At 30.6% G+C, this 72,089-nt stretch overlaps 7 protein-coding genes across 7 annotated transcripts; 2 read left to right on the forward strand and 5 right to left on the reverse strand.

The window, feature by feature from the left end:
* Positions 1-1,172: 1,172 nt before the first annotated feature.
* On the reverse strand, positions 1,173-2,080 carry LOC130809077 (kunitz trypsin inhibitor 5-like). Its single transcript, XM_057674706.1, has one exon. It carries the CDS (start codon positions 2,001-2,003, stop codon positions 1,380-1,382), a length of 624 nt encoding a protein of 207 aa, XP_057530689.1. The 5' UTR covers positions 2,004-2,080; the 3' UTR covers positions 1,173-1,379.
* Positions 2,081-6,997: 4,917 nt separating this feature from the next.
* On the reverse strand, positions 6,998-7,924 carry LOC130809079 (kunitz trypsin inhibitor 5-like). The gene has a single exon (XM_057674707.1). The coding sequence runs from the start codon at positions 7,893-7,895 to the stop codon at positions 7,218-7,220; it is 678 nt and encodes a 225-aa protein (XP_057530690.1). The 5' UTR covers positions 7,896-7,924; the 3' UTR covers positions 6,998-7,217.
* Positions 7,925-17,482: 9,558 nt separating this feature from the next.
* Positions 17,483-18,602, forward strand: LOC130809080 (kunitz trypsin inhibitor 5-like). Its single transcript, XM_057674708.1, has one exon. It carries the CDS (start codon positions 17,556-17,558, stop codon positions 18,171-18,173), a length of 618 nt encoding a protein of 205 aa, XP_057530691.1. The 5' UTR covers positions 17,483-17,555; the 3' UTR covers positions 18,174-18,602.
* Positions 18,603-19,999: 1,397 nt separating this feature from the next.
* On the reverse strand, positions 20,000-20,596 carry LOC130808557 (chymotrypsin inhibitor 3-like). Its single transcript, XM_057674016.1, has one exon. The coding sequence runs from the start codon at positions 20,594-20,596 to the stop codon at positions 20,000-20,002; it is 597 nt and encodes a 198-aa protein (XP_057529999.1).
* A 4,871-nt stretch (positions 20,597-25,467) lies between these two features.
* LOC130809081 (60S ribosomal protein L34-like) lies at positions 25,468-27,795 on the reverse strand. Its single transcript, XM_057674710.1, has 4 exons — positions 27,622-27,795; positions 27,429-27,508; positions 25,800-25,909; positions 25,468-25,679 (listed from the first exon to the last, which is right to left on the reverse strand). Exons 1-4 carry the CDS (start codon positions 27,698-27,700, stop codon positions 25,586-25,588), a joined length of 363 nt encoding a protein of 120 aa, XP_057530693.1. The 5' UTR covers positions 27,701-27,795; the 3' UTR covers positions 25,468-25,585.
* A 916-nt stretch (positions 27,796-28,711) lies between these two features.
* On the reverse strand, positions 28,712-37,689 carry LOC130809082 (uncharacterized). Its single transcript, XM_057674711.1, has 5 exons — positions 37,039-37,689; positions 35,812-36,947; positions 31,867-32,265; positions 29,655-29,878; positions 28,712-29,209 (listed from the first exon to the last, which is right to left on the reverse strand). The coding sequence occupies exons 1-5, from the start codon at positions 37,194-37,196 to the stop codon at positions 28,958-28,960; spliced, it is 2,169 nt and encodes a 722-aa protein (XP_057530694.1). The 5' UTR covers positions 37,197-37,689; the 3' UTR covers positions 28,712-28,957.
* Positions 37,690-66,061: 28,372 nt separating this feature from the next.
* Positions 66,062-67,440, forward strand: LOC130809083 (zinc-finger homeodomain protein 11-like). The gene has a single exon (XM_057674712.1). It carries the CDS (start codon positions 66,221-66,223, stop codon positions 67,187-67,189), a length of 969 nt encoding a protein of 322 aa, XP_057530695.1. The 5' UTR covers positions 66,062-66,220; the 3' UTR covers positions 67,190-67,440.
* The last annotated feature ends 4,649 nt before the right edge of the window (positions 67,441-72,089 follow it).

The raw sequence follows: 72,089 nt of genomic DNA on the forward strand, positions 1-72,089 counted from the left end.
TTTTATGTTAAATTGATGAAGAATAACTACGTACAAAAAAATATTTATACGAAGTCTTGCTTTTTTTTTTTTTTTTTTTTTTTTTAATTTATACGCAGTTTGGCTTTTATTAGTAGTTGTTATGTTATAGTACTTTTGGTTTTTTCGCTAATTAATTAATATATTGTGTTGACTATTAATATTTGTTATTACAGATAATTAAAAATTTTAAGAATTGATAACATAAAAATTTAAGTATATTTTTTCTTGTACATGTAAATATCACTAGTGGAAAAAATCTTATCTGCTGCGTAACATTTCCTGCGGTTTTTGGTTAACGCAGCATTAAATGACATTATATGCTGCGGCTCCTTGAAAACCGCAATATATAATGTAATTTTTGTTTTATAAAAAAAATAAAAAATACCTTATATGCTGCCGTTCTCAAAAAATCGCAGCATATAAGGTATTTTTTTTTTAAAAAAAAGCGCGCCTCTATAGTAGTGCTATTGTCTTCGTGATGTGTATTATTGTTGTATTCTCCAAAAGCCCTCGTAAAACCCACATACTCTGCAATTGTCTTCTTGTTTGTTCTTCGTTCAACATTATTCATCATCATCTTCGCATACTGCTGCTTCTTCAAGTTCTTGTTCAACCCACAGAATTTGGGCTTAGTTCTTGTTCTTCTTCAAGGTATAATTTTTTAAAGCTTATTTTAAGTTGTTCAAGCTTTATTTTGTTTTAGGGCTTAATTTTTTTTATACTAATTTTGATTTTGTTTTTCATTGTATAGGTTACATAACCCAAAACCCATGAAAATTCAAGGTATAATTTTTATTTTGATTTTGTTTGATATTTTTATGTGTTTATATATTTGATGTTATAATTAGTTTGTTGGTTATTTTTTAAGTTTTACATTTTTTTTAAGTTCTTCAAGTTCTTAATTTAAGTTCTTTAAGTTGTTTAATTTTTAAGTTTTACATTCTTTTCAAGTTGTTGTTATAATTACTTTGTTAATTATTTTGATATGTGTATTTTGTTTACTTATGTATATAGTTTGTTAATTAATTATGTATGTAGTTTACTTATGTATGTATGTAGTTTAATTAATTATGTATGTAGTTTAATTATATGCTGCGGTTCCACCTGAACCGCAGCATATATTGTGTTTTTTGAATTTAAAAAAAACACACTATATACTGCGGTTCCACCAGAAAATATATATGCAAATGTATTTATACTATTATGTCTCTTTGACAACATTAATAGTGACCAAAGTGATGTTTCCTTTTACAATATGTGATTATCAATAACAATCTCAAAGAGACAAACAGACAATACTTATTTAACATATATAGTAGCTAATACACTTAATTCCATGATTAAGGTGTTAATTAATTTTAAGCTTTCTTAAACATAACCAACAAAGGTTTGTCCCTATTAACACCCAACAACCTTCTTCCATCTTTCTCAATAAAAACACCAATATCCCCACAAGCCACCCTACAAACATCACAAACACCAGGACAATACACAATCTTATAATCATATTCTCCACTCCCAGCCTTATCTATCCTAAACCAATTACTTAGCGTTCCTATCCCAGGATTCCCAACTTGCCCTCCTGCTCCCACATACCTCCTTTCACTTCCCTGATCATCTTTGATCAAACTCCATACATTTGATTGGACACAGATCGAGGCGGCATCGAATACCATATTGAGATCAGAAGAAACAGAGATTGTTTTGTGTTTTGGGTTGACGGGTAAGAATTTTAGAGGTAACCCATTTGAGACTTCCTGATTTTGTTGGGATACATACAGTGGGCATAATTGAGTGGTGTTTCTTGAATCCAACGTTAGGCCTCCACCATTGCCTCGCATTACAGGAAGGATGTAGTAGTTTGTGTTTGATTGTACAGGCTTTCCATCTATATCAAGGACCAATTGATGATTGTCTGAAACACTGGTAGTTGTCAGGGGAGAGAAAAAAAGAAACAGAAAAATGGTGAATAATTGATACATTTTGTGTATGATCTGTTAAAAACACTAGCAAATGATTGAGCTGCTTGTTGAAGGATTAAGGGAGCGTTTGGTATTTATAAGAATACATGAGAATATAAATAGCACGGCAAACGTGCTTGTACGTATAGGAGAGGACAATTTGCAAATGATTTGTGTTTGAAATAAGTATGCATTATAAAGAATTGTAAAAATTAACTATTAAAAAATTTTGAATCAAGATAAATCTAACAAAATTACACGTGGATGTATTTTAGGGAAAATTTCACATGGTAGCATCGAACTCTCATGAAACGCCAGTGGTAACACTTTTGTAAGATTTTTCCACATAGTAGCATCCAATTTATGCCTAATTAAACTGTCGTAGCATTTTTTGTTAAATTCTTGTCAATTTCTGTTAAATTCACCATTTTGACGTTTCTACCTTTATTAAGTGTTGGTTCTTGTCTTTATAATTTGCTCTAAACCATTTATGTGCTCACAAATGTTTAATTCACCATTTTGACGTTTATTTTACCTTTTAATTCATCAACGCCCTTAAATGTTTAGGGCAAATTATAAAGACAAGAATTAACACTTAATAAGGGTAGAAACGTCAAAATGGTGAATTAAACGAAAATTAACAAGAATTTAACAAAAAATGTTACGGCAATTAGATAAGGCATAAATTGGATGCTATCATGTGGTAAAATCTTACAAAAGTGCTATCATCTGGCGTTTCATGAAAGTTCAATGCTACCATGTGAAATTTTCCTATATTTTATTTTCAATATATATATACTTATATACTTTAAAAATCTAATTTGAATTCCTCCCTTCTAAAGTGAAAAAAATTAAAGTGGGCAAACAAAAGGGACGAGGGAGTAAAATTTTGTGTGTTTTAATTATTTTGTTTTATTTATTTTGATATGAAATTTAATAATTTAATTAAAATGATTAGTAAAGTATTAATAAATAAAAGAGAGAATAAAAAAAGTAAAAGTGATGAAACTATATCTAAAATTATAATTAGGGCAAATTCAGTAAAATTATATTGATTAAAATGAAAAAAAAGAAAAATTAAATTGAACATACTTGTACGTATCTGATTGTCATCCAAGTTTGACTAAAATGGATCTAATAACACACACGTTGCTTGAAGTAATTAATGTCCACCTCATTAAATTTTAATTTAGGGAATCATCAAATCTTGTTTATGAAGCAAGTTTATCACTTTAAATTCATAGATAAAGTCTTGAATTTGAATTTTACTTAAAAAAAATTTTCTCCTAAAGAATTTTTTTAATTCATATTTTTTGTTGCATTATTTTATATATTACAAATTTTTGTAAGAGATGGTCTCTTTGAGAGACCATCTCTAATTGGGCCGGCTTATTATATATTTTTTAAAATATTATAAGTAGGCATTAAGAATGATGTAAATAGACATTTAAGATATTAAAGTAGGCATTAAAGATACGATAAGTAAGCATTAAGAATAATGTAAGTAGACATTAAAAATACACTAAGTAAATATTAATATTTAGTGGGTTGAATTTGAGATATATCTCTCAAAAAGATGTTCTCTCAAGAGGCTAGCTGATTTTATATTCATAATATACTTATTATGAAATACTAAAATAGTATATATTTTTAAATTAGGTATGTACTCCCTCCGTTCCTATTTGTTATTCCTATTTGGGTATTTCACAAAGATTAAGAAAAAGAGAATCTTTGGTGGTAATGGGTATAATTTTAATTATATAATAGTAGGAAGTAATGATTGTATTGGAAGTATAAGGTTGTAGTGGGTATTATTTTAATTAAATAGTAGTGTGAAGTAATGATTGTATTGGAAGTATGAGAGAGAAAATAATTATAAATAAAAGAAAATGGGTACATTAAAAGAAAAGGGGATTTTAAGGTGTAAAAAGTGAGATAAAAACTTTCTAAAAATAGAAAGTATTCTAAAGTGGAAGAACTTTTGAAACTACCCGTTATAGTAATGTGGAAGATAAAAAAGGAACGGAGGGATTATCAAGAAGTAGGTAACTATAAGTTGATCTCATTTATATTTTTAAGCACCTCATTTGACTTTTTAATGGTACATTAATGACAATTTAAGTCAATCAAAATTTAGTTGTATTGTAAGTCTAAATTTTTCGTTTAGTTAAATTCTTGATATACTATCACAATCAAGTAAAAAATACTGTGTATAAAGATGTGATAGTGTAATAAATGATACATTAAAATGGGTAAGTAAAAGATATCGTATTAAGAAGTTGGGTCTCATTTATAATCATTAATCTACAAAAATTACATACTTTGTCTTTATAATTTAAACTAAATTTTCTATTTAAAATTATCACATTTACTTATCACAGTTTCCTCTTTTAGTAATGATTCCCACATGTCCTAAATGATGTAGATGATGTTATACATAATACTTCCCCAGTTCCAAATCAGTTATAATATTGGTAAAAATGACACTATTTATTCATCATTTTAAATTTGTGATTACTTTTTAATTTATAGGTTAAAATATAGTCAAATGATATCTTGTTTGATTCGCCTCATTACAAAGATTATTAATATCAAATTTTTATAATTTTTTATTATTTATATTAGAGATATTAAAAATTAAATTAGTGCATTAACTGAAAAAGCAAATCATTGCACTTTTTACCACAGATTTTAGTACAAGTCAAAAGAGTAGGCTGAAATTGAAAATTTACGTATTATTCCTATTGCTTTTTATTTTAAGATAAAATCAATAAAAAAATAATTTTTTCGATTATTGTAATTAACATAATAAAATTTCTAAAAATTTAAAGACTTCTGGCTCTGGGCATCCGGCCAACAGATACAATGCACGTACGATAATTGTACGAGCATCTAGAAATAATTATACGAATGATCTATGCCCTGACGTAAGAGTTCAAAGTGATGAGCTGGTATGTGATCACTACTCAAGCCACATTATATGATCTGGATTAATGGCTTTAGACTAGTCTTTAATACTTCTATTTACCTTTTATTAAAAATACAATTGTTTATTAATATTATTTCGTTACTTTTCATTTATTTAGGCCATTTGATAACAAATAAAAGTAATTAAATTAGAATATTAGAATGACGAATTCAAAAATATATGCATTTTGTTGGTATAATAGATTTTATAAGTCATGAAGTAATTTTTTGATGTAAAATCCATTACAACAATATATGCAAATATCTATTAGAAATTTGTTCTTCTTCATATCTAAGAAAGAATCTATAATATTTTGGGTCTAAGATGCACGTCCCTCCTACCCTATCTAAGATACGACTCTATAATGACGTTCAAGATGAATTTAAAAACATTCAAATTTACTATTGATATCCTCGATATCAATGATGAATTCAAGATATTAGAATAGATAAGATTAATCAAACATTCACTTTTTAATATGTCTTCAATCAATTACCATTTTTTGTTTTATATGTCATGCAATTCAATTTTATAAAAGGGTTTTCATCAAATTATTCAGACTCTAACCTTGATAATTTTATTAAATCTAAGAAATTGAAAGAAATGGAAGGATTTAAAGGCATATAATGTCTCTTGTTGGGATTATAATTTTAAAGCAGCGAGATTTAGAAAATTGATTTTCAAAAATAAGTCCCTAAGAACATAAATATTATGATGTAAGATTGCAACAAAAATACATATATATATATTGAAAAGTCTGAAAGGTCATATTCATAAATGGAAAAACATTGAATTAATTTATCAAAGTTAAAAATTGTAAATTTTTTTTATGAAAGCTTTAAAATTAAATTATTTTATTTAATATACAAAATAAATAGAGTTATAATACAGATGTAGCTTAATACTCCATGTTTCATTATTTTCCTATTTATTCGTACAAGACATATTTGAAGGCATTTTGTAGGAAATTATAACCAACGAATTCCGTGCAACGCGCCTACATTTATACCTTGTAGAAAAACTAGGGATGGCAATGGTTTGGACTTGGCTCGGATTATACATACTTCGATTTTGCTCCGGATTTTAGTCGAACTTTTTTTTTTCAGTCCACCTCCACTCGGAGTCGGATTATGCATACTCCAAGTTTGCCCCGACTCGGACTCTAGGACCTCCAACAGAGTCGGATTATTATTAAACTTTATCGTTGTGATATTGTACTAATGATTTAAAGCATACGAAGTTAACAAAATACATTTTTCAAATACAATTTAACAAAAAAATATGTACTTTGAATTCAAGTTTAACATGAGAAATATTCCTAATACTACAAATTAACAAAATTTTCTCGCATTTTGATTTGGCTTATTTTATTTCTCTTGATCTGATTTGTCATATTTTGATTGATTGATCTAAATAAAAATACCAAGTAGTTTTTCAAAATCGAAAATTACAATTAGTATGAGAGAAGGCTTGAATTAGTCACGTCTAGAGTTTTAAAGGAAACAAAATATTGGGTTAAAAGTCAAATTCAAAGTCGGATTTCCTTCAGGGTCGGAGTCGGGTCGGAGTGTTGGATTTCATATTGGGTTGAAGTTGGATAACCTTTTCCTTGTTCGGATTATTTTCCTCGGATCGAGTCGGACTAGGGTCGAATTCGGACTGAATTGCCATCGCTAAGAAAAACCCTACAACTTTCCTATTATACTCCTACGACTTTCGTTACCAACAATGTTTATACCAACAAACTGCCTCATATTGTCATCGTATAGGAAAAGCGTTTACACCTACAAACTCCCTACTAAAATTCTTTTAGAAAAATCACCATATTTTTAAAGTGTAAATAGCAAAGAAGGTAGTTATGTAATTCCTAATCGCTATTTAAATCTATTGTTATATTCATTTTTCAAGCTTATTTTATATATTGCGGCTAATACATAAGAAAAAAATATAGTAAAGTGAGATCTTGTTTAAATCGTTTAATTGAATACTTTCATAATATTAAATATTTTAAATTTTTAGTTAAGTATAGTTTAAAATATAAATGATTAAAATTACACACTGAATTGCATAAAAAGTAAAACATATCAAGTATAATGAAATCAAAAAAAAATATCATATTTCACAAATTATATCGAAACTTAAAGAATTTAATTCATATTAAAATGCAACAAATACAAAAAAAAATAAAAATAAAATAAAATTGTACATATTAAATTTGATAGCTTTTAATGATCACTATCTTGTGACATTATCCCAACACATGTTGATTAAGCTTTCTTAAACATAACCAAAAGAGGTTGTTCATTCCTAAAACCCAATAACCTCCTTCCATCATCTTCAACAAAAACACCAATATCTCCACACATAACCTTACAAAACTTACAAACACTTGGACAAAACACAATCTTATAATAATCCTTTCCTTTTCCAGCTTTCTCAATCTTAAACCAATTATCAACACTTTCTAATCCTGCTGGATTCCCAATCATTCCTCCTGTCCCCACATAAGCCCTTCCACTCACTTCGTCAATGGTCAATTTCCAAACAGTTGACTGCACACAAATAGTAGCAGCATCAAACACTATATTAAGGTCAAAGGAGAGAGAAACTTTTTTATCTTTTGGGTTGACTGGATAGAACTTAAGGGTTAAACCGTTGGATACTTCGTGGTTTTCTTGTGCAACGAAAAGTGGGCATGATTCGGTTTTGTTTTTGGGTGTTAGTGTTAGGCCACCTCCCCGACCACGGATTACTGGGAGGATGTGGTAGCTGTAGTTAGGTTTAAGAGGGTGACCGTTGATATCTCGAACGAGATTGGTTTCAACGGCTGTGGTGATTTTAGATGAGACTACAATGAGGAAGAGGAAAATGGTAGTTGATGAGAAGACATTGAATTGGTTCATTGTTGTGGAATTTTGGGATCTATTTTTAGAGATTTGGTCCATGTGGATGATCTTATATTGGTATATATAGATCGAGGGTCAAAGGCGTAATTCTATATTGATTGACTATGATAAATCTAATCAAATAAAATTATTAAATTTCAGACTTTTGATGATAATTATAATAAAAAAATTAATTTATGTCAAAAATTGAGTTTAATAATTTGGAAGTTATTTGTTTTTTTTTCATTATAATTATACTTTAATTAATAAAAAAATTAAATAATTCAGACTTTTATCTCAAAATTATAAACAATTAAAATTACGTAATTGATTATAATAAGCATTATAATAATGCTTAACTTTAAATCTCAACCACTATATACATATATAAATATCAATGGAAAAAAAGATACCAATTTGGACCAAACAGGCAAACATACATTTATTCTCCATTTAGTAAATTTATTGTACATAATTACTCCTATTATGATTTTTGTTATATATAATACTTCCTTATTATTATTATTATTATTATTATTATTATTGTTGTTGTTATTTTTTCATAATTTCATTCCATTTCCTATATATATATTCTTAGATTTTCTTTATTCAGACATAACGTAGTAAAAGTACTATCAAGTAAATTCGATCACTCTCACGACTGAATACTAATCTTGCGACAACATAAAATAAGAGGGGTACTACTAATAACTTACTTCTCCCGTTTCGTTTTAGTCGCTACATTTGCATGGGCACGCGAATTAAGAAAAGTGATTGACCTACACTGTAACTGATTGTTTACTTTCTAGAGTATAGTATAGTATTTTATTATAGAGTATAGAGTATAAAGTAGGATAAAAATAAGAGTAAGTAGAACTTTAAATGATTGTTTTATTACTAAAAACGGAAATATAGTAAGTAATATGAAATTGCCAAATAGAAAATATAGCGGGTATTATGGAACGGAGGAAGTATAATAATAAAGAAAATTACCTAAAATAATTCAATCTATTCATGATTTTCTGTAATAATTCAACTTAATATTAACCTTAAATAATCTCAAATTCGGAGGTATTTTTCTAAAGCAAATCTTGTAACCAGATGACTTGCTATAGCAAATTTTATTTTTTCAAAAAAAGATAAATTAAAATAAAATGTTGAAAAAAATATTAAAAAAATTTCTAAATTTTTTAATTTTCGTAACTTTTTATGTAAAATTTCAAAATTTTTTTTAGTTTTACATTAATTTACAGTTTACTTTTTGGTGAATTGTTTTGTATGGTATATCATCGGATTACCCAATCTTACTCTAGGCAAATACACACTAAAGTTGAGATTATTATGGTTAATCATTAGATGAGATTATTGTAGAAAAATCATGAAAATAATGGATTATTCAAGATAATTTTTCATAATAATAATAATAATAATATTAATAATAATAATAATAATACATAAAACCTTTAAAATTACTCCCTTTCGTTCTTTTTTGTTCTTCTCGTTTACTTTTTGCACAATTTTCAAATTAAAATTTAAACATCAATATCTCTAAATACACATAATAAAAAATTAAAATATTACTTAATAAAAAAGTATACATTAAGACTAGAGGTGTTCAACGGGCCGTGTCAGGTCAAAATTTAAATGAGTCGGGTCGGGGCGGGTCATGCCAAATGTTAAACAGGGTGAGGTGGGTTAAAGCCTATTAAAATCCGACCCACTTTGATTTTATAAAAGTTCATAAAATTTTGTGTTTTTAATATATTTTATGGCCCGTTGGGTAGACACACTTATGTATAAAATAATATCATTTAGTAATATATAAAAAAGAATGGTAAATTTTTTTCGCAATTAATACTTATAATTATCCAACCTGGCCCGGCACGACCCTTTACACCAAGGCCCGTTATTGACTAGCCCCATTATTGACCCGACCTGCTAATGGCCTGTTAAAATGTGACCTGACCCTTGACCCGTTGGGTCGACCCGCCCTATTGAACACCTCTAATTAAGATGAATCTAACGAGATGTCACACGGATACATTTTATCTTCTAAATATATGTTAAAAATATTAATTAAATTTTTTTCATATTAAAGTGAAATATTTCAAATACAAACAATATTAAAAGAGAGACGAATATGATAGCTCTGTTAAGAGGTAGGGAGAATATAAGGAGAAATATTAGTATAAGAGATAAATTTATATCTGTTTTTTATCTTTCTACTACTTCTCGTATCTTTACATTACAATACCATGTAGGTATTTATAGAAAAGGATGGGTGAAAGGTTACAAATGTAGCACTATTCATGAATGACAATGCATTCACTTGTATTGTCAATCACAACACTCCCCCTTGAATGCATTCTAATTATGTAAAAAAAAGTAAAATATTATTACAATATCTTATTTAATACTGCCTCGTTAAAAACCTTGTCAGGAAAAACCCAATGGGATAAAAACCTGAACGAAGGGAAAAAGAGTGCAGTGAGAATGATTCTCCCCCTAAGTTCAACAGATATCTCGTAGATGACGCATTCCAATTTTATATACAAGTTGCTCGAATCTCTTTGATGGAAGGGACTTTGTGAATAGATCTGCAAGATTTTCACTTGATTGAATTTGTTTCACCTTTACTATTTTATACTTCTGGAGGTCATGTGTAAAGAAAAGTTTTGGTGCTATGTGTTTGGTTTTATCCCCTTTTATGAAGCCTCCACTAACTTGTTCAATACACCCGGTATTATCTTCAAAGATTACAGTTGGAGAATTTATTATCGAGTTTATCCCACATTCTTCTTGAATGTGACCAATTACTGACCTTAACCAAACGCATTCTCTACTTGTTTCATAAAGGGCGATTAATTTTGCGTGGTTTGATGATGTAGCTGTCAGTGTTTGTTTCGTGGATCTCCAAGATATTGCGGTACCTCCATATGTGAATACATATCCATTTTGTGATTTAGCCTTATGGGGATCTGATAAGTATCCAGCATCTGCATATCCAACAAGTGTAGCATCTTGCTTTGATCTATAAAATAGTCCAAGATCTTTAGTTCCTCGAAGGTAGCGCAACAAATGTTTTATTCCGCTCCAATGTCTATTTGTTGGTGAATTACTATATCTAGCTAATAAATTAACAGCGAAAGCAATATCAGGTCTTGTATTATTAGCTAGATACATCAGAGCTCCAATTGCGCTTAAATATGGCACTTCAGGGCCAAGAATCTCCTCGTCTTCTTCACAAGGTCGAAATGGATCATCCTTTTGTTTTAATGATCGCACTATCATTGGGGAGCTCAGCGGATGAGCTTTGTCCATATGAAATCTTTTTAGCACCTTTTCTGTATAGTTGGATTGGTGCACAAAGATTTCACCCCTTAAGTGCTCCATTTGTAACCCAAGACAAAACTTTGTTTTCCCAAGATCTTTCATTTCAAATTCTTTCATCAAATATTTTGCAGTTTGTTCAAGCTCTTTGGGAGTTCCAATGATATTTAAATCATCAACATAAACTGCAATTATAGAAAATCCTGATTGAGTTCGTTTAATAAATACACAAGGACTGATTTGATCATTTTTGAATCCTTCTTTCAGGAGATATTCACTAAGACGGTTATACCACATTCTTCCAGATTGTTTTAGTCCATAAAGTGACCTTTTCAGCTTTATGGAAAACATTTCTCGTGACTGGTGGTTTTTTGGCAACTTAAGTCCTTCAGGGACTTTCATATAAATGTCTGTATCAAGTGAACCATATAAATATGCGGTCACAACATCCATAAGTCGCATTTGCAAACTGTTTAAGACAGTTAGACTTATCAAAAATCTTAGTGTAGTCGCATCTACTACTGGAGAATATGTTTCTTCATAATCAATCCCTGGTCTTTGGGAAAAACCTTGCGCTACAAGTCGTGCCTTATATCTAACCACTTCATCCTTTTCATTTCTTTTTCTTACAAACACCCATTTATAGCCGACCGGTTTTATACCATTTGGTGTTTGGGTAATTTGTCCAAAAACTTCTCGTTTCTCAAGTGACTTTAATTCTGCTTGAATAGCATCTTTCCATTTTGGCCAATCATTTCTACGCCGACATTCTTGTATCGTTCTTGGTTCTATATCATTTTCATCAAGTGTTATTTCGGTGGCGATTGAATGAGCAAGTGCATCATTAACAATAACATTCTTTCGATTTATTTGCCTTTTAGCTGAAATGTAATTAATCGAAATTTCATTGTTATCTTTGATGTTATTATTTTCTTCTTCTATGAGATCTTCATCCTCATCTCCAAAACTTGTTTCTTTATGATTCATTGAAGAAGTAATATTTATAACATTTGCCATTTCATTCAACCTTTTGGATTTTCTTTGTTTCAAATCCTTTGAACCAAGTGGTCTTCCACGCTTCCGGCGTGCAATAGATTCATTTTCAGTGGCTTTGTTATCAGTGGGAATTTCAATTCGTGTCGGAACATTTGCCGCAGGAATATATGATTTTGTCACTTGCTTTGTTTCTACAAATGCATCAGGTAATCTGTTTGCAATATATTGATTATGGACAATTTTTCTAACTTCTTGTTCAGAAGCATTCGTTTTTGGATCATATATTTTGAAATGCATTGCATTCCATGTGAGATCTATTTCCTTCTTATTTGGGTCCACTTTCTCTCCCCCTAAGGATGGGAATATTGTCTCATTAAAATGACAATCCGCAAATCTAGCATTAAATAAATCACCACTCATTGGTTCTAAATATTTGATAATTGATGGGCATTCAAATCCAACATAAATTCCCATCCTTCTTTGCGGATCCATTTTTGTGCGTTGGGGTGGTGCAATAGGGACATATACTGCACATCCAAATATTTTCAGGTGTGATATATTTGGTTCTTGACCATGCACTAATTGTTGTGGTGAATATTTATGATAAGCGCTTCGTCTTAATCTTATCAATGACGATGCATGTATTATTGCATGGCCCCACGCAGATGATGGCAATTTTGACCTCATTAATAATGGTCTTGCTATTAATTGGAGTCTTTTAATCAATGATTCAGCCAGACCATTTTGAGTATGAACATGAGCTACTGGATGTTCTACGTCAATTCCAATTGACGTACAATAATCATTAAAAGTTTGAAATGTAAATTCTCCGGCATTGTCAAGCCTTATTCGTTTAATCGTATAATCTGGAAATTGATTTCTCAATCGAATGATTTGAGCAAGTAATTTCGCAAATGCCACATTTCTAGATTGTAGGAGACTTACATGTGACCATCGTGTTGAGGCATCAATCAACACCATAAAATATCTAAATGGTCCAGAAGCAGGATTAATTGGCCCACATATATCTCCATGAATTCTTTCCAGAAATTTAGGAGTTTCAGTAGCAATTTTATTTAAAGATGGTCTAATTATCAATTTGCCTTGTGAGCATGCACAACATGATAATTCATTTGGTTGGGGAATTCTTATTTTCTTCATTGGATGCCCAATTGAATTTTCAATAATTTTTCGCATCATTCCCACACCAGGATGACCCAATCGGTCATGCCATAAATTTATCATTTCTTTATTATCTAACTTCTGGTTAGATACCATGTTTATCTCAACCGGTTTTATATTAATGCGATATAATCCCGATGAGTATGCTGGTAATTTTTCATGAATGCTTTTCTTGCCGCATTTTTCAGATGTGATGCATAAATATTCAGTATGATTTTCGGTCATTGTTTCTAAATGATAACCATTTTGGCGTACATCTTTGAAACTTATGAGATTTCGTCGAGATTTCGTCGAGATTTAGTCGAATATAAAGCATCATTAATTACTAGCTTTGTCCCATTAGGAAGTATTATTTGAGCTTTTCCATATCCTTCTATTAGTGTAGTGGTTCCAGAGATTGTGGTGACATCTGCTTTCACCATCTTCAACTCAGAAAAATATTCTTTGTGCTTTAGGATAGTGTGAGTTGTTCCACTATCTAGGAGGCATTGATATTTGACTCCATTTTCAAACTGATCCATATCTTCATATTAAATAAATAGATAGTTAAAATAAAATTTCATTAACATAAGGTGATATCAATACATAAAAAGGGAGATTGCATATAAAAAGAAATACAACTAAATAAGCATCACAACATTGTTAAGAAAAATTCAAATATCTTCGTCATATTCTTTATCATTTTCATCGCCATCTAAATAGAAGTCTGAAAGGTCAAGATTAGGCATTGACGTGCTTGCTTTATTGTAAGGATCGACATTAGGCATTGAGGTGCTTGCTTCATTAAAGTTTGTTTCCACACCCTTTCCCTTTTTCTTTTGGGAAGCTAGATACAGCTCCACCAAATGTTTGGCAGTACGACATGTACGTGACCAATGCCCTGTCATGCCACATTTGTAACAAATACTTTCTTTTCTTTCTTGATGGTTATTTTTATTGTGATAACCAATTTGTTTTCCCCTTCGAGAATTATTATTGTAATAATCATTTTGATAATATTGGGGAAAATGGCCTCTACCGGATCCTTGAAACTTTCTACCGTATCCGTTAAAATTTCCACGGCCTCGTCCTCGTCCTCTTCCTCGGAAATTTCCGCGTCCTCTACCACGGTTATTATAATTTCCACGGCCTTTATTTTCAACAGCATGTGCTTCAGGCACATGTGTTTTAGTAGAGTGAGTCTCACGGATAGCTTGAGATCCAATAGGTCTCATATTATGATTTTTCCAGACAAGATCATTATGTTGTTCAGCCAGTGAGAGTACTACACTCAGATCTGAATATCTTTTGAAATTTCTTTCTCTATATTGTTGTTGCAGAATAATGTTTGATGGATGAAAAGTAGATAATGTGAGTTCAATCATTTCTGCATCACTCACCGGGTGCTCACAATATTTCAACATTGATGCAATCCGGTATAATGTTGAATTGTACTCACTGAGAGTCTTAAAATCAGAAAATCTTAAATTCTTCCACTCATGGCTAGCTTGTGGAAGAAGCACCCTTTTGTGGTGATCAAATCTTTCAACAAGAGAGTCCCACAATGTTTTGGGATCTTTTATAAATAAATATTCAGATTTAAGGCTATCATGAATATGATGCCTCAAGAGGACTAAGGCTTTGGCCTTTTCTTGATTTGTAGCTACTTTTATTTTGGCAGCTTGAGTTCCATCAATTGGATCCTTTACTTCCAATACAGTATGTTCAAGTCCCTGAGCTTCTAAATTCATGATGGCATCTTCTTTCCATTCTAAGAATTTTTGTCCAGTTAAATCTAATATGTTGAATAGCCTTTTGGTATGGCATAATATATAATTGTTTGTAAGTATATGACAATGCAATAATTCTTATATTTTCATAATAATAAACCATTAGAAAAATTATGATGTTTTAATTTCATAATCTTCTCCCCCTTGGTTTATTATTATGAATTTGTTATAGATAATAAATTTAGAAATAAATCAAGAACAAGAGAAATAATAATGATAATAATAATAACAATGAGAAGAACGAGAAAAAATTAAAGACAATAAATGCTAAAGAGGGTAAGAAAATAGTAATTACATAATATATTAGTATAATTTATCATACAAAATGCACTAACAAACAAAAGAAAATATGACAAAGAAAATCATGTGCATTTTGTTTCTTCTTCTTCAAAATAAATTACTTCTTCATAATTATTATAATTCCTAATGCTACAAGGAGGACCACTAAACCCATAATTAAGGAGATATATAATTTGAGTTTAGCAAAATTTTCATCAAATCTAAAGGTATGGGAAGAGGAAGAAGATGGATTGTTTTTGTGATGGTGCTACATTGTCGGTGGAAGGAAGAGGGAGAAAGAGTGTTTTTGATGTAAAGAGTAAAGTTGAAAGGATGTGGTAAAAAAATTGGGGTAATCCTATTTTATAGAGGGTTATCCCAAATTGTACAATATACCGTATTATTTATGTATACTTAAAAGAAATACGTAAAGTAAAAGGTAAATGAAAAATGCACATGGATATAAATGCAAATACTGCAAATAAAAAAATGCACATATAAATATACGAGAAAAAAAAATAATACTAACCGTCCATTTAGGCGGTAAAAGAAATACAATTAACTAGCCATATAGGCGGTATAAAATAAAATAATAACAAAAGCAATAAAGTGTCCTTGTCATCCGTAAAGGTGACGTATTGTCCAATAAATTATTTTATGGGTCATTTAAATTTATCTTGCAACGTTTAGTACTTGTTTCTCCTTCATCATCTTTGGTTCTTTTATTACTTGGTGGGGGTTTATTTTCATTTGTTGTTGTTGGGGTATTATTAATTGGTTGTGTTGATGAATTATTTGTTGGTCGTACTGGTGGAATATTAGTCGGTGGAACTAGTGGATTATTAGTTGGTCGTACATGTGAATTACGAGTTGGTGGTACTGGTGGACCATTAGTATTATTGGGATTATTATGTCGGAGCTGATTTAAATCAGTCCTTGCTGGGTTTGTAGTGAAGGGTATGGAATTATGCTCAATTATAAAATATAAAAATGTGTTAGAAACACCTTGGATGATGATGTTGACACCATTTGATTGTTGGTCCATTTGTGGATGCTGATGAAGAAAAAAAAATGCTTAATTAGGTTTGTAAAAATATTACCTTCTTGATTATTAAGGGTAGAGCTGGTGCTGATAACGTGTTAAGAGGTAGGGAGAATATAAGGAGAAATATTAATATAAGAGATAAATTTATATCTGTTTTTATCTTTCTACTACTTCTCGTATCTTTACATTACATACCATGTAGGTATTTATAGAAAAGGATGGGTAAAAGGTTACAAATGTAGCACTATTCATGAATGACAATACATTCACTTGTATTGTCAATGACAACAAGCTCATTTATTTTAGTTTAGTCTGTTCCGTGCAACGAACATTTAATTGTCTTGGGACCTGACGTAAGTGTCAAGATCTCAATCACAAGCAACTAATTAAGCAAGTCATCACTTATCCGCATCGCACGTTCTTGTGTGATCTTATCTTCTCACAATCAGTCACTATACTCCTCCAAACATATTTAGCATTATTTGTTATTATTTTAATTTATTTAATTTAATTTAAATTATTTTTATTTTTTTAAAATAATTCATTATTTTTTAATATCACTTATATTGTAACACCCTAGCTCAACGGACCATTAATGACTGGCCTCACTCGGGTGTGCCGAGAAAATTTTTTAGGAGGTCACCCATCTTAAGATTGCTTCCCACAAAGAATGCTTATGTAAAGTTCTTAGCAAACGGGTTCTTATGAAAAAAAGATCCACCTTGTTAATATAAGTAGTCTATCAATTTTTTTTAAAGCTAAATCTAGAATATCACATATAATATTTTTAATTTTCTCCCCGTAATTCAAATTCTCAATTCATACCTCATCAAATATCCACATAATTCTTATAAAAATTGCTATTTTTAATGCTAATTAATTAAAAGAGACTAATACTTTTTATTAGCTATATAAATCAAGTCAAATTTGGATGACGTTGACATTCATAATTTTAATTATTAATTAATTATAATATTCCAAGTTGTCCAACATGCATTTCCGCCATATAGCTCCACATCATCTCTAATTATTCCGCATTTCCACCATATATTCCCTTTATTTTTGCCTCATCGATCTCTTAAGTCTTAAAAAGTTAACCCATATAAAAAGTCAACGACAATGACTCGTTGCACCCACCTCTCAGCAATAACCATCCTCCTCCTCTTCCTCTCTTCTCTTACCAAAATAAACGCAAAATCAACCTCTATCCTTGACATCAATGGCCACCCTCTCGAAAAGAAATCCAAATACTTTATGATCCCATTAATTAGAGGCCATGGCGGAGGCCTAACAATGCTCCCTATGAACAAAACATGTCCACTTTACGTAGCTCAAGAAACCCACGAAATCTCCTTTGGTTTACCTCTTAAATTCTACCCAAAAGACCCAAAAAGAAACAAAATCCCAGTTGATATGGACACCAACATTGTGTTTGATGCATCAAGCATTTGTGTTAAACATAGTGGATGGATGTTGACTTTCGATGAGGCAACTGGAAACCGTTATGTGGGAATTGGAGGAAGCATTGGAAATCCAGGAATGGAAACTTTGAGTAATTGGTTTGTGATATCAAAGGCTGAGAATGGAATGTATGATTATAAGATTTCGTTTTGCCCTGCTATTTGTCCAGCTTGTACTATTATGTGTGGAGATGTTGGTGTGTTTATTGGGGAGGATGGTACTAGGTTTTTGGGTCTTAATGATCGTCCTCTTGTGGTTATGTTCAAGAAAGCATAGATGTTAATTAATTATCTTAAAGGGATATCTTCGTCGGGTCTGCCTTAGGTTATTATATCGGTTATTTGATAAGATTTCTTTTAATAATGTTTAATGGTGTATTAGTTATGAGTTGGTTCAACACACGTTTTAAGCTGAGTAGTATATATAGCTCATTGTATGTATAGTATTTAAATTCGCCCCTTATCATTACTGTCACGCACTCTTATGAAATATTTTCAAAATATACAGATCGTAGTTTATAGAGACTAACATAAGATATAACAATCCCTTCATTAGGTGCACATTAACTTTGTCAGCTAGTCTCTTGAGAGAGACATATCTTAAGTCCATTCCATCAAAGATTAATGCGTATTTGCCGTATCTTTAATGCCTACTTACATTATTCTTAATGCTTATTTACCGTATCATTAATGTCTATTTTTTATATCTTAAATGTCTACTAACATCATTCTTAATGTCTACTTACAATATTTAAAAATATATATATATGATAGGCCGACACAATAAAAGATGGTCTCTCAAAGAAACGATTTCTCACAAAAATTTGTGTAAGTTTATAGATTTACAGTTGGATATGAAAGCACATGTCTCACATAAACAAAGTGTTGCATCATGGACAGACGTGCAAGCGTAGGTGAGCCCAAACGCTATATTGCCTAAATTCACGTTCAAGAAGTTTCTGCATCAATAACTAAGCATTGCTTGAATAAGCCATACGTGGATTTATATGTTTGGCAAATTTTTTTAGGTGGTCGGCATGTTTTATTTTAAATGATTTTGCAATTTTAAAATTAGTTTAAAAAACGATGTGATCAAGGTTGGTCGCAAACTATGACTATTTGCGACAGTTTGGCTGGTCATCGTAAATAGAAACCAATTTTAAGAAAATCTTGATTCCAATTGCGACTATGCATTTATTACCCTTTGTACGCCGACCAACCAATTTGGTCCCTATAACGATCAATCTTCGACCACTTAGCTGGTCGCAGCTTAAACTTGTTTTTGTATTGTCAAGCCATGCCAACCACAGTGTTGAGGTGCATGACCGTGTTTTCTTCCCTTCATTGGTTATGTAAAATAAAACTTAACTCGAAGTAAAGGTTTATAAAATGAAAGTAAACCTCATACGTACATATTGAAATGAGTGTTTAGATAGTTTGGGCAGACATTTATGAATTAGTCTTGAGATCACACCAAACATCATTGGTGATAAGAAAATAATGTACAATTGTTATTGCATTTTTCTTAACTTCTCTCACTAGCGATTCAAACTAGGGATTTGCATTTTAGTGTCCGAATTGGTGAGGACCCCACTTACTCAAACCTTACTTTTAGAGTCAAGTCCAAATCCAGACACAAGTCTTAAGGGTCTATAAAATTGAATCTAGACCTGAATTCTTAAATTGTAATTAAATCTGATCTCTTAAATTAAGAAAGGTAATTAATAGGATTCAGACGGAGCCTTAAATCCTTGCTTATCACTTGTTGAACCATGTAGCTCAAGATTTATCTATTTAAAGTTCATAGTTCATTGAGCCAACAAATTATTATACGTTAAGTCATAAGTGGAGAATACTACAAATATGGGAAAGCAAAAGAAATTCTCGTTCTCTTCAATTTTGTTGTTTATTGTTATGGTGGTGAATACTAATTAAGATTCTTACATACAATTTCTTTATTTATTAATGATGATTCTTACAAATACAAAACTACTACATATGTTACAAGAGGAAACAAAGATTAATGATACACCCCATCTCCTTCAATTATATCGAGAAGGAATTTTATTGATAATACGTTCTTAAAAGCCAATCACTATAGAATTACTGGCTCATATATTTATTAGCTTTGACGAATCTAAATTCCATAGGTGGCTGAGTAACAGTCAAACGCTGGTTGTGATCAAACCCAACATCATCAAACCTATTACCATGATGGTACCAATGATACATAAATTTATACACCTCAGTCTTACCAGAAATAGGCTCAGCTATAAAACTATAAGAAGGACTATTACCAGCAAACATATATACGTCATTGGTTCCTGGTACATTTGTTAAGACCCATCCCAACTCAGGACATGGGGCCTCACTATCTACAAATTCAAGCGCTAATAGATATGGAAATCCAGTGGGAATATGAAGTGTTTGAACATCTCGGGCGGATACCTTAACTAAGGTACCAAGTGAGTATCTTTTTTGTTTTATATTGAGGCGGCATGGTGAATTGTCAGGACCTTGTGTCCATGTTAAGCCACCAGTACCTAAACCAATTGGGACTATGTAGTAAAGATCCCCGTTACGGAGTAATGCTCCATCACTGTCTCGGATTAACTCGGCCGAGACGGTGGGAGAAGAAGGTGAGAAGAGTAAGATCAGGAGAAGGGTGATTGCGGGAAGTGAGAAGAGGAAGGAAGCCATTGTTTGTTTTGAGTGATGTTTGAGTAGATATTGAGGATGGGAAGGTGGTATTTATAACACTTCGTTGGTAATGGGTTCAAAGGATAATATATACTCCATTCAATCGTTAATGAAGTTCTCACTTTCTATTTTTAGATGTTTTATTTGTTGTGTCATAAGAAATTTTTCTATTTATATCATAAATTTTGCACAAAAATAACTTTACTCATCCTCATTTTAATATTTTAATAATGCTTATGATCCCCATATATTTTTCATTAACTTCATTTTAACATTTTTATATTCCTTATAGTTTCTACATGTTACCTACTAATTTTATAAAACTATTTTTATTAGTTGTAGTCCCAATATTTTTCCACCAACTTTCTTTTAATACTTTTTAATATTTATGGTCCTCACTTTTCTTTCATCAAATTTATTATTCAATAAAAGAATATATCCACCATATAAAAGATTCTATTTTTCTTAATTCTAGTAAACATTCCTTATAAAAACTTTATTAAGGAATGGAGGAAGTACTATACTTTACTATGGCACCCAGTAAATTTTGTTTATAAAGTCAGGGTAATATCACTATAGAAATTTGTAAAATTAGTTTTTGTGGAGAACAAATTAAAACGTGTTTATTTAATGTGGTCCAATTTTTCTTAACAATAACAATAAGCTTGATTGCAACACTTTCATTTAATTTTTATATGTGGAGATAAATAGAGAATTGAGTAATATCTATTTTTAGATTAAATTCTAGGTTCGATGATAAAATGTGGACATCAATTCATATTCAGTCTTCAGCTAGTCTTAATTCAATTTAAGGGTTTAATTCATCTCTTAATCACATCTATACACTTGTTTCCTCAAGAAGTTCTTTGTTTTGTCTTCAAGTATAGAAATTATATGAATAATTATATGAGTATATCTCATGATGAGACGATGTTATATAAAAAAACTTATATGTTTAAGTTGAGAGATTATTTTTGTGATAGAAAAGAGATATAATAAAATTTTCTAATGAAGAAAAAATGTTTTTTTGTTTTTACTTTATATTTACTAGATTGGAAAATTAATTCCCCCTCTTATTGACATTATATATTTTCGTTTTTCTTTGGAATATTATTGAAAATACTGTGCAAAATGCACGGATTTAGCACTACTTAGACTATAATAGTTAAAGTTTGACAAGCTTAATTTTTTTACTAAATATAATTATTTTACAAAAAAATACTCTAATTAAACTTGCACACTGCATTTGTCATCCACACATTTTTCCGATTCATTATTGTGGTAATGCCACATTGAAATGGACCAAATATATTACGGAGTAGTTTTTATTAATATAATAAGATAAAAAAATTAATTGTTTTGGTGATATTATAGGAATAAAGAAATGTGCGTGAATGAATATTACTTTCTCCATTCTTTTTAAGTTCTTTTACTTTGGATTTTTCACATATATTAAGAAAAAAAGAATCTTTGGTTGTAGTAGGTATTATTTTAATCAAATAGTAGTGTGAAGTAATGATTGGATTGAAAATATGAAAGAGAAAATAATTATAAATAAAAGAAAAGAGGTACATTAAAAGAAAAAGGGGGGTTTTAAGGAGTAAAAGTGAGATAAAAACTTTCTGAAAATAAAAAGTATTTTAAAGTGGAAGAACTTATGAAACTACCCGTTATAATAAGTTGGAAGAACTTAAAAGATCAGATGGAGTAAATGAGATAGAGTAGATAAAAACACAAATTCTAGCAATGTCAAAGAACAAAAAAAAAACATTACAATCACATGTCTAAACTGTGATAGAAGTAGTGTCAGTACTTCCCTTGACGTGTATTATTGGAAGGAAATCTATGCTTTCCAATTAAAATTTGACAATTAGGTGCACTTTATCTTCTTATAATTTCATGCTTTAATATGGATGTCAATAATACATACTCTCTCCTATTCATCTTAAGTGTTTCATTTACATTATACACTCTATTCAATGTAATTATTCAATTCTTAATATATCGAGTTATGTATAATTAAAAATTATAAAAAGTTGATAATAATAATCTTTACATTAAAACGAATTAAATAAGATCCCACATGACTATGTTTTAACTTATAGATTAATAATAAAATGCAATTTAAGAGTAATAGATGAATTGTGTCTCAAAAGTAAATAGAAGACCTAAGATGAATAAGAGGAAGTATAAAACAGACCAATATGGTTACATGATAAAAATTCCCATTTCAAAATATGACTATAAAAAATAGTTAATTAAATTATTTCTAGCTTTATGATTTAAATAATGATCAAAAGGAAACACCTCAATTATAAATTGCAAATTAATGTATTACTTCCAAATTATATTCAATTCTCATAGTGGATGAAAAATAATAAGGGGGCGTTTGGTTCGCACAAGGGAATCGGAATGGAATGAGGAAAGGGAATGAAGGAGAAAGGAATGGATTCCCCTAATTTAGCCTAGTCGTTTGGTTGTGTTCAGGAAACGGAATCAATCCCTTTGTGACTGTTTGGTTCAAGTTGGATTAATTGATTCCCTTTCAACAGAGATTAGGAACAACCCAGAAAAGGAACAAAACAATGGCGAAGAACTTCAATTCACTCGAACAACAAAACGATGTTCATCAATGGCGGTACAGAAATCTATGTAGAACAACCCAGAAATCCAATTCATCCTACAAATCCAATTCATCAAAAATCAAAAACGCAACAGAAACGAAATTACAACAAGAATCAAAAACGCAGGCTTTCATCAATGGTGGTACAACACAGATTCAACAAAAACACGAAGAAGAATGGAGGCAGCAAAATCGAGATTGAGAAGAAGAGAAGAGAAGTTGAGGAAGATGAACGAGGCGTGAACAGGTGAACGTGAAATCAGTCGCCACCCCTCACTGATGTTCACTGAGCGAATCAGTTCGTTGTTCGCCTATTCGCACTTCGCAAAGCCACTGCTGGCTGCTACTGCTGCTTCCGTGAACAGGTGAACGTGAAATCAAGACCACCAGACCCATCAACGCCGACGGCCCACCACCAAATCAACCCACCTTCAATTCAAGTTTTGTTTTTATTTCAAGTTTCAAATCTCTTTATCTGTTCCTTGTCTCATCGTCGTAGCCTCAACCGAGCAGCCGCCGCCAGCACCGGCCAAATCAACCCAGCCGTCGCAGTTCAGGAAGGATGGAGGCGCGAGGAAGGAGAAATATGGTGAGGAAGGAGGCGCGAGTGAGAAAGGGAAGGCAGCAGCTGTGGGGAAGGGAATGGAATGGGAAAGTGGAGGGGGAGGGAGGGAATGAGGATTACCTCATTTTAGATAATCCAAAACCTTAATATGGGGAAAGGGAATGATTCTAACTGCGAACCAAACAACATCAAAGGGAATGGGGTATTTCCATTCCCTTTCCCTTTCCTTAATACCCCCAACCAAACGCCCCCTAAGTATAAAATTAATTATTAAAGAATGTCGTTTAAGAAAGTTTCATCATTACTTTCTTTCATAGGTTCTAAGTATTCATGGCATCCGCGGATCCTAAGATCCAAAATCACTATTAGGACCAAGTCACCAATATATATATAGAGGACATTTCAAATGTTTCATCAAAGAATTCTTTATAAAATAAAGTGCATTCAAAATTTTAACATTATTCTTAAATAATATGTACAAGCAAAATAAGAATTTCCTCACAATAATTTCAACTTTTCATTAAACATAAATCATACGGTGCTTTTTTTGCTCTAGCATCCAAATTTCTGCCCCCCAAAAAAACCAATCACACCCCTTCCGCATTCCCACCACCATTGCCATCACCCCCTCCCCTTTCCGGCCACCTTTAGTGCCACCAGCCCACCCATCTCTCCACCCTCATTAGCACATACACACCACCTCCCTTTCCCTCTGGCAACCACACCAATCAGCTCCCCCTCTACCGAACCTCATAACTCACAGGCCATCACCATTGAGATTTGAGAACCTTCACCTACCAGTCTACCATTAGTCTCTAACATGCCTCCCATATGAGAGCGTATAGTACAAAGATACAACAAATCAATAAAGAAAATCAATTACGTACAAAGACATTTTTTTTCATGTATAAAATTATTAGAGTGAACATTTTCCTGCTACTAACATACGCAAAGGAAAAAACAAAAGTATAAGTGGTGTAATAATGAAACAGAAAAAGACTATATTTAGTGGCATAATTTGAAAAATAAGTGAGAACATTTTCTTGCTCTTATAGCCTTGTTATGGTTTCGTAGACCTTTCACTAATAAATAATACTCCCTTTCTCACTGAATTACCACCCTTTGTTTCCTGTAGAATATTTAGTGGAAAGTGAAAATACATCGGAGAATAAGACAAATTACAAATGAATAGTCTAAATCAACATTTAAGATCGAAAGAGAATAAGTTCGTAGATGAAATTGAAAAAAATGCTTATAAAATGCAACAAACAAAAAAAGGGATGATAATTCACCGGGACTGACAGTATTTGTAACAGGAGGTGGGGGTTTGGGATCTCTTTAGAAATAATTAATTCTAGACATAACCAGCACAAACTTGGGCAAACTATGAGAGCAAAAACCATAAACCTCTTCAAGTTTGTTAAACATGTCTTCAGCTTTTGGTTTCTACTTTCTACTCACACCCCGATACAAGTACACAACTGTCTACTCCATTGACCCAATCAATTTGCTTATAAGAAAAATGACATTCCGAGTAAACAAGCAAACCTCTTTTAAACCACAACAAAATTAACAAATAGTAGTATACAATAAGCTGACTCGGGAAATCAACTCTACTATTATTAAAAAAACATTGATCAATATTGTATTTGACAAACAAAAAAAAAAATTAAAGAAAACATACATAGAAATGTTGGGTAGTCGACAAAGTTGCACTAGAAACTGTTCACATTCCCAATTCTCATAATTTGTTTCAACAAAGCTCCAAAATTTTAACATCAAACAACGGATGCTCCTACGTTCAACTCTTTCCAGCCTGCTTTTCTTTAGTTTTTTGGATCTTCAAAACCTTCTTCACTATCTTTTGTTCCTCAACTAGGAATGCTCTAATGATCCTGAAATTAAAACCCAGATATTAGAAATTTCAAATTGCCATCAGAATAGATTTGTTAGATAAAAATTTAGAAACAAGCAGTGCAACTATGCAAGTAAGATTGATGAAGGCTGAAGCATACCGTTCTCGGACAGCACTACCAGACAAAACTCCACCATAAGGACGATTCACAGTTCTTCTATTCCTTGGCAATCGAGACCTTTTGTATTCCGTAGGTCTCAAGTGAGGAATCTGCATACATACATAAATTTAGGTCAAAGGCTAAAAATGGAAGGGGCGGATGAGCATTTACACAGATCAGAAATGTACTGACTAGTTCAGCAATTGGACATTGAAACTGATATAAAACAAGATAACAAAGGGAGTGTTGTAACTATGACTTGATCGACCATGAGTCCATGACCAGCTATAAGAGGGGGCAATCGCCAACACCAATATACTAATCACTATAAATGAATGAATGAAAGGGGTTTGATCATTTTCTTGTGGGTCAAAGTGAAAAGAGAATCGGTAATGGTAAAAAGAAATAGCACTGTTGCATTAGAAATTAGATGTTAATTATAAACAACAGCAGTACTGAAAGGATTTTGACAACAAAAGCCATAAATTAGCATTTTTGGGACATAGAACAAGATGAAAACAGAACAAAACAGTAAACAGTGTGTTCTAAATCATAATGTGTCAAGAGCTTTTTGACATAACATAATAGTGGTCAAAAAAACAAATGGCTAAACAAAAGTTTAAGTTCAAACATTTGATAGCAGGATCCAATGAACAGCATTCAAAAAGAGATTTAGAATCCACAAAAAATTCTTTATGGAATAATTAAAAGAAAACACATAAAATCAGCGGGCAAAAACACAAAAAGATCACATTTAAGAAAAATAGTGCCCTCAGATCTCATAGCTTTAGTATATCATCCGTGGCTATGAGCAAGTGAAATCTGTCAAAAGCCTTTTTCACCACCACAAAGAAAATGTGGAAGCAGTAGAAGCAGAAGTAGACGAAAATGGAATGGGGTGGTAAGAGATGGAGAGATAAGTGGGAAAAGTGGAGAGATAATGGGGGAAAGAAAGGCTACTAACAAATACACCAGCAAACCACTCACAGTTTATGATTTTCCATCATTGGGCACCATTTTAAAGATCAAATCTTAACTTATAGCTTTGATTGTAGGAAAAAGTAAACAACTTTTGTGAAAAGAACTCAATCACCTTACAAGAATATGAACAAAACCATAAAAACATATCAATACCCACAAACCATATAGATAAAGAATACAAGTTTAAAACAAATCAATCCTCAATCAAATAATAAAGATTAAAAATGTCTACCAAACCAGAAGTGATTATCAAGAGATTACTACTAGAACTCTAAAACTACTAATTTCCAATTCAAATACCCAACAAAACAATGAAAAATAAATTGTACCAATTAAAAACATACTTATCACAACACCAAAAATGAGTCAATGTGAGAGAGGAAAAGACATGTGAACAAAATCATAATAAAAAAACCCTATCATTCTTCGCAAACATAACAAATAAACACCAGTTTTAAATGAAACCAAATAAATCATTCATCAATTTATAAAGATTCAAAATGCCCACCAATCTAAAAGGGATTATAATCAAGAGATCACGATTAAAACTTGAAAACTACTGATCCAATGCAAATTACATCAATAACAAACACATTAGAAAAAACAAATGATTCAATGCAAAAGAGTGAAAAAGATAAAAGGGATTACCCCTTGAATTCTCTTTCCAGTAACAGGACATTTAGGACCACTAGCCCTCTTTTTGGTGTTCTGGTATACTAGTTTTCCACCTACTCATGAAAAGAAACATCATTGATAACGATAAATAGATTCAAAAAAAAAATTCTCAGATTGTTCAAAAATCAAATCGAATCAACAATCAACAAAAGAAAGAAAAAAAAACCAGGAGTTTTGACGATGCGGTGCTGGTTGGACTTCGTAGCATAGCTATGGCGTTTACGATATGTGAGCCTCTGCGCCATTTCTCTCACGGATGAAATCAAGCGGAAGGAAGAAAGGTTTTCAAAACCAGAAATTAGGGTTTTATTATCTGTTTCATTCTTTTAAAAGCCCAAGTTTTCAGTATGGGCCGTTATTGGCACACTCGGCCCTTAACCAACTTAGGCTTTGCAATCCCCCAATAGCAAATCTCCTTTGAAATAGCCGCATATGTATGATTAATTACACATTCAATCTAAATTTTGAAGTTGTCATTTTAAAGTTTAAATTGAATATTTTGGAGTATGAAATAAGCATTTTAAGTCTTGAATTTGACAAACTTTAAACCATTGGAATAGACATTTTAAGTTTAGAAATGAATATTTTAAGGGTTGGAGCATGGATTTTAAGAGTTAAAAGTGACATTTTAAGTGGTGAATGAGTATTTTAAGGCTTGAAGCCGATTGCTAAAAAATTAAATTAAATCTATGGAAAAGAAAAATTGAGGCTTGGAGTAGAGGTTTTAAGTGTTAGATTTGGCTTTTTAAGTCTTAAGATGAGTGTTTTAAAGATTGAATTCGACAAATATAAAATTTTGTTGGGCGCACGTCTAAAGTGATCAGATACAAGTTTTTGTGATCCCCGATAAATAAAATTTAAACTTTTGAAATAAATAAGTTTATTTAATAAAACAAATAAAAAGATAACTATTAATTGTTAACTAATCTTCAAAATAAGGTAAAGTTAAAAGATCATTAAAACATCAATACAATTTTTTTCACCTTGTAGACGCAATATTAACTTGTTCATTATTAGTAACAACGAAGAAGATCTAACCATAGCTAAGGACAATAAGACGTTTATTTTAGGATATATTAAAAAAAATATTTTTAATTTTTATTAAAATAAGCATATGTTTATTAGGATATATGATGATATGCATTAGTAAGAACTAAGGAATAACGAATTTGTTTATTTGATTTATTGTGATAAAAGGCAAAAAATTTAAACTGTGGGAACATTATTTTTAATGTAACTATCAATTTAAACATAACATACATGTTGGCAACATTACTTTTATTGTAATTATCTATTTAATTACACAAAGTATTTTGCTTTGTTTTTCTGTAGAATAACTGTTAGAGTACATAAAAAATCTTGTGGCCTTAACCATCAAGTTTAAAAGCTTAAACTGTAGACTCAAAATATGTTATATACTCCGATAATAAGTATTTATCCTTCTAAATACAAGCTTATTACAATATTTCTATGATCTCTTAGGGGATACTAACCCAAGAATATTAACAAGGAAATAGGAAAAATGAGTAATCTAAGTATATTCTTCTATCAACAATATCAATCTTGTTCAATTTCTTATGGCACCATAACAGTTGATCAGTACTTAATTTCTTCATACTTAGTACTCTAGAGACTAACCGAAGCTCCACCTGTGCAACCAGCATTTCATGACTCAGTTTTTGATCTTGATGTTTCTGGAACTTTCTCACTAAGCAGTTCCCACTTCTTACTAGGTCCCTCAGCTTCTTCTCCTTCTACAACCATTAAAACAAGTGTGTCAAAACTCAAAACTGCGATCATGATCAGATACGAAAGGCTGTGTAATACTATGAATAAATTTTTAATTGACTTTTGGCTTTTATACTGCTTATTTTTCCAAATAAAAAGTTCGATAGCTTGTTTGTTGACTTTTTTTACTCACGTTTAGCGGACAATTAATTTTTACCGGAAATATCTTTAACTAGACTTAATTAAGTTGACTAGCAAATCGGCCAATAATACTAGCTGATCAAATCAGCCGACAACCATTTAACAAATAGATCCTATTGGAATGATTTATCACACATCATCGATAATCTAAAAGTTGTGTGTATCACTCTGATAATATGCTGACATTCACAGTACGTTTAGGCTAATTTTAAAGACCCAAAATAAATAACAAACTGAATGACAAAAAACCATCATAAACAGGTTATAAACCTTATGAAGAGTAGAACGAATTTCTGCAAGTAGTTCTGCATCTGAAGGATCCTGTAGAATGACTTGAACCCTGCATATATCCATCAGAGGAAATGCACATACTTCATCTTTATCAGCATGGACAAATTCTGAATATAAGCATATTGATTCTCCTATGACTTGCTTCAGCATTATGAGTGAAATTCCATTTTCCCCAATTTTTTTCCATTCGCTTTTAGGATCATCTGGAAGCAATCACATTAGCCAGAATTAATTTCCCCTAGTTGTAGACTTGTAGATTAGTGTTCACAAATTGTAATGAGAGACGGTTTCTCCGAGAGAGACATTAAATATATGCGCGAAATAGCCCACTTAATACAAATTAAAGGAAAAATAAAAATATGGATTTCTTGTTTTGAGGTATCTCTTTCAGAGACGGTCATGTGTTGAGGTCACAAGAGTATCTGGTTAGTATTAGGCTGTTAGCATACATATTTGTTCCAGACTAGGGATGGTCATGTGTTAGGGTCTTGGTCGGGTCCAATCAGATTCAGAAGCATTAATTTTTAGCGGATTCATACCCGAAATCGGATCTTTAAGGTCTGACAATTTTCGACCCGAACCCAAACTCATACTTAAACTTTTTCACATTTTAAAGGTTTAATTAGTATAAAATTGGATTAATAAGTTGTATATAGATTTAAATTGAGTCTTAATAAATATAGAAATAGGATTAGAACGAATTTATAATAAATTTAGGATTACATAATAGGATGGATTTAGAGCGGGTCTAATCGGTCTGAAATGGTTTAACGAGTCTGGATTTTAAATGGGTCAAAAAAGAGGTTATGGTATTATCTGGGTCAAAATACCGTAGACCTAGACTCATTAATTTTGTTGACCCAAATCCAAACCTAAACTCGAATATGCTCGATCTCAACAAATTAAACATAGATCTTACAGTTATTGACGGGTCCAATAGAGTTTTGGACCTATGACCATCCCTAATCTTAACAATATCTCATATATGTAATATAGGCTCAGACTACCTAGGTCATAAGTCAAGTCATTTAATTAAAAACGTATCAATATTGGTTTTGTAGCATGTAGGGTCGGCCCTGAATTTTTCGGGGCCCCGGGCGAAAGATTTTATTATGGGCCCCTAACAATAAGATGTATATAAAAAATCAATATTCTCGTACGAGCGTTTCTTGATGCAAAATCACTAATAAAAGTGTCTAAATAAAGATATTCTAGCATCTCTTTCTCAATACAAATTAAAGACCACTCACAAAACTCTAATATAAGTAAAATAAAAAAAGATATTCAACTGTGAATTAAACGCAATAACAAATTATCAATTGACATTAAAAACTCTTTAACAATGGAGATTAATAAAAAAAACCATAAAACACTGTGTTTCACTCTCTTTCAATTAAACCATGATTCATTGATTTGCATCACTTTAACAATCAAGAATTCAGAAAACACACCACAATTCCCCATATTAACAAGATTAAGAATAATTCTTGAAAAAAAAATGTAATTTTTAACTTTTTTTTCAATAAAACCATGATTCATTGATTTGTATCACTTTAAGAAACAGTTGATATTCTACAAGTGTCGATGCCGATTAGTTTCTCATATTCTCAGACTTATGCGTGGAAGAGGAATTATGCTTTTTAATATATATGGGTTTCATAAGGCTGTTTTAGATTTTCTATAATTTGTGAGTGGGCCCTATGCCAGTGCACAAGTTGCACTTGTATAGGGTCGGACATGGTAGCATGCAACACAAAAAAATAATTATCTAGTTAATTCATTACATACATATATATAGGGAGAAATTTAAGTGAAAACCATTCTTATATAAGAACTGTAAGAACCATAAAAAAGTATTACTTTTAATATAAAAAGGTGTTACTTTTCCAGGAAAACGTGTTACTTTGCATTTATTTTTTTTCCTGACAATTACACTTTTTAGGTAAAAAGTACTAGATTTTTTTAAAAACAAAAGTAACACAGTTTTTGTGCAAAAGTAGCACTTTTTTTGTAAAAAGGTAACACACTTTTTGGTTATCACGGTTTGCATATACCCGTGGTTTGCACCTGAATGCGATCCTCTTGTTAATTTTTGGTTGATATATTCCAACACGTGTTGAGATTAAAGCTTTAAAATACTCCTATTTTTTGGTTATTGAAAAGCGTTATTTGAGATGAATAATTAGGTTACCTTTGATAAGGGGAACTTGAAGAAGAGCAGGATGAGCAAAACGGGTGTTGATATAATGTTGAACTCGAGGGGCATGCTGAAACGGCTCATCTTCAGTGAACCTTTGCAAGAGCACTTGAAACTTCTGGAATTCTCCAGAAACTTGATTACATTGATGAAACCCATCAGAATCATGATGTGATAGTTGTTCAGCTTTATGATGTTGCCATTTCAATACCTCCCATGATAAGCAAAGATGAGCAACATAAGCTAATTCCAAGTCCATTTGCAAATCTTTGATTAATTTCTGAAGTGGCTGTGATTCTTGCTTTCTTAGCTTGTTAAACCAAATAGACTTGATTACTGAAATTGATTCTTTTTTGATTAAGGTCATGTTTTGGTATTTCAATTGCAGTAGACCTACATATAAATTCCAATCTCAATTGAGATAAGTATACTTGCACTTTTGAAACCACTAGAGGAGTGTTAATATTAGTCGAAACCAAATTTAATGCAATATGAGAAACGTTCAAAAATTTTACAAAAGGAATTTGTTCCGACGTAAGCTAAGATAGAGTCGCGACGCAATATTATTCAAATACATTAATTTTTATACACATTAAATATAACAATAATAATAATAATAATAATAATAATATTAATATTAATAATAATAAACCTTATACAACAAAATTACTAAAACATGATATATCTATCAATATAACAGTAAAAGAATTAAGAATTTTGATGTAAACAACACATTTAAAACGTTACTTTAGAGTTTCAAATTGTGTTTGCATACAGATTCAAACGAGCAATTGAAATACGTTATAGACCATAGTTACAATATTATTAATATTAAAGGAAAAATTACCTAAAATAGCTAACATAGTCTAACCTATTTATGATTTTACTAAAATGATTCTACCTATTAAATAACTATGAATCCATAAATAATTTCAATTTTAAGGCATATTTTTCTAAAGTAAACCCAGTAATCAGATGATTTGTTATAGCAAGTTTTATTTGATTTAGAAAAAAAATAAATTAAAATAAAATATCGAAAAAAATATTAAAAATATTGTTTTTTTTATTATTTAATATTTTTACGTAAATTTTCAAAATTTTTCTCTAATTTTAAATTAATTTTTAAAATTACTATTTTGATGAATTACCTACTATAACTGGTCATCGAATTACTCATTAAAAAATATATTATATAGTGAAAAAACAATTTCAATTTTAATCAAAAAGTCCATATATCAACATCAAGCATATAATAATTAGTAACAAAATTCACATCGATGGAGCGACTATTAGACAGGTGTAGACTGTAGATGCAGATTTTTTGAAAACATTGGTGAGAAAAAATAAAGGTGGGTACACAAGCCACAATATATAAAACATTAATTGTATTTTTTATGTGCGTGAATGCAGGCAACAGTCAGTTGATCGCTCCCTAAAAAGTTATTCTCCTAAAAGTAATATGTATTAATTAAATTATTTTCATAAAGTAACTATTTTATACAAGAATTTCAGCTTATTTACTTCCTTAGTTCTTATATCTTGTTAAAAGATTTTACACAAAATTTAAAGAATTTATATGTTAGCACAATTGTAATCCGTAATAAGATGAGTGTAAAAGTTAAAGAAATATAGAATAAAAAAAGTATAATAAAGTAGATATTTATATAGTTATTTTTTTGCCAAAAATAATAATATAACAGATAAAACAAATCAGGAAGTAAAATGTAATATATATTAAAACGGGATGTATATAACTTTAAGACGAGGGATTAGATAAATGAACATCGATCGTGTGGAGAATCACGAATCATGCTGATAAAACCATTGTCGGTTGTTGATTCACAGAGATATAGAGAAGTGTCCAAAGAAATGATAGGCTTAGCAAATAAATATAAGGGGGAAATGGCACCAAATGTCCTTTTTATTCCAACTTAAAATAATAAAATTAAACAAAGACACACACTACCTAAAAAGGATTCTTCATGTTTTGATTGTCTAAAATACTCCATGGCGTAACCTTACGAAGTGTAGGTTCATTGTCTTTTTCAATAGAATATTACACGTAACAACAATTATTCAAATAATTAAGTATGCCAAATTAAATTAAATGATAGCCTTTGAGTAAGTTTTCCTAAAGAGATTAGCAATATTACGGATACTTAATCTATTAAATAGTGGGATTTAATTCACCAATAAAAGTATGTTTTATTTTTGTATTAGTAGTTTATCCATCGGGTCAACTAAGTTTTTTCCCGTTTTTTAAGTATTTCTCGGTAAACATAAGTTATAATCATTTAAGTGAGGGTGTAAATGATGTAAGAATTAAGTATGGGGACAAAAATGAAAAACAACTATTGGGATAATATGCAATATAACATAGGTGTGTCTATAATGTTAAAGGGCAAGTTTTGTTGAACAAACCATTAGACTGGCACCATCATATAAATCAAATTGTTGGCTTTTAGAAAGGATCGTAGTAAGAAAATGGGAGTAATGAATATGTTATTGGCCCAACTTACTGTGAATGATCTGCATTAGTACAATATTATTCGCTTTGGGTCAAGCTTGCAGAAATTTGTTTTTGAACACCTTCACAGAGGTCTCATACAAATTTGTTGAATCACTTACTTGCAAGTCTTTCTTAATTTTAACATGAGGAATAGTGTTTGAAACGAAAAATATAAGAAAAGGTTTAGGCGTCGAAAATATTAAAATAAGATGAAACAAAATTGTTCAAGATAGTTTGGGCATGTATCAAGACGGGGTATTAACAAACTGATAAGGAAAATAAAAAGTTGCAAGTCGAAGAATTAAAAAGCGGGAAGTAGGACTGAAGATGACTAAGAGGACAAGAGTAGAAAGAGATATAAAGAATATACTAGAAAATCGAAATAAGTTAAGAATAAGAATTCATTTCAACAACCATTAGAATAATAATATATTGATAATATTCTTTCTCATTAATATCTTAGTATCTTCTTTATTAGGAGTATTTATTTATTAAAATACTATTATAAAATATTAAATCATAAGTCAAATACAATAATAAAATATCACCTTCCTTAGTTACTCCTCCTTGAAAAGTAGCATGGAACTTCTTTCCATAACATAAACAAACAAACAAAATGAAAAAATAGGTAGAAACGCTTCAAAACTAGCATGGGTTAGCCTTGAAAAGCTCGGCTTAGATGGGCTTTCACTCCATGCAATCTATTGAATTTTTGCTCAAGTATCACAAATTCTAAGAACATCTTGCGGTGAAATCATTCTTTTTAGGCTAGCTCATGAGATAAATTAAATTCTTGACTTTAAGGTCACTAAAAAATTCTTTTTCACATAAGGTCCATGTATATAATTGGATTTCATGTAAGAAAATAGATTAAATAGTACCGATAACATTGTCTAATTTATAACCATACCAGATAAAATCGTTGACAATGCATGCGTTTTATATAAGAATAATTTTATTTTTATAAAAATCAATGACAATATTAACGATTTTACGTGTTGTATTTGAAAATACATTTTAACACAAATTGAATCACAAACACAATCGGTGTTTTAATTTGTGTTTAGTAGATGAGAACTAAATTAATCTATTTTAAAATACGTTTCAGTCATTTTATACCGCCTGGCTTTAACATGTTAGAGTTTATGGCAATAGATAGTAGAAAATAATCTCAATGTACTAAATAAGTCTAACTAAAATACAAGAAAATCAATAATAATAATTCTTTTTAATTACCATAATTATGTCAAAAAATAAGTTCATAAAAAGGCATAGGTAAGTTATGATAAGAACGTTTAAAATTTTGATATGGAGGGAAATTTTAGGGAAACTTTCTGTAAAAGACTTTAGGAATAATTTATTAGTCCTAAAATAAAATGATGGAGAATAATAAGCAAACAAAAATGAAGTCAAAAGAAGAGGCAACATACCTAATGCATACATAGTTTGTTGACTTAAAATATCAAACTTCTTCATCTTGTCCAAATACATCCTATACAAAGTATGAATCTCTTCCATTATATCTTTATACCCAATTCTCTCATCAATCTTTAATGGCCTCAAATCTTCTTCCACTCTTGGTGACTCCGATTCTTCTAATATTGTCGGAAGCCCACATATCTTCAATTGTCTTATTTCCTTTTTCATTTGTCGAATCAATTCCTTTTGCTCCATTAATATTTTATCACTTTTTTTTATTTCTTCTTCTTCTTCCTCACTTTTTGAATCATCCAACTCTTTAGTGTCGAAGGACTTACTCAGCGTATGTCGTCCTATATTTATTTTTAATCCCTGATCATAGTTGTTATGAGCGTATAATGGTGACAATGTTTCATTAGAAGAATAATCTATTTCTTCATTGCAATCTTTTAAGAAATAATCATATTTATAAATTACAGCCCAAAATTCATCACTTTTTGATATAGATGAATGAAATTCATCACAAAATTCATCTTTTTTATCAATCATTTCTTCTTTTTGTTCTTGATCTTCAATTTCTTCCTTCTTTATGACTTGTTCAACAATTTCATCTTCTTTAAAAACTTCCACTTGTTCTTGAATACTAATCTCATCTTTCTCCATAACTTCTTCAACCATCTCATCTTCAAAAACTTCTACTTGTTCTTCCAAACAAAGCCCTAAAACAGAACACTCTGTTTCACTCTGTTTGACATTCATTTCTTCACATAACTCATCACTAATATCATCATAATCAACACAAGAATCATGTAATACGACTTCAAAGGAAGTATCATTTTTCTCCATAGAATTATAGGTAGGAAGATCAACAGACTTTTCATCATCATCATCATGGGAAATTCCAAATATTTCTTGAACCTTAAATTGCATACTTTGAGGCTCTTCAATGAATGCACAAACACTATTTCCAGTAGAGAACTCATACTTACTTGTATTATTAGTATAGAAAACATTTTCTACCTTATATTTGGGAATCTGTATCTCCTCAATTTGGTCGAAATCAATTTCATCATCATTTTCTATATGCTTATCTTCATCAATTTCATCCAAAATGGACGCTTTTTCAATAGATTTTTCTTCAGAATTCCTGCAACAAGAAACCTATCGAAAATCAAACAAAAACCAATCTAAAGAAAGGAGAAAATTTAACTACCCATATAGAAATTTCATAGATTTACCTCAAAATATAACGGAGAAGGAGATCAAAAACGTGAAAAATTATGCTCCAGGAAGAAACCCAGATGAAATTGCTGAAATTTAGCATGATTTTTAGCAGTAAATCCTTAAGAGGAGCAATATTAGCAAGAGAAAACTGGGTTTTTGGTTTTAAACCCATTGAAAAACAAGTTAATTGTAGGGTTTTAAACAATCCATGAAATATTCTTCAATATAACCAAAGAGAAAGTAAAAGGCAGTGACTTAGAGAAAGTAAAGGGATTGACTAATTCTTAAAACTACAATGAATTCGACAATTTATGAGTAGTACAAGAAAACAATTGCCGAAATAATTGGAAGAGAAAAAAGAAGGAAAAATGAACCCTTGTTTTCTAAAACGAGTGAGAGGAATAAATAGGGACGTGTTTGGATAGTCTCACCCAAAGAAAACAGAAGAGATCTTTTAGTGGCATGATTGAGCCTTGGAGGAGTTGATTTACTGTTTGGGTTATACATTTGGCGCTATATGACGCGTAAAAACTAAAAGCACTCTAGTGTGTACTTCAATATTGCGAGAAGGAAGCGATGGTGGGAAATTGTCTTTCTAAGTATTGGAAAAGGAGGTTCGAAAAGGTCGGTGGAATTTTAAATAATGGACATGGACTAAAAACATGCTTGTTTGTTTGTTCTTTTGCAAGATGATAGTTATTCTATTGGTTCTTTGAATTTGTTAGATATGGGTTCAAATAATTTTTTCGGAGTTGTTGACCGAAATAGTTAATTAAATTGATCAATTAGAAATATTGATTGACAAGCCAGCTGTTTAACCTAATTGTTTAAAACATTTGTAAAAAGATGTTTGGTAAAAAAATAATCGTTTATTAGAGAAAATATGTCAAAAGTCAAAAGCCGATGAAAAAGTTATTAGGAATTTATTTTTTTTTTGGCTTAAAAAGTGGGTTTTTAGCGGGCTTAAAAGTCATTTGATGATCAATGCCCCAAGATATATGTTATATACTCCAACAAGTCCTCTTATATGAGAGCTCTTTGGGCTAAAAGCTCGTTTATACAGGACTGACCCTCCTTATACATGACGAGAAATATTTCATTTAAATTTAAAAGGGGGTTGAGATCCAAAGTCGTGACCTTTTTGTTATTATGGCTTCTGATACCATATCAAATAATCGTCATCCACAAGCTTAATCTCATGATTGAGGCCACATGATATATTATGTATTCTAACGGTCTTATTTTATTAAAGCAAGTAGCTTTAATTAAAAAAATTATCAATTTATAAGAGATAGTTAAGATTTGAACTCATAACCTATTTATCAACTCGACTTATAATTTCATTTTGATAAATCAACTCAATTAAAACTTAAATTGATGGTTAAAGTTATAATATAAATAGTTGTATTCTAAGAAAACAACCAACCATAATTAAAAAAGTTATCAATCCACCTAAAAAAATGATATAGAGGAGTCGGGAGTACTATGCTGTGCTTATTTGAAGAGAAGTGACGAAGACCTAACCTTTTGAATTATAATTTAATAAGACATTGTGTACTAATTAAGATATAAACCAATCATTAAATAGTCAATTCCCTTATGTTTGGCTATATTTGCATTCTATGAAGTCATGAATTCACATATTTTGCTCTCCGAATATTAATTAGGTACATGTTGCAACTCCTATATTGACAAAAAGAAACTCTTAAATAAGAAAAAATTTTCACAAATATTAATGTCATCAATTCAATGACATCAATTACCATAATTTATAAAGCTTTTAGGATTATAAAAGATAGTATCAAACGTATTATGAGGTATTTGGTATAAGATTTTGAAGCTTGGGACGACTAATTATTAATTTTGTTAGCCTAATATTTTTGTCGAAATTAACTCATAACTTTATGGTATTATTTATACTCGGTTTTTGTTTTTTTTCAAACTGTCGTGTTTAATTTCTCTATCCTTTTGAAATCAGTCTGAAGTCTTTGTCTCTCTTTCTTTTTTATTAATGATTTCACGGCAAAGTTTTAAGAGACACTAGTGGAAAAAAAAAAACGTATTTGCTGCTCATCATTTGCTTCGGTTTTTGTATATACGCAGCAATAATTAGGAAAAAGATTTGAAAAAAAAAAAACTAATTGCTGCGGTTGGCTAGGGCCCGCAGCAAATAACCTCATTAATTGTTGCGGTTATCTTTGGGACCGCAGCAAATAAGCCAAAATAACCGTTCAAATTCAGCACAATTAAAAACAAAGCATTTATTGCTGCGGTTGGCTATTGACCGCAGCAAATAATCGTTGTAATATTGTATACAACACGGTTCTTCATCACAACCCGCCATTTTTTTCACAAAACTCGACTATATACACAACGTTTCCTCTTCTCAAACCCATTGAAAAACCGTTCGTGCATTTGCTTGTTCTACTGTGTTCATCTTCATTTTCATTCACAAACCCAGAAATCAAACTGTTGTTCACAAACCGTTGTTCATTCAAAACCGTTGATCTACTGTGTTCATTCAAAAACCGTTGTTCACAAACGTTTGCTTGCTGTTTCGTGCATTTGCTTGTTCATCTGCGTGTGTGTGCATTCTTCAAAACCGTTTGAAACCAAAGGCATTTGCTTGTTCATCTTCAAAACTCACGAATTAAGGTATTATTTCTCTTTTTTATATGATTGTTATCATCTTCAAAACTTATGTCGATTGTTCATCTTCTTTATTCGTTTATTCACTGATTTGTTTTTTTGAAGTTTTTCTAATTTTGCTGTTGTTGTGACCTTTTAATTGTTATTCAACCAAAATTTTGTTCGCTGTCGCTGCTTGCTTCTGTCTTGCTTCATGGTGAATCACGTCTACTTACTAGATAGACTATGGCATGTATTGTGATTTGGTTATAGTTGTGTTAGAGAACTACCCACTTGTGATCATCGTAGAATTAAAATTGTGATTTAACATTTCGTAAAGGTGCAAAGTCATGAATTTGATTACCTTATAATTAAAGTATGACAGAAATGCTTGTAATTAATACACAATGTTCCTCATGTGATTCACAAAGAATCAACAATTCAAACTATATACTTCTATATTAATGTTTATTAATATGATTAAAAGGAAAAAGATAAAGGAACTAGGGCTTGTCTTATCTAAACTACAATAATGTTTCATCATTTCAATATTTATTTATGTTTCTTGATTTTTTTAGCAATATGTAATATGTAATTGTATAATTCAAAAAATGTGCTCTTATACTTATATCAAATGTCATTTTATATAATTGAAGGTGTTTTTTTTTTCACTTGAGTTTCACATTATAGCTATATAAAGAGTATAAACAAACTTAGGAGTATTAAAGCTAATTTAGTGTTAGTTATTTTACCGTGTATTGAATAGATTGTATTATTTTAAGATATTTCTATTTTCTATTCAAATTTACTCTATTTATTCTCTTTATTATTTATATTTTGAATGTTATATGTCTAAGGTTATACAATGTTAATTATTCAAAGTATATATTTTTAGGAATGTGGTTTGTTGTTTATTATTTATATTGTGGTTTGTGGTTTGTTAATTAATTATTTGCATATTTAGTAAATATGTTTGTTATAAATAAGTATATATGTTTAAAAGTTGTGTATTAATTTTGTTTTGAATCAATTAATCACACTAATTAGGATGACAAACGATCGTTCTTGGATGTATGGAAGCATTGAATCGTCGGAATTTATTGATGGCGTATTAGAATTTTGTAGTATTGCGGTTGAACATCAAGTTAGGACGGGGGGAGTTGGTTTTTATTGCCCATGTGTCAGTTGCGGCAATGTATCAAAGGTAGATAGTGTTGATATCCTTAGAAGTTAGAAGTTAAGTTGAAATGGTTAGAATTGAAAATAATAGCCATATGCTAGAAATTAGAAGTTAAGTTGCGATTTTATGGGTTTTTAAGCATTTTTTTCAATTTCGCGCGTAAAGTACTCAAACTTGGTTTTGATGCGAAACCGGGGCTGATTAAGGCCTTGGTTATGCAAGGATTAATGTTGTGCGTAAGCTTTGATTAAGGACACAGTCAAAAACTACAAATGATCATGAAAAGAACACGAAACAACCACAAACACTTAAACAAAATTATGATCTAGCAAACTGTCGAGCAGCCCTCCTTCAGCTCAGCTTCTAGGAGTCCACGGGGATTGTTAGAATGGTTTTAGGACTTTGATAGCTAGATCCAAGTACCAAGATTCCATTTCCACTTTAGCCTAGGTCCTGGATGCATAGGTTTGGTGTCCACGTGTCGTGCAAGGTGGCCTGGTCACTAGTTTGCTGCTGTGTCAATTTCGCACGTAAAGTAGGTCAAACATGGTTTGTTATGCACGAAACTTGGCACACAACACTATTTGGCATATATTATTGTGTTGAAATGGTTAAAATTGATAATAATAGTCATATGCTAGAAATTAGAAGTTAAGTTGCGATTTTAAGGGTTTTTAAGCGTTTTTGTCAATTTCACGCGTAAAGTAGGTCAAACATGGTTTGTTATGCACGAAACTTGGCACACAACACTATTTGGCATTTATTATTGTGTTGAAATGGTTAGAATTGAAAATAATAGTCATATGCTAGAAATTAGAAGTTAAGTTGCGATTTTAAGGGTTTTTAAGCGTTTTTGTCGATTTCGCGCGTAAAGTAGGTCAAACATGGTTTGTTATGCACGAAACTTGGCACACAACACTATTTGGCATATATTATTGTGTTGAAATGGTTAGAATTGAAAATAATAGTCATATGCTAGAAATTAGGTGTTAAGTTGCGATTTTAAGGGTTTTTTAGCGTTTTTGTCAATTTCGCGCGTAAAGTAGCTCAAACTTTGTTTGTTTTGCACGAAACTTGGCACACAACACTATTTGGTATATATTATTGTGTAGAAGTTGTTAGAATTGAAAATCATAGTCATATTCTAGAATTTACGTGTTAAGTTGCGATTTTATGCGTTTTTAACCGTTTTTGACACTAACATCTATTTTCTCTTAGTGCTTTCAACAACCTTCTTCTTCCATTGACTGCGGCTACTACGCGCTGAAGTATATGGACGATATTATAAATTCCGTGAAGGACTTTGGAGTCGAAAATATAGATTTCATAAGTATTTGTTACGTTCTTAATTAAATATATTATTGTTAAAATCTAATGTTTATTTCTATATTAATCTTTTATTTTAATATTATATATAGGTTTTAAACGACATTCCAAGGGAAACACGCCCTTTGAGAAGTGAAGAGATGCGCGAATTAAAAGACAAGATTGCCGCGTATCTTGCTAATATTTGTCCTTGATAAATTGTAATTAGTATAGATTATTTTTTATACTTTAATGTATATTATATATATATATATATGTACGTACATAATATTATATTATATATACGAGCGAGAGTTTATTATTACAAAGAGATTAATGTTGATTATCTGTGATTATCATTGGATTAATCACTGTTATTACATTGTATTATTATTGCATTATTATAAGTTTAAAACGGAAAAAGAAAAAAAAAAAAAAAAAGAGAGTTATTTGCTGCGGTTTTTGCCCCTGACGTCAGCAAATAACCCTCATTATTTGCTGCGGGTTTTGCCCATGACCGCAGCAAATAATGCCCTTAAAACCGCAACATTTAAAGTAGGACATTTGCTGCTATCACTATTGCTGGGGGCCAAAACCGCAGCAAATAATGGCAAAAAAACCGCAGCAAATGAGGTTTTTTCCACTAATGAGACGAATTGATATATATTCAATCTTTGGTCTTTCTATTAATATATAAGTGTTCCATTTTCTTAATTTTTATTCATTTTGCTTGATTATTGAACTTTTGCACTTAGCAATTAATTGTTTATAAATTCTGATATAATACATAAATATTTTAATACCCACATTTAATTTATAAATTTGTTTACCAAAAGGATTCGAATCAAGAATTTTAAAATGGATTTGCTTATTAAAGATCCGAAATTTGATATAATGATACGGAGGGTAGCAATGTGTTTATTTTGGTTTCCTTTGTATTTGTTCTGCATGGATGTATATTGTATTTTGCTATACATAGAAGGACCAAAAGCTTGGTAGAGAAGTTAGCAACCAAATAACATGGACCTTCCTATAGGTTGGCTTCCCATTACCTCCCTTCTTAACTAATTGCAGCTGATTGTGACTTATTAAATACACGATGATCATAATTTTATTCCAAAATATTTGTGAAAAATAAGAAAATAATATTGTTAGCACTACATAAACAATATAAAATTATGATAATAATAGTGATGATTACATTTTAGACGGAAAAAATTTTTATCTGAAAATGACAAATAAGCATATTTGAAAGAAAATGATACTTACATCGTTTGGTTTAGTAGTTACTAGATAATCCCTGTGCGATGCATAATTTTTTTTATTTATTTTTTTGAATTATTTTAAAATAAAAGAAAATGAATTGTAAATTATTAGTTATTGGTTTACAATTAATTAATAATTGCATATAATAGCTAATATTTAATTCATTTTTATTTTAAAAAATACTATTTTATAAGCTATGTATGATGTTAAACAATATTATTTTGATATTATTTTTTACTAACTAAGCATAAAAAACTATGTTAAAAATAAATTCTAATATTAATAAATTGTTTAAAAATGACTTGTTGTATAGGTAAAAGGTTACCTCAGTACATTCTTAACAAACACCTTTCTAATTGGGATTATTCATGATATCATGATTAACCAAAAATTAAAATTACGTAAAAAAAAATAGTAAATTATTGAATTATTTTAAATAATTTTTCTTTATAAATTATAGATCTATGATATATTGGCGTGACTAAATTGAACATGTAACAATAGCTTTAAGTAATTTTCCGAAAATATATTTTTGAGCGGGTTATATAACTAGCCGATGCTATTAGTCGGTCAAAGCATAAACCATTGTAACAAAATCATTGTTCTAAGAATAGGCATTCATTTGTAATTTTGTATGAACTTAATATCAATCCCTTAAAATCCAAATGAAAACAATTCGGACGGCAGCGGCTTGAGTACGAAACGCAATGGTGTCGCCAGATGATCTTTCTATAGAGAAAGGCGCGAGGAATTGCTCCGGAGTGTAGTGAGTGAGTGAGTGGCGGGGCTTTGGTGCTTTGGCCCTGGTTTTCGATGATCGATTGATAAATGTAATTTTTCAGTATCACTCGGGAATTGCTTCAGCGGCTTGACTCTGGAAAAGGTAATGTTTTTCTTAATTATGTTTGAATTTTTACTAATTACAATGTTGTGATCGATTAGGAGAAACCCTAGTTTAGTCAATAAACACTCTTACCGTTGAAGCTAAATCGCTGATTGATATAAGATTTTCTTACTAACGTGCCTTGATAATGATTTGCAAACCGTTATTTGTTATTAACTAAAAATTTTCCATGAATTAATGGTAATTGAAGTCATTTGGGCTCTTGATATTTGGGTTTGAATGTGTGGTCATTATGCTAAGGAAGAAAACACATTGATTTTTAGTTTTTTACAAAAGGGTTGCAGATGCTTCTGTAGTGACTAGTGAACATGTTCGATATCTCAATTCTCAGAACTTGGTTGGTAGAAAAAGTTATCGTTGTGACGAATGTAGCACAAACAATTGATGATGCTTGTTGTAAATGTTGTGATCCTTGATGTAATTTAGAAAAGCATGCTAAAGGCTGAAGCTTTCAGTGTATAAGTGAGCCTGACAGATGTGAAATGTCGAGCGTAGCTTGCAACGTACACGATGGCATACTTTATATGTAATGGAAACACTTACATATGAGTGAACCTCAGTGCACCACAGGAACTTGCGTGATCTGGACCCATTCCTAAAATTGCTTTCCCGTTCCTATTTTGACTCAGGAAATACTAATTCAATGATTTAAATAGATTAATGACAATGGGTTAACATAACATTTTTCCAAAACATAGTAATCGGGCACGCTCATTCTGTGATGTGTGCCTATCCTTCTCACGTTTTTGATTCAGATATTGACACTCTATCCTTTATGATCCAACACTTGAATTGATAGGGGTATTCAAGGGTGTTGTTTCCTTGTTCCAATTAGGTGAATTAAATTTTTGGGTTTCTGAAAGGTATCTATTGCCTAGCTGGCCATTTTAGCATAGATTTATAAGACACATTGGAACCCAACTTCAAGTTTTAATGATTATTGCTGAGTCCAAATATGAGTGAAATTAGAGAAATTGAAAGTCACGGATTATGTGCCTATTGCCTTAAGTTTAGAAGCAGACAGCTGCCGAGTACACTTGTTTCACTTAGTTCTTGGTTGTGGGTGTAGTTAGAGCTACTAAAATTCAATCTTGTTTTTGTAAGATTGCATTTGTTTGAGCTTCATGAATCTATTGTAGTGAGATTAATGTTCTAACATGAAATGACTCGCAGTATATTATAATGCCAAATTGCCAATATAATTGAATATAATGACTGGAAATAAACCTTTAGATATTGATGTTGGGACATCCATAATCTCTCTAAATGCTCATTAGATTTCAAAAAATTTCTTCATATTAGGAACAACAATATGCACTGGATAACCCAGGAGCTACCCTTAATTATTGATGAGGTAGTGGCAGTCTGAGATTGGATTGGTTGTTTTTGGTCCATCACCAAACCAATGTTCCATATAAGTATGTATTTCTTTTTTTGTAATTAGATCAAGAAAAGTGTATAAAGACAATAAAACCCTAGTAGTGTTGCAGAAAATCAAAATGTGGGATTGTGGAAGTTTGGACAAGTTTTGTAATTTCATTTGCATCAAAAACAACAAAAATGGCAACATCTTAATTCTAAAAGATTGTTGTTGGCTACATAAAGCTATAGATCAATCTCAGTGGTCGTCCACATGACTTCTCTTTCTCCATTCGTTTTGCTTTTCTACCTTCTCAAGCTATAAGGCTAAAGATTGGATTCTTCACTCTTTTCCATGCCCTTAAAGTAGATCCTTTTCGTTTTCCTTTTGAATTCCTTGGGTTTTAACTTCCTATCTTTCTTAAATACTCCGTCGTTGCACATGTTAAACCCTAAACTATCTTAATTGATTCTCTTTCATCTTATCCCCAAAACCAATGAAACCTAAACCTTTTCTTATACCTTCCTTTCAAGTTCTATATCTCAAAGTATGTCTGCTCATCTATTTAAGCTTTCTCATTTCGTCTACTTTCATCTTCCTACAATAATTTTTCCTAAAAACCCAATATTTTGATCAACAAAATATCAAACTAAATTTTTTAATATTACATGTTAACATTTGTTGATTTGTTGATTATCCAGTCACGTTTTTAGCCATGGATGATGGATTGGAGGATGGATTTGTCTCACCAGATCCGGACCAAGTCCATTTACATTCCTACTACTCTACTAGTAATCCTTTCGATTCTTTTTTGTCCAATGACCCAATCATGTGAAGTCTGTTGTGTTTATGATGCATATCTTGTCTTTTGACTTTTGAGTCTTTCTTTCCTCCATTTTACTTGACAGTTTTAAACTCAATTCCCCTCAGGACATTAAATATCTGGGGAATCCAAAGTTGGGTCAGTTGTGAAAACTTCATGGAATAATTATGATATATTTAATTCCCTATCAACAAGATTAAGAAGCGTAAGAATGAGAAAATCTGATTATGCTAACCAAAGTTCAATACCTCATTAGGGTCCAGCAACACCCCATAAAGGTGAAAGCATCAAAGCAAATTTGGAAAACATAACAATTAGACATCTGAATTAGTTATCGAAGAATGCAATTCCTGTTACAGTCCACCATGGATGGAATTCAAGAGACATTGTGACCTGAATTACTTGTGGAAGCACGGTGACGGTTTCTTAGATTATGTCGCATGTGATATTTGAGGTCAAAAATGATTTAGATGATGATTTAGTTAGTTTAATGTATGTCTCTATAACTTCTTTTTACCCCTCCTGTCAATTTTTTGGTTACAGCAAAGGTTCTTTCTTATTTGGGGCTGAAATTTGCTGGAGTTTGGGATAACCAACTTGTAGTTGATGGTTAAGGCCTTAAGAGAAGTTGTGTACTCTATCAGGATCTTGTCGTCATTGAATTCTCCAAATTCTTAGTCCCAAACCATTTGTTTGGCTATAGTTTGTGGATGTGACAAAAGTTATTATCTTGTTGTTGCCTATCTACCGCAGTCCTTCTTTATGCAGTTGACGGGGATCAGTAATGAATTAAAGAGTTTGTATGGGATCTCATCTGCTAACTGAACTTGTTCTCCTTCATTAAAAAGCAGCGATTATATTACCTTGCTAAGTAGAGTAGATCATAGATGATTCAAGAATGGGGGAAATTCTTTCTTGTGGGCCTTTCTGGGTTTCCACAATTTTGATGAGAAAAAAGGCCTCAACTTCATTCTGTTATTGATAAGGTAATGAAATGTCTATCCCTCCGTACTAGTTGTTAAAACTTCATTTACTACAGTTTGAAAATAGATGCAACAATAATGAGTGCTGAATTTTCAAGAATAAGACTAGCTGCACTATTTTTCTGTTGTTGCTTCATTGCAACAAATAAGTGTAAATTTATAAGCGATTAGTAGACCTTCCCAACAGATCAGGGGACCGTAGGAGGTCTTTATTCGACTTTTAAATAAGCAGATTGCAAATTGACTGGGCCAGCGCCTACATATTTGTTATATCATTCCCTCGTTTTCTCCCGAAAACAAAAGTTCATATCTTCTTGCTCTACTCAGTACTCTCTTCTTCAATCCTCACTCTCTCCATGTTGAAGTGGGTTTTAACAATAGCTTCATTTGCTCTTCTCAGTACTCTCTTCTTCAATCCTCACTCTCTCCATGTTGAAGTGGGTTTTAACAATAGCTTCATTTATGCTACTCGGACTCTTCATTTTGAATCAAATAACTATTTTAAATGTGTATGACACTTCAATTGGGTTACGTTAATGGAGATCTCTTATCAAACAACTAAGTTGATAATTAGACACATTTGTATCAAAGCATAATACCCCAAGGCAATGATGTTTGTTCATTGATTGGGCCGCCGTGACAAATTTAACTTGGGTTTTGATACCAAAACATGTAATTGAAAAAAATTTGAACTTGAAGACTAAATCTCCCCACTCTAGGTCCACCATACCCTACCTTATGGCCCTCAACAACCTCGTTGAAACAACTCTCTGGCCCCCCTGCTTTGTCACTCAGATTAAATGTACTAATTAAATACAATTTCTATATGGTCATTTACCCAGCATCCCGCACCCAGCATTTTCTATATCTCTTATCAAATTTCAAGATATCCATAGGTAAAGGTATCTAAGAGGAGTGAAATATTGCTCAAGTTTGTGCTGCCTTGAATACACTATTGAGTTTCCGATAGAAGATTATAATCATCTCTATTGTTCTTAGTTGTTTATATTCAAGCATCAAATGGAATTATTATTGTTGATACAATCTTTATTGTTTTTAGCTATTTGCTTGTAATCTTCATGGGAGTATATCCCAAACCAAGCAACACTCCACCTGCATAAACTCAACGTGCTCGTTCCTACAGACATCTAATCCACTCATTGAGACTTGAGAGTAACCTAGCAATGCTACTGCCTTGCATGCTGTAATTTGCTCGTCTGAACATTCTCATAATCAATTGTCCAAGCACAAGCATTTTACGACTACTACCTGCCTCACTAACGCTTACTCTCCCGGGTCAAACTCTTGCTTGCTTGAGCACACAAGCTGTTTGCCCGTGCAGTTGTGTGCTCGAGCACACTTTCAAGTGAAGTCACTGTTTTGCTCGGATCCTCTTTCTCGTCCTAGCCGTTTACTGCTCAACTGTCCTTGGTTGTGGTCTGTAGATATAATATATATTATATTTCATGTTGTTTTCTGGGTTGTAATTTTCCCAATCCTCTATTTATTTATGTGCATAAGATTTAACGAACTTCTTGTTATTGATAAGCTGATAACATATGATATGATTTTCTGACTGACGTATACTTATTGTAATTTGCTCCATCAATGCAGGTGTAGTGTTGGTCATTGAAGTGCATTTTGGTTTTGCCCTATGAACTCCTGATGGTGTTTCCATGCCCAAGATATGTAATTATCTTCCCCTTTTCTCATTTTTTCCATCTGTAAACCATCAACCATCAACCATCCCTTTGCTTCAAATATATGACTTTGACCTTCAAACAATCGTAACCAATGTTACACAAAATTAAATTCAATACACGAATTAAGAAACATTAATTTGGTGTTTTAAAAATATTTAGAATATTAAATAGAAGCTAATATAGTCATGGTATTGTCCAAATACCATAACACTTGTCATAATTAAGATTTGTATCACAAAAGCAGACTATAATATAACCAAAACACTGAAAGAGAGGCAAAAAAACCATTATTTATCTAAATGATAACGAGATAGAAAAAAGGTTAATTTGGTGTTTCAAATTGCGTTTTCAATAACGTTTTTAGTATAAATGATCGAAACTGAGATGGGGCATAAATTTGCATTTCGCGCTTCCATGGGCATAACTCTTGTAGACGGTCCACATCTCCTTGAAAATTAACTTTATTTTCTTTTGATTGATCATCTTTGTTGAACCATTATCATGTTAAATAATAATAGGAGGTCATGTTCACCTTTAAAAAAAAATTTAGTAATTTAGCAAAAATCTGTTATAATCAAAAATATTAGTTATAATTAGTAAAATCCAAATTTAATTAATACTCCCTTTAATTCGCTACTAATGTCTCATTTACATTTTGAACACTATTCATTGCTTACTCTTAAGTTGTATTTTATTATTAATCTATAAGTTAAAACATAGTCAAGTGAGATATTGTTAGATTCATTTCAATGCAATGATTATTTATATTAACTTTTCATAACTTTTAGTTATGCAGAATTAGAGATATTAAGGATTGAATAAGTGCGTTGAATAGAGTGCATAAAACAAATGAGACATTAATAGTGAGTTTAAGGGAGTACAACTCAGTTATAAGTTATAATTAAAAATTAATTACAATCAGTAAAAATTTTAATCTGTAAAAATCAATTTAAATAGCAAAAACAGTTGAATCACTAAAAATCAGGTGAACTAAATAGCGCCTTCGTCCTATATATTACTCCATGTGTCTCCATGACTACTACAACACACTTTTGCATAAACTAAGAGAGATCGATAGATAGTTTCAAACCTAAATGACAACGAATATTTGACAATGCTTGTTGTTCATAGCTAAGTAACCAGAAAAAAGTTAATGCTAAAGCATGGTCAAACAAGACAGCTAAAACATCGAATAGCTAACACCCAAAATATAACTGATTCTGTTTCACAAACTCCTAAATTATACGCTAAATCAGAAGTTTCTGGCTTTAAAATCATCAGCACTTTTGCAAAAAATTGGTCAAACAAAGGCAGAAACTAGAAGCAAAACGTCCAAATTTGCAGTTACAACTTACAAAAAGGGAGTAGTAATAAATTGAACAGCTATGAATATGATACGAATCATTTACTGCCCATTGAAGTTACAAATGTAGACCAACCATTCATTGTCAAAAATGGCTCTATTATAATTTATACTATACATTTGATTTGATGATGCACCATTTATTTTGCCGTTACATTTCAGTCAGTTTTTTAAATTTGTTTACCCTTTTACTTCATTTCTACTTGAAAGTAGTAGGCTTTTTTTTTGTTTTGGTTTATAAATATAATTATATACTAGTATCCGTTTCTTCTTGCGCTTATTTGCTATTCTGTACACTATTGGGCAATTAGGTTAGGGACAAATGGACAATTAAATTGCGTGAACATAATATAATGCGAGAAAATATATGGATAAGATTATAGATATATTATAAAGTAAAAGAGGTCTATAAAATCAGAATTACATACAAACTCATGATTATCGTCACCGTCATCGTTATCCTACCCAGTACATCTCGTTCATAGAAACTATGATCAGTGTCTGAGAATTGATGGAAGCTGACATCCCAAACACATAAAGGAGATGCAGCGAAAGAATTCCTTGGCTTAAAAAAAACCCATGTAAAAAGAATTCTACAACAAGAGAAAATATTGACGCTGAACTCATAAACCTACATCTTGTAGTACTAGCTAGCCCATCAGCTTACATAAAATAAATTGATAAATTATGATGTAAATAGACAAACTCATAATTATAAAGGGGTAACATATGTATGTTACTATGTACTTCGTTTTTTAAAGAAGTTGGCATTTATCATTTTAGATTAATTCATTTGTTTTCAAAATAAAATTCTATTTATATTATAAATTTTGGAGAAAATTAATTTTATTTATTCTTATTTTAATATTTTAATATTTTAATAATGTTTATAATTCCTATATATATTCCACTAATTTTATTTTAACATTTTCATGTTATTTATAGTCCCATATATTTTTTACTAACTTCATAAAAATATTTTTTTATTAGTAGTAGTCTACATATTGTTTCAATCAACTTTCTTTTAATATTTTTAAAGTTTATAGTCTCCACTTTTCTTCTATCAAATTGTTTTTAAAAAAATAATATATTTTTGATATTTAAAAATTTTATTTTTTAAAATTTTTGTAAATATTTTTTGTAGAAACTTTATCAATAAATAAACAGAGTATTATATAAAAAATAGAGCAAATTTGTTGATATTTGAATTTATTTTGAAATTTTGCTTTCTCGATAACATGGAGATCAATAGGAAAACAGGAGGTTACATTTCATCATCGGCATTTCCAAGGTCAACTGTTGAAGGATGTCTCGACTGGACTTACTGATGGTTTTGAAACACAAAATCAAACAAAATTTATTTATTTATTAGAGTAATTATTACTTGAAATTTGTTTTGAGATGTGGCGGAGTTATATAATAAACATAAATTGTTATAAGAGATGATTTTAATTGGATAGACTATTTCATATTTTTTTAAAAAAATAGGAAAATATAATACAACTACACATGGTAGGATTTTAGGATTTTTTAAGTGGGTATTTTTGGGCAAGTTAAATAGGGTTTCATTGTATGCTAAGTATGTGTTTTTAAGCATGCTTGAAGTTGTCAAATAGGTATTTTTAATCGTCTGATTCTTATAAATCTCAAATATCGACTTGGTATACTTCAAATCACTGATTTGACATACCTTAATCAACTACTTGACATACTTTAAATACCAACTTTATATATCTAAACTCATACTTAATATATCCTTATACACCTATTTGATAACGCCAAATACTTGTTTGGTATACTCCAAATACCTATTTAATACATCTCAAATTCCGACCCAACATACCTCAACACCTATTGGTATACCCTAAATATTTAATTGATACATTTTAAATACATGTTTGGTATACCTAAAACACCTATTTGACAATCTTAAATACCTATTTGGTATATCTCAAATACTTGCTTGGTATATCTCAAACCCCTACTTGATATATTTCAAATACCTACTTTATATATAATCTAAATTCCTAGTTGGTATACCATAAATTCTTACTTAGTACATCTTAAATCCCCACCATAGTGATGTTTAAAAATTAAATACTTCGTATTTTTTTAATTAATTAGTTTTTGTGGGCTAGGTCTCCTGAGAGTCATCTCTAAAAGAGACGGTCTCTAATAAGAGTTACTATACAGTTGAAATTGAGTATTTGACCCCTTAAAACTCAAATGTATTGAAATTTGCTTTATTAAATTTGAGATATTTTTTCAATAAATTTTACTATTTAATTGATCGTAATTTTGTGGGATTAAAACTTATGGTTGAAATTTGATTATTTAACCTACTAAATTTTATAATAATATTAGTATAAAAGCTTGTGTACTACAGAGTATTATGTTAATACATAGAAATACAAATTCTAAATTATATTTGAATATTATGATTGTCAAATTATAATATTTGTAGTAATCGATGTAAATTGTTTGTATAGCTTAATGCATTTATATTAGATTAGTTCAGTTTTATTTAATTTATTTTAACTCATTTATCAATGATTTTAGAGAACAATCACAAAATATGAAAATTATTTTTGGGTTATCATAATTTGGTTGTATATTTACTTGGTTGCAGATCTTTTTATCTACAACTTGAACTGAGATTTTAATGGTGAGTAATTTGTTGGAATAGTTTGAAAAGGTGAAAATGGGATTAGGATGGAAAAATGGTGGTCCGAAAAGCGATGGGATTGATATTCTAGATTTTCTTCTTTATTTGGTGTTGTGACATCCATCCATTCACAAATCACAATAGAAGAATCAAAAGTTATTATCTTTAAGCAACCCTATTATCTTTAATTAATAAATACTTTTCTGTTTTATAGTCGGTATTAACTTTAGTACTATTTATCGACTAAATTGACTTGCTTATTATTATTTATATATAAAGTATAAACTAATATATAGCCATGAGATTTTTATGAATCACTTCACTCTAAATTCTATTAATTTTTAGTTTTTATAAATTTTAAATATTTATTATTAGAAATATTAATGATTTAAAATGTATATTAAATAATGTAAAAAAGTAAATGAGGAGAAAAAGGGCAGAAAAAGCTTAAAATAACAATTAAAATAAACAATCAAAGTCATGTAAACCTAATTAAACCGACTTCTTAGCTTCCACAAATTAGGCTTTCTTTTCAAACCTCGTCCTTTCATTTCAAGTCCCGCATTTTTTTCTATGTTGTCGGTCTACTCAACATCAACATAATAGGAGTACTATACACCTATTGCCCTACGTTAAATCTTATACCCAAATCTTGGTGGTGTTTTGGTAAATAATTTCAGATTGAATTTTTTTTATTAATTTTTGACTTTTAGTTTTTGGGTTGGTCAAAAATTTTATTAAATAGTTTTTTATTAAGTTAAAATAAAAAGGCTAATCTAATTAATTTTTTTAATTAACTTTTGACTTCTACGATCATATTTTTACCAACCACTTATGTAATCAGTCGGCTTATTCAACAAGCTTAACAAGCCAAACAACAAAGCTAATTAAACAATATAACTAAAAATTAACAACTAACAATTATTGGTCAAATAATATTTTACATCAAAAATTTTAAGGAGCAATTAAGATTTTGTTGTTTTACGGTAAACTTAACTTATTTATTTGTTCATGTCTATCAAAAATTATACTCTCTTAATTACTATTATTGTTTTATTTGTTTTTTACACTCTATTTAATATACTACTTTAATCGTATTTATCTCTAATTATGTTTGATTAAAAAATATTAAAAGTTGATATTAATAAAATTTATATTAAAAGTTATCAATTAAGATCCCACTTGATTATGTTTAAACTAAGATTTTGAGAGACATATAGAAGAAAAAATATATTCATTTCAAACCTTGTTAGATTCGTCTTAATTTATAATTTGTTATCATGTATTTTTTATAAATTTTTATAATACATTCTTAGATGTGCATCTTTCTATTAAAATTGTAATTCATCATGCATGCCACATTGGTTATCTACCTTGAAAAATGATAAATACATTGCACCAATCATTAGTTAGTAATCAATGTTTCATGTTAAAATGAGTTATAAAAGAATAAAATTGAATTACGTAAATTAAAAAGATGAGGGTTTGAGGATTTAGTCACTAAATTTTATCTTGTGGTATGTATCTCATGAAAACATGAAACAATGATTACTAATTAAAAGAATGTTAGTTCAAATCTTTGAAAATTTACTTTCATGAAAATAATATATGTTATCATATATATATATATATATATATATATATATATATATATATATATATATATATATATATATATATATATATATATATATATATATATATATATATATATATATATATATATATATATCATTCTCATTATTATTATTTTTAATCACACATTTAATAATAAAAATTAAAAAATACTGAATATACATGGTTTACCAATAAAAATAATAGCTCAATACCATAATAGTAAGTCAAGCTCCTAGTTTTAGAGTATAAAATTTTTGCTAATGAAATATTTTTCACTTGATATAATTTTTGCTAATGAAATATTTTTCACTTGATATAAAAAAGGTTATATTTACAATTGATGAGCAACATAAAGATATACATAAATTTTTGACAAGTTTGAAGGTCAACGCATGAAAAAAATTTAATTAATAATACCAACAAACATACCATTCTTCCTTTTATTTTTCAACTCATATTGTACATGCACCTTATTATCTTATATTTTATCCCTTCATTTCCAACCATTAATTAAATAATTTAATTAATTAAATTTGTTAAATAAAAATGGAGATATGATACCTGATTCAACTTGAGAATCTTTGCCAACACTTTTAATTTTGATTATATTCTTTACCAGCCGCAGGCAATATCCATCTAAGAGATTGTTGTGGTATACAATTGGTCTTGTCCACAAAATTCCATTTTATAAGAAATCTACAAACCAATAAAACTATCTACAAGAGTGGGAATCGACTCAGTTGAAGGCATTCCCATTAAAAGAATCAATTCCTTTTAAAAAAAAATTAAATTTATGATTAAGCCTTAAAATATTTTTTATATGTAATATCGATTTTTCGATTCGAAGCACCTAGTGCATAAGTTTAATTATAGTATAAAATAAGTAATTTTGTTTAAATCTGATTGAGGATTTATTACATTTGTCAATTTTAGAGAATATTACAAATTAGATTTCAACAAATTACATATTTTTTAATCTAAACTTATAAATTCGGTGCATAGATTAAGGAAATTGATATATTATATATATCATGTATATCTCAAAAGTCTAATTATCTTTACAAATTACAATGCAGAAGCAATATATTTTTTTCTTTCCCATAAATTTGATGTTAAAGACTCCATTGACACTCTAAATTTGTTATATTTTTTATTCTTATCCGTCTCACTTAATTTGCTACATTTTCTATAAAAATGTTTTCGATATATAGTTTCATTAATTTATCCAAATAATTTTCTCTCTTATAATTTTATTCACATAATGAGTAAAAAAAAATTTTTAATTCTCTCAAAAGCTAAATTTTTTATTAATATTTGTGTCAAACCTTATAAATAGAAAACTCGAGAAGATGAAATACTTATTATTTAAATAAATGTTTTATAAAAAAAGGAAAAGACCCAAAATAGATTTTTTATGTTTAAAAGATAGATCAGCATTATCATTTAGGAGTATTATTCATTAATAATAAAGCTTATTATTCTATTGGAATATAGGACCACTAATTTCATTTAAAGAGGACATAAAGGAAAAAAAGGAGATAGTGTATATATTTAAGGAGGGTTTTTTTTTCCTATTTTTGTCGTTATAAGTATGTACCACAAGATTAGCCTATGAAGTGATAATTGATGATATTCGAATTGGCTAGGGTTCATTAATCACCTACTTTGACTAACGAAATTAATCTTTACCATCAATCATCATCAACTTGGATTGTGACATTTATTTATTATTAGGATCCTCTTTGATTTCATTTCCTACAATTTCCCTTCTGCCATATATATAGAATAAATAATTTCAAATATAATAAGGTATATTAAAATCATTTATATTATATTAAGATCTTCTTAAGAGAAACCCTAATTGTTGAGCTTCTATTTCAAGTTCTGCACAGAAAAATTAAGAAAGAGTTGATAAATATATAAGTGAATAAAAAATTTGTGTGGGCTTGATTAAAAGCGATAATTTCATACTAATACAGATCATTCATGATTGGGAGCCTTATTGTCTAAGTGTAAAACAATTAGTATCAGAGCCGAAGGTTCCACTTGAAAAATTACATTTATAGTGAACTAACACCTTAGATGGCATCCTAGGTTTTTAGAGCACATGCGTGAGCGAGTTCTTATTGTTACTTTGCGATGTGAGAATCTAGTCTTTGTACATCTATCGAGAGTCCTCTTAACGTGATGGACAATGAAACAAGTCCAAGGTACGTGTGTTTTAATATCCATATATAACTAACCCAAGTATGACCTATTTTTGGGTCATCACTCGTCACCGATACATATATATCTAATTGTTTTGGCTCAAAATTTCGATTTGTGATCAATCCAACAACCATTGTGTCTAATCTAAAACCAAGAACATGAATCATTACCCTAACTTGTCATGGACCCAAGCTTAACCTGAGGTTAATCAAAATCTAATTTAATTTGCATTTCATTTAGCCTAAATTGAAATAGACATTAAACAATATGAACTAAAACCAAACCTTATATTATCTGACTTAACATAACTAATTCAGATATATCATAACCTAAAATCAATTCAATTAAAGATAACCATATCTAAAATCAACTCAAATTAAAATTGCACAATTTATAAGACTCGAAATAACACTCCAGATTTTGTCAATATAAGGTATTGACATGACTTAAATTAAAAATAAGTTATAAACTAACTTTAATTTCATCAAATAAAATTTATTCATACTTCAATACCTTAATGATCATTTTATGGTGGACTGAATAATAATTAAAAAAGGCGAAAAAAAGAGCTTAATGGAACTTTTTCTCAAGTTAAAATTCACCATATGATAATGAGAAACGGAATCGTACAACAATTTAGAACAAATTTAGTATTTGCAACAAACTAAGTGTACTTATCTTCTTTTTTTTTTTTCTTTAGAAGGATTGTAGGATTTGTCAAATCCATATGCCATGTGATCTCAAATTTATCAGGTAGATAAAGTTATTCCAATATTCATACTAGTAATGGTTTTATAGGTGTAGTATTATTTACTATATATTTTCAACCATTATACAACAATTAATTACCAATTTACCATTTTTCCCTTTTCAAAATTACGGTATATTTTTAAGAAAAACTCTGTAATCACTAAGTACACTAAAGTAGTGTGTATTATCCTTTAAGAGAGTGAAAAGCAAGAGATATGGGTTAATAAAAATCTTGACTTTTCATAACAAAAAAAAAAATCTTGACTTTTGACAGAATTATATTTCTTCTATTTTAGCTCATGTTATAAGTTTTTAAATTATTTTCATCCTTCATTATTACATTTGAGTTAAATAATTCAGTTCATTTAATTCAACTTATTTTAATTAATTTAAATTTCTTAAATTGAAATCACAATTAGTATTAGTGTCGAAAGAAATGGTGAAACTATAGAGTAAATATTTCTGAGTCAATTGCCACATAAAAATTTATAATAATGTTTAGACCCTATTTAATTTTTTAATTTTAAATTAAAAATAAGTAACTGAACTAAATCAAAAGTTATATAAACTAATATTTTAGGAAATTGATCCTATAGAACTAAAATTTTTATCGTGTCAAGAACTAAAAGCTATTAGGGATAAAATTGATCATATTTCTTTAGCTTTTTTTTAGAAGGGTATGTATGGATATAAATTATCTGTTACTTCCACTCATCTTTGAATCCAGTTATCGAGGGGTTATTAAATATTTGAATTGGTGATGATGATGAGCAATTGATAGAGCAAAACACAAGAATACAAGCTAAGCTATGCCTATGCAATGGCATGAAATAAAATTTCCAAATTGTAGAAAGTATGAAAGACAAATCGTAGTGGTGAATTTACCATCCAAGTGGCTTTAGAAATTGTGAGAAAATTCATCCAACTCGTTGTTTAGAAATTCGAACAAGGTAATAAACATTGCGTCTATTTTTAGATTTGTTATTTACTTTTTTAATATATTTATTAATACTATAAAAACGTACTGAACTTCCGAAAATTGAAGATTTTGTACTATTATGAATTTCGATCTTTATTGTTGTAGATTTTCTATAAGTAAGAATGCTAGCTAGAAGTAGTTGACGATATCTAAACTAGAAGAAAAGAAGGACTATATCATCTCTCTAAACATAATCATTAGTTAATTACCAAGAAGGCAGGAACTAACCTATTAGTAGGCCACTCGCAAATGGGGTTAGCTTTAACTTGAAGTACTCCTAAGAGATAATTTTTTTTATCATTTTAAATAAAACAATCTGTTTTAGAATTGTACGTGCTGGAACATAATTTTTAGTCTCAGGACCCCTTCAGAGGTCCCAGCTCTCTGGAAAAGACGACTTAGCTCCCAAGAAAACTAAACTTATTCCTCAGCTAAAATTAAGGACGACGGTACTCACTGAAACTACAGAGTCATATTAAAAGGACCCTGACAGAGAATGAAAAGCATAAATACCTGCAAGATGCTTAATCTTGCTGAATGATGACAACGTAAACGATGACGTGTCAGAAGACAATTGCAGTTATGCGCAGAAAAGCTGCCAATACTTGTATAAGGCAAGATACCACACCTACTTTGTTTCCTACCCTCATAAGTGTACTAAAAGACAAGGAGGAAAACAGTCGGAAAAACAACTCAGACCTCCCCAGTAGTTCATATATTGTGAACTTTAAAAGGCATTCTCTTCAATGCCGCTGAGAGTGTTAATTGTTCTATTTACAGTTGGAACAAGAAGAATTAAAGGGAAATTAGACAAATGTTCATACTACTCTCCTCTTAAACACAAATTAACTTTTTAAATTTTAAATTTTAAGTAAGTCAAATAGACAATATTTCTATTAACATTTTCATTGTCTTTTATTTTTTACCCATTTATTCACATATAAACAACTAATAAGTAATTTTTGTCAAATGGAGTATCATAATAACTAACTAGATTATTTGGTTTATCAACCAGTAAATTGGTCAAAATTTTCTGTTGTTCAAACCGACAAGCTGCACATCCAACAATTAATTAATGGCTACAGCCAATAATCAATTATCAAACCAACCCTTTGTTAACAATATTGCATATACCGACTCTACCCTTCCTCACACTATAAATACTTCCTCTTAACATTGTTTTTTATTTTCAATTTCATTTAGTTTTTATCTTCTCAAAATATATATGAGAGGACATTTTCTTCTACTTTGTATATTTTTGTAATTGATGAATCATATTATCAATAATAATTTTGATCTCTTTTTCATTCACTATTTTTATTCTTTTCTTCACATATGAATTGGACTACTAAAATCAACATGGTATCAGACGCCTCGACCATACATTACGTCTCGTTGGTACACATTTTCTTTTACTGATTTTTTTTTTATATTCTTTACATTTTTTTGTTTGGTTTTCCGTTTTCTCTTTCCCTATCTTTCTTTTTTTTTCTGATTTCTCTGTTCATCTTCCTTCTTCTTGCTTTCTTCGTTCTTTCCCTTCCTTCATCATGTCTGTTACTACTAATAATCCCACCAGCAACGTTCTTGATTCTATTCAAGATCCGGTTTCACCATATTACCTTCACCCAAGCGACTCTCAGCTTTTGTTGGTCCCTATTCCGTTCAACGGCACCGGCTTTAACGATTGGAAACGATCCGTCACCATCACTCTTTCTTCCAAAAATAAACTAGCTTTCATCAATGGTCAGATTCCACAACCTCTTCCTTCCGATCCTACCTTCAAATCCTGGGAAAGGATCAACAGTACAATCATCTCATGGTTCATGAAAGTTCTTGATCCTCAGATTGCACGAAGTGTTTTGTATTTTCCTACTGCGCAAGCCATCTGGCAAAATCTTGAAGAAAGATTTGGGGTAACTTCCGGAACTCAGATCTACTCCCTCACCCAACAAATCTTTGCCATTGATCAAGGCTCCGATTGTCTTTCAGCGTATTTTACCAAAATCAAAATGTTGTGGGACGAATTCGACGCTTCATATCCCATACCCACTTGTTCTTGCAACAATTGCAATTGTGGAATCAACACCAAACTTCTTCAAATGAGAGAAGAACAGCGCTTAATTCTTTTCCTCATGAAACTTAACCCTACCTATAAAACCATCAGAGGAAACATTCTTATGCAACAACCTCTTCCCAGTATTTCCCATGCTTATCGTCTTATCATGCAAGAAGAAAACCATTCCGATTTAATCTCCCATACTAATCCAACCATTACAGAAGAAATTGGACTTTCTGCTGTCCATAAACAAAAGTTTTACAATCATCCCAATAAAGTTCCTTCCAAACCTAATTTTTTAGGCAATTATAACAACAACCCAAGAAAAACTACTCCCTTCTGCAATTACTGTAAGAAACAAGGTCATACCAAAGAGTCTTGTTACAAATTACATGGCTTTCCTAATGCTTCTACAAAGGATAATTGGAACAAAAGAAAGATTGCTGCAACGACTCAACACGAAAGTTCTACCAACCTTACTGTTGATCAATACAATAAACTTCTTTCCCTTCTTAATCCAAATAATCCTCCACCCGTTTCAACTGATGATAACAATGAAGACAACAATTGTCTCCTAGCAGGTAATTCATGTTTTCTTGCTATAACTAAGTGTTCTTGGATTATTGATAGTGGGGCTACCAATCACATGTGTTGTGACCTATCTTTGTTTTCTTCTTACATTTCTATCCCCTCTAACACTAATAATATTATCACCATTCCAAATGGCACTACTGTTAAAATCGCACACAAAGGCACAATTGTTTTAGGACAACATCTTACTCTTCACAATGTTCTTCATGTTCCTACATTTCACTTTAATTTGATTTCTGTAACCAAATTATGTCAAGATATGAATTGTTCCCTTATTTTTTCCAATTCTCATTGTTCTGTTCAGGGCCCTTCTCTGAGCAAGCCAATTTTGCTTGGTAAACTTGTTCAAGGCCTCTATCATCTTGTTGACCAACCTCACAAATCCAATCAACAACATTTTAGAGTACCTTCTAATTCCATATGTTGTATGGCTTCAGAAATTGAACACACAAAGCTTTGGCATCTCAGGCTTGGTCATGCTCCATTTCCTGTCATCAAGCACCTTTTTCCTTCTTTGAATGTCTCTACTTGCATACGTACTTGTCTCTGTAACATTTGTCCTTCTGCAAGACAAAATAGATCCCCCTTCCCTCATAGTACTATTAAAACTACTCATGCTTTTCATTTGCTTCACATGGATGTTTGGGGACCTTATAAGCATCCCACATATAACAACTGCAATTCTTTTCTAACAATTGTTGATGATTTCACCAGGATCACATGGATTTTTTTGTTAAAAACCAGATCTCAGGTTCCTATTTTATTTGAGCACTTTTATTCTTATGTTGCAACACAATTCCACACACACATCCAAGGAGTCAGGACTGATAATGCTCCTGAACTCTCTGAAGGTAAAATCAAACAATTTTATCATGATAAAGGAATCAATAACTACAAATCTTGCACTTACACTCCTCAGCAAAATGGTGTTGTGGAAAGAAAACACAAACACCTCCTAGAGACTGCTAGGGCTCTATATTTCCAATCCAAACTCCCTATTAAGTTTTGGGGAGAATGTGTTTTAACTGCTGCACACATCATTAACAGGTTACCTCTTCAAAGTTTGAACAATATATCTCCATATCAAAAATTATTTGGCATTAAACCTAATTTAGAACACTTGAAATGTTTTGGTTGTTTGTGTTATGCTTCTAATATCTCACCACACAGAGCAAAGTTTGATACAAGAGCCACTCCCTGTATATTCATTGGCTATCCTACTAACCAAAAAGCCTACAAACTTTATGATCTTAATACACACAAAATCATCATTTCAAGAGATGTATATTTCTATGAAAAACACTATCCCTATCATATAAATTCAGATACAACTAACACTCAACCACATTACCCATTCTTTTTACCTATATCTACCAATAATGACTTTCCTGTAACTGATATTTTTGATACTCCTATTTTTTCTGATCACAAGCTTTCAAGTACAACCAATCTCAAGCAGGTAAACTCTGATATTCCTACTCCCAACATTATTGATTTATCTCACAGTATCAACACATCTCCTGCTCCCATCAGACAATCCAATAGACATACCAAAGTCCCACAATATCTTTCAGATTATATTTGTAATAATGCTTCATGTATAGCTAACCATTGGTGTACCAACATGTCTTGTACTGCTTTCATCAATCCTAAACAGAGCCTTATGGCTCACATTTCTTATGATAATGAGCCACCTACATACAAAATTGCTTCTCAAGATCCCAAATGGGTTCATGCTATGCAACAAGAACTACAAGCTCTAATTGCTAACAACACTTGGGTACTGGTTGACCTCCCTGCTCATAAGAAACCAATTGGGAATAAATGGGTATACAAGACCAAGTTTCATGCTGATGGTACAATTGAAAGGCACAAAGCCAGGTTAGTTGCTAAAGGATACAATCAAAAATATGGAATTGATTATGCTGAAACGTTCTCTCCTGTAATTAAAATGGCTACCATCAGAAGTATACTCACCATTGCTACTCACCATAAATGGAAAATCTTCCAACTTGATGTGAACAATGCTTTTCTTCATGGTGACTTACATGAAGAAATTTACATGAAAGTTCCAGATGGGTTTCCAAATCCAAACAATCAGGTATGTTTACTCAAAAAATCCATATATGGTCTGAAACAAGCATCCAGACAATGGTTTCAAAAATTACAAGTTTCTTTAACAACTCAAAACTTCATTCAATCAAAGAATGACTACAGCCTCTTCATAAAGAAGGATGGCCATCATATTACTATTCTTGCTGTTTATGTAGATGATATCATTGTTACTGGTAATGATGCTAAAAGTATTTCTCAAATAAAGAATTATCTTCATGATACCTTCAGTATTAAGGATTTAGGAATTTTGCATTATTTTTTGGGCTTGGAAGTTGTTTATTTTGATGCAGGAATAATCCTTTCTCAAACCAAATTCACTCAAGATCTCCTTAAAGAATCCAAACTAACCACATTCAAACATGTTGTTACTCCCCTGCCACACAACCTTCACCTAACAAATGATCAGGGCATACCTTATGATGATCCAAGTTACTACAGGACCATGGTTGGCAAATTAAACTTTCTTACAAACACAAGACCTGATTTAGCCTTCACTGTCCAATACCTCAGCCAATTTATGCAAAATCCTCGTACTCCTCATGTTGCTGCCCTACACCACACCCTGAATTATGTTCACTCCACAGCAAATCAAGGCATCAATATCAAAGGATCCACTCAATTACAACTTCAAGCATATTCTGATTCTGATTGGGCATCTTGTCCCAATACCAGAAGGTCCATTACTGGATATATATTGTTATTGGGCTCATCTCCCATCAGCTGGAAATCTAAGAAACAAAGCACAGTCTCAAGATCATCAAGTGAGGCTGAATACAGAGCCATGGCATCTGCAGCAAGTGAAGTCACATGGTTAGTCAGGCTACTGGAAGAACTTCAAGTGCCATCTCTAAAGCCTGTCCTTCTTCATTGTGACAACATAAGTGCCATCCACATTGCTAAGAATCCAGTCTTCCATGAAAGAACAAAACACATCGATATCGACTGCCACTTCACAAGGGACAAAGTATTGGAAGGACTTCTTCAGCTCACTTATCTCCCTACTCAGAACCAGTTAGCTGACGTTCTAACTAAAATCTTGCCTTCCAATCAACATCAGCACTTAATAAGCAAACTCGGCATGACAACCATCCCTAGTTTGAGGGGGGGTGTTAACAATATTGCATATACCGACTCTACCCTTCCTCACACTATAAATACTTCCTCTTAACATTGTTTTTTATTTTCAATTTCATTTAGTTTTTATCTTCTCAAAATATATATGAGAGGACATTTTCTTCTACTTTGTATATTTTTGTAATTGATGAATCATATTATCAATAATAATTTTGATCTCTTTTTCATTCACTATTTTTATTCTTTTCTTCACATATGAATTGGACTACTAAAATCAACACCCTTAAATATTGTCGAAGGAGCAACAACACAAGAAGTACTACGAGCATATAAGAACACTCTAAAACATTTCTCCCTCTCTTTCTCTTAATTTACATTACTTATCATTTTAGTTTTTCATATTGATTTAGGAACTTTTTTTACCATGCTCAAATTTATTGTTTTTTTTTTTTATCTTTAAGTTCTCATTTATATAAATTACTTGTTTTTAGTTTTATTACTCTCTTCAATTCATAAAAAAATAAGATATTTATTTTTTTACACTATTCAATGCAGTTATTTAATACTTAATATTTTTTATTATACATAACAAAATATTAAAAAAGGTGAATATTAATAAATAATTTTTGCAATGAGACAAATCAAACAAGATATCACCTAACTATGTTTTAATATAAAGATTAAGAATAAAATACAAATTAAAAATAATAAATAAATAGTATCAAAAAATAAATATCTCATTTTCTATGAATTGAAGAGAGTACTATCTAAGTCAATTCTCATTTTGGATAAATTTCATATTTCATATTACAATTAGTCAATATGTGATGGAGAAAAACACTACTAATACTTTCTCCGTTCTGAAATACTTGCTACATTTCGTTTTGGGCACTATTCATCGTTCAAACTTATTTTGTATATTGTGGCTAATATGTAAGTAAAAATATAGTCAAGTGGGATCTTATTCGAATCGTCTAATCATATACTTTTATAATATTAACTTTTTATAATTTTTAGAATTGCATAAGTTAACATATAAAATGAACAAAATAACACATTGAATTGCGTAAAAAGTCAAATGTAGCAAGTATAATGAAACGGAGAAAGTAATAGATATTTTTTGTTTTATAATATTCACTCTATGTTTATAATTTGGTAGGAAAAAGAATGTCACTAGTACCAAACTCACAAGAATAGCAAGAATCATTAATCATTAGTTGATTACCACAAACCAACCTATCACTCTATTAGTAGGCCATTACCAAATCAGGTTAACCTTAAGTAGAAGTACTCCTACGAGATTAACCAAATCTTACGAATCAAATTACGCCTCGTAGTGGGGTTCATGTGGTCTCCCATACTCCTAATATGCCACGTGTCCTAATTACCTCCTAAAATTCCTACCCTTAAAACTTTAATTTTTAAATTTATTTTTCTCAGACATATTTATTACCCTCTCAACAACAACTAACCCCACCATTCTCCTCCATATTTCCTCATAAACCTCCTTCTAAATCTCCCCCTCTATACCTTACACAATCCCACCCTTTTTCTCCCCCACAAAAACTTTTTCTCCCTTAAACCAAACACACCTCAATAATAATAGCAGCACCAACAACAACCATGGCAATGGACTTCATAACCGGGCCCACCACCACCGTCACAACTCCTCCTACTCCGGATTCCGACACCGACACTCCGCCGCATCCACCACCATCCAAAAGGGCCCACCACAACCTTAATCCCCAACACCAGCACGTGACATACAAAGAGTGTCTTAAAAACCACGCAGCAACCATCGGAGGTCACGCGCTTGACGGTTGCTGTGAGTTCATGCCAGGTCCCACCGCTAACCCTTTAAACCCCACCTCCCTCACGTGCGCCGCGTGTGGTTGTCACCGTAACTTCCACCGCCGTGACCCTGATGACCCTACTCCTCTCCACCACCTCATCCCACCTTCAACAGGAGCGCGTAAGGCTCACTCCCCACCTTCCGCTTCTCATCTACTTCTCTCCTTAAGCGGTCACACTCACAGCCCATCCGCACCGTCCGATCACGAAATCCTCCAGAATAATCCCACGTCTGGAAATGGTGGCCCCGGACACGGACCCATCATCCAATCGTATTACAACAACAACAATGGAAGCAGCAGCAGCAGTAAGAAGCGATTCAGGACGAAATTCAGTCAAGAACAAAAGGAAAAAATGCATGAATTCTCAGAAACAATCGGGTGGAAATTAAAAAAAGGAGAAGAAAGATTAGTAGAAGAATTCTGTAAAGAAATAGGAGTTGATAGAAATGTATTCAAAGTATGGATGCATAACAACAAACATTCATCATCAACATCTGGGTCATCTTCACAAAGGAGAGAGAAAAATGGTATAAATTGTGGAACAACAACAACAACAACAACTGATGATATCATCACCATGACTGGTGCAACAACTACTACAAGTAATAGTAATAGTAATGGTCATAATCATAATCATAATAATCTTAATGTTGGATTGAATAATTGTGGGGGAGTTCTTGCTACTGCTCTTGATTTTAATTTTGCTAATGCTGGTGCTCAACAGACTAAAGCACAATGATTATTTAAGTTAATTAATTAATTAATTTCCCTCCATTATTATTAATTAATTTCACTAATTTATTATTATTATCAAGTTTTATTTTATTGCGCTTTTTAGTTATTGTTATTATTATTATCATTAATTCCCTTACTAATTAACCAAACTTTTTGGTTCTCATGTTTTAGAGAGATTCGAATGTATAAAATAACATTATTTGGAAATCTTTGATGTCTTTATGAGATGATTATTGTATGCTTATCTCTCAATATTACCATGCTAACTATTTTTTACAAGAAATTATTGACCATTTTATTTTATCTTCTTAATTGTCATACATCATCGGCTACAATTAATATTCCCTTCTACTCGCTTTTTATGTCTTAGTCATAGATTAGATTTTGTACCATTTACCATACAAATAATTTATTATAATCTATTATTCTTAATTTATTAGTTAAATTATACTCCCTCCGTTCCTATTTGTTCTTCCTATTTGGGTATTTCACAAAAGATTAAAAAAAAAGAGAATCTTTGGTGGTAGTGGGTATTATTTTAATTATATAATAGTGGGAAGTAATGATTGTATTGGAAGTATGAGGTTGTAGTGAGTATTATTTTAATTAAATAGTAGTGTGAAATAATAATTGTATTGGAAGTATGAGAGAGAAAATAATTATAAATAAAAAAAAATGGGTACATTAAAAGAAAAGGGGGATTTTAAGAGGTAAAAGTGAGATAAAAACTTTCTAAAAATAGAAAGTATTCTAAAGTGGAAGAACTTTTGAAACTACCCGTTATAGTAATGTGGAAGATCAAAAAGGAACGGAGGGAGTATTTTTTAAATTTATTTTTGTCTAATTTGTTTTGATATATATTTTATTATTTTCTTTATAATTTTTAATTATATATTATTAAAAATATTAAGAATCTAATTATTGATTAATTATGTTGAATCAAATGAGACATAAGAGTATTTAGTACTAGTGTACTTCATGATAGGAATGATTTGGAGTATTATTTATTACATTATTTCTACTCTTGTTTTAAATTTTAGGATTTGGGGATTATTTAAATCATATTGAATACTTTCTACATTGTTTGGCTACATTAAATTAGAGTAGTTTAATTAAATATGTAAATAATGAATTAAAGTATGTTTAAATCGATTATTTAACTACTTTTATAAGATTAAATTTTAAGCTTTCATGAGTAAATTTTGCTAATTAAAGAAATATTGCCGATAATTTGAGACGACTAAAAAAGAAGAAAGATGTTGCATCTTTTTTAGTCGTCTCAAATTATCGGCAATATTTCTTTAATTAGCAAAATTTACTCATGAAAGCTTAAAATTTAATCTTATAAAAGTAGTTAAATAATCGATTATGATTAATCAATAAGTGATATTATAATAGGAAAATTAAGAAAAAAAATTGAATTATTTTAGTTACTCCCTCCTATTTATCTTAGGAGTCTCATTTGACTTTTCACGGATTTTAAAGAGAGTAAAAAATGAGATCCTAAGGGTAGGAAAGAGAGTAATACTATGAGTTTTTAATATAAGGGAGGAAAATTAGTATGGGTAATGGAGGGTATAATTGAAAATATGATAAAGCTACTAAGGACATAAGAGTCAAAAACCCATATCAAAAATAGAAATAGGACAATTAAGGTGACTTGACCATAAAAGAAAATGAGACATATAAGCTGAATAGGAGGGAGTATTTTTTTTTAAAATGGTGCATTTAGGGCCGTCATGTCACTGAGGTATAATGTGATTGCAATATAGCTGTAATTTGTTTAAATCCAACTGTAGGGAACAATATTAAGAGTAGTTTTGTTTTCTGGTTGTAATTATTTTTTTTCAGTTAAATTTTTTATGAGGTCAATTCAAAAATACAAATGCTAAAAACAATGTGGAAGTATTACCATTGCACGCTTAGTTTTGTCTGTAACAGAAAATAACACTGTTCAAGTTACCGTGACCAGATAAACCAAAGTCAGCTTGTTTTTTTTTTTTTTAAAGTCAATTTAAAGGAGACAACTTTTAATAAAGTTTAATAATTCAAAAACTCAACTTTTTTGAATTCAAAATTGTTCATACTACTATTTTTTATCAAGGCAAAACTTGAACAAATAAAGGAAATTAATAAAAATGGTAAAAAAAGTCATCATCATTATCTAACTACCTGGTATATTCTACTTATAGAGAACTAAGGCCAGGGTTTGAGGAGAGAAAGACGGCGGCAACTCATATCAATAAAACTATAAAAGAGAGCGCGGCCAAAGGACCCCGGCTCGAGGAAGATAAAGAGACGTGATTACACGTGAAAGATAACTTAAAGGCCTATAAAAATAAAAGTAGAACCACTACAAAAGAAAACAAAGAACTAATAGAAAGGAAACGATAAAAACAAGAGATTAAGAACACTAAAAGGCAAACTAAGAGAACATCAGTAATCTAAGACATGGACATGACGTCTCCAACTGCTCCTATCCTTACTCAGGTCTGCATAGAGGTTTAACTCATGCAAGCCAACGTTTATTTGCTCACCCTAAGTTCTCTTGGGTCTTTTTCGACTCCTATTACCCTCTACTATAATGCTTTCTACCCTCCTCACCGGTGCGTCGAAAGTCTTTCTCTGCACATGACCAAACCACCTCAATCTATTTTCGCGCATTTTTTCAGATATAGGAGCTACTCCTAGTTTGTCCCTAAACTCTTGGTTCTTAATTCGATCCATCAATATGTACCCACACATCCACCATGTTATGTGAAAAAAGTGAGTTCACAAAAAATAGCTCAATTCCCCCCAACTAGTTGGTACCTTGCTATTTCCTGAAAACTATAACATAGTAAATAAAATGGAATTAATTTAAACTATAACATAAGAAAATACTTTCTAGCTATGTCCGTTTAATTTTGTGACACATTATATAAAAAGTTTTCAATTTAATTTTTATAAATGTAGCAAAATTAAAGAGACATCAAAATTATATTTAAGCCCTTAGAATTAAAAGTTAAAAGTTAATCATGTCTAAAAAATCCAAAGTAAATATATATAATTTAATTACATTTTCAATAAATAATAATAGTTCAATTGTTCAATTGAAAAAATAAGTGATAACCAAGTGATTTCAACCTCGTATTGTGGAAAATATTATAAAGACATGACAAAACTTTCTTTCCTCTAATTTTTCATTATAAATTCTTCATTAAATGAAAAAAAAATTGAAAACAAATTGTTAAAATGATTTATCCTACATCGATGACATAAAGATGGTGAGCACACTTTATAAGTCATTGAGACCTTTCCTCCCATTTGGATTTACTTTTGCGATAATATATATATTCTTGACTTATAAAGTATCTACCTCTTGTTTCTTGATAATATGATGACATTTGCCATAAGTTAAGCTCAACTTAACATGACATAAAAAGACGAAGGTTATGGTGCGCATGCATGTAAGGGAGTGTTGGAATAGTTTGTCCCACTTTAATCAATTAAATATATTGTTCACACTTTATAAGTTATTGAGGTACTTTTTTTCATTGTCATATGATTTTACGGATGCACTCTTCATAAGCCGAGAATAAATAATAATTTACACTTAAAAATAATAACTGTATGACCAAGGAAATCGTGATTGAGAAAATGAATTGGAGAGAAAATAAATAGAAACTTGTATAAATATGATGCGGGGAAACTATTAATTACTAGACATTACTGTAATAAACTACACAGGGATGATGTAGTCACATGATATATCTCTTTGTAATAAATTAAGGCTGAGTATGTACGTTTCATATTTATACTGTTCTGTCTTCAATAGCTTACCATTTTCACTTCAAGATTATTAACTACTGCTACTCTCTAGAGTAGTTTCTACTGTTATTAATTACTAACCAACCATACTAACTACAATTCCTATCAAAATTAATTAACCTCTTGGTCCACTATTTCGTATACTATTTTTTTGGGCCGAGGAAAATCCCGCCAAAATTAGGAACTTTTGATTATTATCTAAGAATTAAACTCTTTAATTAATTAGTAGGATAAAAGAAAAGTTTTTTAGCCATTGAATCAATTCATAATTTTTAATTTTATGTGTTGAACTTGTATGAATTTTTTTTTTTTTAAGATACTTGTATGAAATTAATACTTCCTGAAATAGCGATTAGTGTGCACCAACATTAGAGTTACCAATACGTACTATGGGCTAGCGAATGTGGGTTAATAGAATATAGAGTAAAAATTATAGGCCAGTGTAAAGATAACTGCGAAGTGATCCCAATAATAATTATTTGAACTAAATTCATACATAAACATGTTAAGTTTTTTTTTTCAAACAGGCCAATAAATCATTTTAATCGTCTATATCTCTAATTGTATATAATTAAGTATTATAAAAATTAATATTAATAAAATTTACGTTGAGACGAATCAAATAAAATATCACTTCAAACATGTACCACTTTCCTCTAGTAAAAGTCATTGCTCTCTCTATTCTTAAAAGAATAAAAAACAAATGAGAACTTGTTAGTGAAATGGAGATATTATAATATATTATATAACATCCTATTTGACATAGCTTTCTTCGGTTAAGATGAAATTATCTAGGTGAACATTAATTATTCCAGTAAAAAAATTAAAAAGTACAAGTACTCGCAAATATCAGCAATTTTAAAGGTGTTAAAAAAAAGAGAATAATATTTTATTTCGTCATTTTGTTTTTGCTTAACTAAACTTGGCTTCTTAATTACTATATTATGTTTCTTTGCATAGTTATTAGACTTTGTTGATGTAAATATTTAATGTTAACTCTATTCTTGTATTTCTAGCCATTGTATACTAAAATATATAGAAATGAAGGGTTTTTTTTTCAAAATTTAAGATTGTGACCCTACGAAAATTTATTT

The sequence above is a fragment of the Amaranthus tricolor genome, chromosome 3 (genome assembly GCF_026212465.1).
Source record: "Amaranthus tricolor cultivar Red isolate AtriRed21 chromosome 3, ASM2621246v1, whole genome shotgun sequence".
NCBI lineage: Eukaryota > Viridiplantae > Streptophyta > Magnoliopsida > Caryophyllales > Amaranthaceae > Amaranthus > Amaranthus tricolor.

Coding starts and splice junctions, on each gene's coding strand:
- LOC130809083 (XM_057674712.1), top strand. CDS start 66,221: ATGGCAATGGACTTCATAACCGGGCCCACCACCACCGTCACAACTCCT.
- LOC130809079 (XM_057674707.1), bottom strand. CDS start 7,895: ATGGACCAAATCTCTAAAAATAGATCCCAAAATTCCACAACAATGAAC.
- LOC130809081 (XM_057674710.1), bottom strand. CDS start 27,700: ATGGCGCAGAGGCTCACATATCGTAAACGCCATAGCTATGCTACGAAG. Junction 25,910..27,428: donor CTGGAAAGAGAATTCAAGGG/GTAATCCCTTTT, acceptor GTATGTATGCAG/ATTCCTCACTTGAGACCTAC. Junction 25,680..25,799: donor GGTAGTGCTGTCCGAGAACG/GTATGCTTCAGC, acceptor TTTTAATTTCAG/GATCATTAGAGCATTCCTAG.
- LOC130809080 (XM_057674708.1), top strand. CDS start 17,556: ATGACTCGTTGCACCCACCTCTCAGCAATAACCATCCTCCTCCTCTTC.
- LOC130808557 (XM_057674016.1), bottom strand. CDS start 20,596: ATGGCTTCCTTCCTCTTCTCACTTCCCGCAATCACCCTTCTCCTGATC.
- LOC130809077 (XM_057674706.1), bottom strand. CDS start 2,003: ATGTATCAATTATTCACCATTTTTCTGTTTCTTTTTTTCTCTCCCCTG.
- LOC130809082 (XM_057674711.1), bottom strand. CDS start 37,196: ATGGGTTTAAAACCAAAAACCCAGTTTTCTCTTGCTAATATTGCTCCT. Junction 36,948..37,038: donor CTTCTCCGTTATATTTTGAG/GTAAATCTATGA, acceptor TTCTTGTTGCAG/GAATTCTGAAGAAAAATCTA. Junction 29,210..29,654: donor TTCGTTCTACTCTTCATAAG/GTTTATAACCTG, acceptor TAATGGTTGTAG/AAGGAGAAGAAGCTGAGGGA.